The sequence below is a fragment of the Miscanthus floridulus genome, chromosome 18, assembly GCF_019320115.1.
Source record: "Miscanthus floridulus cultivar M001 chromosome 18, ASM1932011v1, whole genome shotgun sequence".
Lineage (NCBI taxonomy): Eukaryota > Viridiplantae > Streptophyta > Magnoliopsida > Poales > Poaceae > Miscanthus > Miscanthus floridulus.
The window spans coordinates 109,203,480-109,275,568 of NC_089597.1; the positions used below are offsets into that span (position 1 = coordinate 109,203,480).

Genomic DNA, 72,089 nt, shown 5'->3' on the forward strand with positions numbered 1-72,089 from the left:
CCACGATTAATCACGCTGCGACGCGCGGGCCAGAGCCAGCCATGGCCGCTTGCGCTCATCGCTTGCGCCTAGCATGTGTACCCTGGTTCCAATGCCCGTGTCCCGCCAAAGAGCGTCAGCCACGTTATTGCTTGTCACTGCGCCCTCCCCTGCTTCCCATCATGGTCACGTTGTGACCCCGGTGAGCCAGAGCACGGGAGCTTGCCTTAAATCTCGCGTGCTCATATCTCCACCTTGGCGTCCGTGTGCCAACTGTCCCCACCTCGCCTTGAATTGCGCCATGACATGCTCCAATTTGGAGTTCTCCCTCTGCCGTGCCATTAAGGTTGGGTTTGGCCATGGCCGAGGGCAACCACTCACCGCACCGTCGCACGCCCAGCCAACTGTGCCACAAGCTTCACCTCTACCTCCATTGCACCCTGCACGCCTCACTTGCACCTCTACTGCCTTGCCGGTGCTGCTGACGTGTCCACGTCATCGTGGAGCGTCGCCGCCTCCTGTCGGCTGCACGTGGATAGCCCTACTCGGGGTATCTCCGACCGAACCATCACCGTAGCCATGACTGGGGTAAGCTAGTGACGCTCTCATGATAGCCCGTAGTTGCGAGGTGGTCTAGGCTGGCCGGTACGATTGCACCACCATCGCATGCAGCTGCTCACCATGGCCATCACTCCCGCAAGTGTCGCTGCTATCGTAGCTTCGGTAAGTGCAGGCACTAGGGCTGTAGGTGTAGAGCGGCCCGCTATCTGGGCCGAGGCGGGTCCCGGTTGGCCGGCGTGGCCATCTAGTGCCATGTTCGTTGTGCCGGCGTGCGCAGGGGTGGCTAGGGACCTAGCCGTGGTAAAGGCAATAGATTGCAGGGTCCTATCCGCATAGTCTCTCTCACGGGAAATAGTGTTGTGGACTGCGGGTTGATTCGGTCTTAGCGTCGGGGCGTTTTTGCGAAGTTAGCAGCGCGAGCATGGGTCGCTCGGTCGTGGGCCACCTCATGGTGGGCCGCATCCGCGGGGGCCACACGGTGGTGGGCCACGGAGTGGAATTTGTTTTTCCTTTTCTTAAGGAATTAGAAATAGCTTTATATTTTAATTTCTGAGCTGAACTATAAAAATTAATATCAATTCGCATAGATGTCCAAAAATTGTGAAATAAATTTTGTTTAGTTCCTAAAAATGTTGATTATCTGATGGCATAGTTAGTTTATCCATGTTTGAGTTGATACTGAGGCCTATTAAATCAATTGTGAGTGTTTAGTATTATTTAGGTTAATATTTGTAGGAATTTTTGTGGCAAATGGGTAATAGTTTTGTCCATGAAATTTTTACAATAGGTTCATTGTATTATTATGTGGTCACTATAATTTTTGTAGCCTTAGAATATGTTGATAAATTGGGTAGCTAAGTACCCCTTGTTTTAGTATATATGAAGTCGTAAATAAAGTAAGAAATGCATTTTTGGTTGCTAAGATAATACTTGAATGTTTCATACCTGTTTAGTGGAAAGGATGGGTAGCTTAGCATCTTAGTCATTAGAGTTAGCTTAGTAGCTTGGTAGATGTATTGTTATTTTAAGAGTTACTGTTGCTAAAATGCTAAGTGTTGCATCATTATTGCATGCATGTAGAGAACGCGTTGGTGGAGTTCGTGACCGCTGGAGAGCAGGAATACAAGGAGGTGATTGAGGAGTACGAGGAGGAGGTCTTCATACAGGAGGAAGCCTCGGAGCCACCGACGACTGACATAGCTGACCACCTGCCTGCCCAAGGCAAGCCCCGGTGCATAACCCTTATTTTGAATAATCACTAGATATATATATATATATATATATATATATATGTGTGTGTGTGTGTGTGTGTGTGTGTGTGTGTGTGTGTGTGTGTGTGTGTGTGTGTGTGTGTGTGTGTGTGTGTGATGTGCATTTATGTTACAATCATTTCAAGGAAACTACATGCATAGATAACCTACCTATGAGTCCTACTAGCATAGGTCGAGTAGCTGTTATGCTTAGGCTATCAGTAGCGTGAGAAACATGTCGTTACTCACAATAGGTGGTTATTATTATCACTCTCATGATAAAATGATGAAAGAAAATAGAGATCGGGTAGGGATATGGTATGGGTATTGGTGGGTGTAAGAGGTTATGTCCCGTGGCCAATGAGGCATAGCTTGGTTACACTATTTTCCCTGTCCGTGTCAGTTAAGGATCGACCGTTGCATTGGGTTCTAGTCAAGTCATAGACTTATTATCCTGACCACATACTTGTTTATGGGAGCAGGAGAGGCTCGTTGCTCTCTTATCATGGGTTCCGGCTCTTTTTGGACCAACTGATTGGAGGCGGAGATGGTGGAGGTCTAAGCACCACACTGAGTTCGGGACTCCATTGTGGGGGCTTGGAGTCCAAGTTTGGACGGGGACCTAGACACCTCGACAGGAGAGTGGTGGGTTGGTCCTGCTTATGCCTAGGGTACAAGCAGGGCGTGTGTTTCAGGGTACCTAGTTGGGCACATTGATTCGTGAATCGCCGGGTAATCCGGTACGACTTGTCTACGATCTAGCACCGTAGTAAGAACTAGAAGATGAAAGATGGTGAAATGAATCTGTTTGCTCAACTCTTGCTTGAAAGTAGAATAGGTGCTTACCTAGAATGGTTAGATAATTAACTAATCATGACTGCTAATAAGAAACATACATAAGGATTCACTACTAGTATTGCTATCCGTAAAAAGGAAACACAGCAACCCATAAAGCCTATCATATCCTTTGGAGTCGGGAAATTATTCACACTAGTCGGGTATGTCTTGCGAGTACATTATGTACTCAGGGTTTATTTACCCCAGTTGCAGGTGCATCTTGAAGAGTAACTGTTGTGTCGAGGATTCTTCTGGTGGGCATAGACGGATCCTTGTATTCTACCGTTAGATGTTTATTGTAATTCAGTTGTTTAAATTCCACACTCTGAACTTGGTACTGTAATAATATATTTCTAAAAACTCTTGTTATATGAAATGGACTAAGTATTGTAAACTCGTTCTCATTATTGGATCCTAGAGAAAAAAACATGGATTATTCGAGTTCTCCCTTAGGGTGTGCTCGACGTAATCCGTCCGGTGTAGCTTGCTTTCGGGGTGTTTAGTGTCTGGTGGAAGACGAGCACCTCTAAAGGTGTGTTATTTCAGGCGGTTCTGCCACAGGTGGTATGAGAGTCAATAATGAGTCTACGAGTTTCATAACTCTTTTCAAAACCTAAAATTTGACCAACAAAAGTTTTGCGAAAAGTAGGATGCGATGAAATTATGTAAATAAGTACAAGCCCTAGTAATATGGTCTATCTAGGATAGCGGCATTGGTTTTATCTAATCAAATCTCTGCAGGTACACTAACTTATGCTACGTAAGAATCGTTTAGCGTACGGAAAGTGAGTGTGCGATGTGCCAAATTTTTTTACGAATGCCGCTATATTCCGGCTTGAGTGAACGGGTAGGCCGATGCATGCATCATGAAAAGATAATCTCGCTTAAACTAAACTCTCCCTCACACGTATAATTTGGATTAGTGAATTGATAGGATAACCTAAAAGAATGCTTTAATAAAAGTCTTATCATTTCTCTAAGTCTTTTGTTCCTAATATGAAGGGTTGCCCCTAATGGTTGGTTCTTATCTGTTTATAGATGAACCTAAGGTCTGGTCAGGGGAGTACCAGTGCTGGGACGAGCCGTGGACTTGGCAAAGGCCAAGGTGAAAGTGGTCACGAGGCAATGAGAACGACAACGGGGAGAGCCATGAGGCCCCACTTCTGGCTCCTCCACCTCTGCCACCACCACCTCCGATGACCCATGCGGAGATGATGGCGGAGATGCTGGCTGCTCGGCGCGAGTCAGCCCGTGCCTTGGAGATGCTAGCTCAGGCGATTGGTGGCTTCGCCCGTGGGGGTCACGGAGGCAATGGCGGGAACGGGGGTGGTGCCCGCGGTCCCAAGGGACCCTGTTCTCATAATAGGGACAACGATGGATCGTGGAGATGACCGAAGTAGAGGAAAAGATGGTGCCTTGATGATCATGTCACCATGATGGAATGGTAACTTTTAGTTATATCTTATCCAGGCAAGCCCCGGTGTATAATCCCTATTATTCTGTACTTTATTTTATGCTTGTGCATTAAGTTTAAGGAGTTGAATGAAACCCACTCGCATATATATATCCTTATCCTATGAGTCTTACTAGTATGACAGGATCTTGTAGATTGCTATGCTACAGAACTCCGGTAGAAGTCGAGTGATTGCCTGTCACTCGCGAGAGATAGGAAATATATTATTATTGTTATTATATTACTATCACCTGGAATATATATGAATGATAATTGGAGACTGGACGGAATGATACTTTGGATCTGGACTTGGTTTGGCATTCGAGCGAGGCTCGGATTACACTTCTTCCGTCTGTGTCGATTAAGGGCCGGCCGTTGCATTGGGTTCTAGTCAGGTCACAGACTTATTATCCTGAACATATATTTGTTTATGGGAGCAGGGAAGGTTCGTTGCTCTCTTGTCGTGGATTTCGGCTCTTTCCGGACCGACTGATTGGAGACGGGGATGATGGAGGTCTAAGCACCACACTAAGTCCGAGACTCAGGTGTGGAGGCTTAGAGTCTAAGTTTGGACGGGGATCTGGACCCCTCGACAGGAGAGTGGTGGGTTGTTCAGCTAATGAATCAAGATCACTTTGTAAAATGGTTAGCTGGTAGGCTGAATCCTGATAAAAAAAAACACGAAAATCATATATAAATAAAAAAAATCTTCAACAAAATTTAGAACCTTTTGTGGGTGAACAACTTAAATACAACTCATTTAAACTTGTCTCACTTAACAAAAATAACTTGGGGTTGGGGTGGGGGCAAGAATCAAAATCACGTGAAACCTTGCAAAACATAAAAACTAGAAACCATTCTGGTGATTATTGAGTGAAACATTTCTCGCATGACTCGTTTGATATTGATTCGATTGATTCTCGAAAGAAACAAAAACGTTTCTGGTTGCCAAATTGTTTTTTATGTTCTTGTCATTGTGGACTTCGATTCGCCAAACTTTGTTGAAGTGAATTAAAACCTGTGTGAAGACGACAATTCATATACTTCACATGAACATGCCTTCAATCCATAGTACAAACTGCCAAAACCAGTTTGTAAATGTCAACTGGACTTCGCAGTTTCACTCTCAATCTCTCCTTAGAACAAGTTTTACCCGGACACCCCAGTTCTGAACTTTGCTGCCAATTTGTCGAGGCCATACTATTGGTGCCCCCTCCACCCCCACCCCCCACCCAAAAAAAAAAAAAAAAAAAAAAAAAAAAAAAAAAAAAAAAAAAAAACTCTAAATCAACAATAGCTTCAGATTAGTTTGTTTAACAGATGTAAGCGCTGGCTCTGTAAATCAGGTGGCCACCCGTGGAAGACAACCATAACACAATTTCTTGCCCAGGTTAACCAACATGACTCAAAGGGATATAACAGCAATATCCCTTATCAACCAACATGACTCAAAGGGATATAACACAAGTTCTTGCCCAGGTTAACCAACATCCCTTTTCAACCAACATGCCAAGGGATATATGACAGCAAAAGGCAACATCCCATTTCAACAAACATCATTCAAATCAAAGGGACATGCATGGCAAAAATATGAGCACAATCTTACTCTACAAGTGATGGGGATTCAAGAAAAACCAAAACTTAGATGACAACACGATTGATTTAGCCAACAATCTTACTCTGCAAGTGATGAGGATTCAAGGAAAACCGGAAAATAGACAACAACACGATTGATATATAGCCATTTAGGTGAAAGGACAGATCAGATGGCAATTGAATGAACTCAGGGCAATAAGAATGAGATGGCAACTGAATGAACTTAGTTCAAGCATTTCTCAAACAGTACAGATGACACCTGACTCTAGTAGTCTGCTAATTGCATGGCACAATCAACCACCCAATACAAGGCTTCAATTCTGAAACAACCGTATGTAACGGATAGCATAAGCAGAAACTATAACTTTTTAATCTATTGGCCACCCCTCAGAGCAAGCACAAGATGGAGCACTGAACCACCTTCAATGTTGTAATCCTTGGCAGTTTTGTCATCAGCAAGTTGCTTCCCAGCATAAATGAGCCTGTGCATGCAACAGTTTTTATTAGGACCACACAATGCTAAAAGAAGATTAAAAGAATTTGGAGATTATAGAAAGGTTTCAGATTCATATAGATTATTGTGGGGGGCAAGTAGAGTACCTCTGCTGAACAGGTGGAATGCCTTCTTTCTCCTCAACACGCTCCTTGATCCTATCGATCGTGTCAGTGGGCTCGATGTCAATCTCGATTTCCTTACCAGTCAGTGTCTTCACCTTGATCATAGTTCCACCCCTGAGCCTCAGGACCAAATGGAGTGTCGACTCCTTCTGAATGTTGTAATCAGCTAATGTTCTCCCATCCTCCAATTGCTTACCAGCAAAAATCAGCCTCTGCTGGTCAGGTGGAATGCCCTCCTTGTCCTGAAATATATAAGGCAGTATGTCAGAGAACCTGCGAGTTAGAATGGTATTCCTTAACCCATCTTTCAATCATTGTTGCTTAGAATTTATGATCACAAGTTTTGGAATGTGAGTCAGATTTAAGTGCACTTGGACCAAAAAAAAAAGGTAGAGGAAAAATGGTCAAACATGGACAAAGTCATGGAATACAAATATTGAACATGGACAGGTATTAGAAAACAAGTATTACTTGAACATGGGCAATGTTGTTCAAAGCTAACTCAGATAGAGGTGTTTGAATATGAAATTCTTTTGTGCACCGAAAATGACTCAAGAGTAAGCTTTTATTTCCTAAAATGTGACTGAGAATCTGAGTAACACTGCACTAAGCAGCATCAAGGAAACCTTTTCAACTTAAAATCTAATCATGCAAAGCCTAGCATGGGAAAATAAACCTGCCATTCAGCACTGGGGTTACAGGTAAGATCATAAAGTCATGTTTGACATTGTCATTGCCAGCAAAAAAAAACATATATCAAATGAAGTATTTATTACGATAATAGATGGTTTCCAATCATGATGCAATTATTTGGCATGATAACTATAGAGGCTGAGGCCATTGCCAACATGTCAAAGCCATATACTGATAATCTGTATTAGTAATGATGTCAACTCTTTACATCCCTTGTTATGAAAAGAAATTCCTATGCCAGGTGCTTGCGGAAAATTTGCATCTTGCCTAACCACATAACAGAGGGGCTGTCACAGTTGATAGGCAATAAATTTCCTAGATTTACTTGTTCATTCATCACAACAAACAAGACTTAGAGGCGACAGGCGAAGATATGAAGACACGACACCAAAACCACAGTACTTAGTAGCGGAAACCATCATATGCGCCCAGGAGAATCTCCATACTGCAGCCAGCAGTCACTACCCCAGATGTTTTGTTTTATAAGAAAATCCCAAGATCCTTTCCCCCCAGTGGGCAAGAACCGCACTAAAAACCCTACCATATCGGCACACGGCAACCAACAAGGCTACTCCGGTGTTATTATCAATCACGAAGGACACAATTCCGCTACGAATCGGGAGTCGTGGGGGTGGAGGGAGGGGGACGAGAAGGTGGACCTGGATCTTGGCCTTGACATTGTCGATGGTGTCGCTGCTCTCGACCTCGAGCGTGATGGTCTTCCCCGTCAGCGTCTTGACGAAGATCTGCATCTCGCCGGCTATACAACCCGCGATCTGGAGCTAGGGTTTTACGGCGGCTTCCCTCGCGACGAAGTCGCCGCAGCAAAGCCCGAACCGAACGAGGCTCTTACGGAATCAACAAGAGGATGATGATGATTGAGGCGGCCGGGAGGCGTGGCTGTTTTGCATATATGCACCCGGGGGTGCTCGTATTCGCGTTGAGGTCCGCCGCGTGGGGTGCCGGCCCAGTAGCATGTCCGATTCAGTGGAGGGCCCTTTCAGCTGTAGTGGGCGCGTGGATGCGGGACGTAGTGGACCATGAAATAAGGCTCTTTTGGGCCTTATATGGCCTGGACTGTCTGGGAAATGCTTCGACGGCCCACGGGATCTAAAAATTGTTTAGAATACTTTTAAAAAAAAAAATAGAACAGAATTACTAGCACTCGGGATAGATAGACGGACAAAATTGAATTCAATGCACCGACAGTCCTACTCCTCATATCCGGTCCATACGAGGATGAGATGAACTGATGAAGTGGTAGTCGAGATGCTCAAGGGATCAAGAATATGCTTGGCCTTGGCATGTTTAATACTTTAATGCAGCAGTCAGGCAGCCAGCAGGCCAGCACCGCACAGCAGGCCAGCAGCGCCGCACAGCCCATCAGCGGCCGCTGGTGTTTCTTTTCAGAGCCCGTGGCCTTTTGTCTTCCTTTTCAGCAATCAAGAGTTCAGGACTCTAGAGCCGAGCCGCTGCCAACGCCGCGCCCGCACAGCGTGACAGCGATTCAGCGAATCAGCCATCGGTCGATCGCTACTTCGTACAGACTTCCGCTAACGGCGAGACGCAGCGCCGATCGAGCGATCACCACGCAACAAGGGCACAAGGCAGCCGAGGGCACGAGGCAGGGCTCGACGAGGACGACGAGTCGACGACATCTGAAGATTTATCTTGGTTATTGCCTTATGCTATTTTTGTGATTTGTGAATCTTGGTTCTGAATCAGTTCATATCTAAATTAACTGGCCCTAGGTTTTTTTTTCTTGTTCAAATTTTGTCTAGTACTTTGTACTCATATAGTCATGTTTTTCTTATAATTTAGGTCAGGTGTACGAATTTTAGAATGTTAACTAAGAAACATTTGTCAGGGGCTGCGAAAAGAAAACGGAAAAGACAAGAAGAACAGTTTGTTCAGTCACAACAAGGTGCTTTAGATAAGTTTTTTTCAGCTTCAAGTAGTGCTGTGCGTGATGACAACCCTATAGATGCACCTGATAATCAAGAAGAAGAGCAACAACAAGTTAATGATAATTTAAGTGAACAAGTTGATGCTATAGAGAATGAAAATCTACAGCCTTCCTCTCAACCTGAAAATTCAATTGATGATGTGCAACCTTCTATTCATGATGTCTTTGATCCCAGAACTTGGGAGAATCTTGATAATAAAGGTAGAGATATTTTAATTAAAAAAGAACCAGTCAGAGAATTGAATCTTGAGTTCCCTGTAGATGCTCATAATAGACATTTTTCATATGCTTACTACTCCAGAAAGTTAAGCAATGGTGAGGTTGTTGATAGAAAATGGTTGGTTTACTCTAAACATGTGGACAAAGTTTTTTGTTTTTGCTGCAAATTGTTCAAATCAGATCAGAACAAAAGTTTGGTAGCACACGATAGATTGAGGGACTGAAAACATCTTAGTTTAAGACTCAAGGAACATGAGAATAGTGTCGAGCATATAAGAAACATGAATACCTGGAATGAACTTAGGCTGAGGTTGAGCAAAAATAAAACAATTGATGATGATTTGCAACGAGAAATTGCAAAGGAGAGAGAGCGTTGGAGACAAGTTTTAGTAAGAATCGTTTCTGCTGTCAAGTTTCTTGCTAAACATAATTTGGCTTCCCGAGGGCAAAATGAGAAACTATATCAAGCTAACAATGGTAACTTTCTGGGCACAGTTGAAATGATGGGTGAATTTGATCCTGTAATGCAAGACCATATTAGGCAGATTCAAAATAGTGAGATTCATCATCATTACCTTGGGCATAAAATTCAGAATGAAATGATTTCTCTTCTTGCAGATTGTGTAAAACAAACTATATTAAAGATCATTAAGGATGCCAAGTATTTTTCTATGATTTTAGATTATACTCCAGATGTGAGCCATGAAGAACAAATGACTCTAATTATTAGGTGTGTGAATATATCGAGGAATGTTTCAAGGGTAGAGGAGTTCTTCCTAGAGTTTTTGAATGTTGATGACACATCAGGATTTGATCTTTTTAATGAATTAAAGAGTGCATTGGACACTCTTGATTTGAATATTGATGATGTGAGGGGTCAAGGGTATGATAATGGTTCAAATATGAAGGGGAAACACCAAGGTGTTCAGACGCGCTTGCTTGAAATTAATCCAAGAGCACTATATATGCCGTGTGCATGTCATAGTCTGAATCTTACTCTTTGTGATATGGGAAAATCTTGCAGGTAAACTATTATTTTTTTATATGTTATACATTATTTTCATATAATATGCCATTATTTGGGATCTTACTATTTGTGATATTTGAAATTTTGCAGGCAAGCTATTTCTTTTTTTTGGCATTATCCAATGTATATACACTATGTTTGCAAAATCTACCAAAAGGTGGAAGATTTTGGTTGACAATGTCCCTGAATTGACAGTTAAATCATGGTCTAATACTCGTTGGGAAAGCCGAATAAAAAGTGTTCAAGCTATTAGATTCCAAACTCTTCAAATAAGATTAGCTTTAATAGCGCTAGAGAAGGCTTCAACTGATGACCCAATGGTAGTTAGTGAATGTCAATCTTTGGTGAGTGCACTTGAGAATTTTGAATTTATAGTTGGTTTGGTTATCTGGCACGATATTTTATTCTCTATAAATAAGGTTAGCAAAAAGTTGCAATCTAAAATTATGAGTATAGATGCTACTATCAAACACATTGAAAGTGTCATATCATATTTTAAGAAGTATAGAGATAAATGTTTCACTTCTAGTATGGATACAGCAAAAAACATTGCATCTGAATTGGATATAGAGCCAATATTTCCTACAAAACGTCAACGAAAGAGAAAGAAATATTTTGATGAACAAGATGACCAAGACGAGGAAATACAACAGTCTGCTGTGGACTCCTTTAGAAGAGAGTACTTCCTAGTTATGATTGATTCTGCAATTGCTTCATTGACTAGTAGATTTGAGCAGATGACAGCATTTGATAATGTTTTTGGGTTCTTGTTCAACTCAGAAAATTTGAAATCCTTGGATGAAGCTGATCTTTGGTTGCACTGCAAGATTTTTGTGGAAATATTTTCTCATGATAACTCATCCGATGTTGAGATTAATGATTTTTTTTTCAGAATTAAAGGTGTTGCAAGTGACTTTGTCAGATTCTTTGATGTCGGCGCTAGAGATTCTGAAGTTTGTTATGGATGCAGATTGCTATCCAAATATTTCAATTGCCTATCGAATTCTTTTAACTGTACCTGTGACTGTAGCTTCGGTCGAAAGAAGTTTCTCAAAATTGAAGTTGTTGAAGAACTATTTGAGATCAACTATGTCACAAGAAAGGTTAAATGGCTTGGCTATGTGCACCATCGAGAAGGATATCTTAGACACTATTGATCTCGATACCATTCTTGATGATTTTGTATCAAGAAATGTCCGAAGAAGTATCTTTTGATAAGAAGCAGTGGATATGATGGAGTTCTATTTTTCTTTAAGGTAATCATATTAGTTTTAGAAGTACAAATATATTGCTCTTTTAGTCTACGTTGTTTCTCGCTGTCGATAATTATCAGACATATTAAATTAAAAATATATTATTGGATTTGCTTTCCCTATACAAGTAAAATTAGCCTATATATTCTAAAATTTTATGGTCTAGAGAGGCCGTCGCGAGACTCGCGACGAGTTCGCTAGAGGGCCCTTAAAATCATAGGACCGGCATTGACGAGGTGGCATCTTCGGTCACGGATCCACCCATGGGCCATGTCCAATTAAAAGTCAACCAATGCAGCCGCCGCCCTGCGCGTTGACCCGTGCCCACCTGCTGGATCTTTCCCTCCATCTCATCTGACGATGTGAATGCGAGGCATGCCTCCTGTCCTTCTTAGGTTGGCATTTGGCAGTTGGCAGGTGCAATTCTCATCCCATTTTATAATATGCTCATGCTAAAATAGCCGTTTTAGTCCTTGAACTATTGTTCGAGGCTCCATTTTATTTTTGAATTTTCAAAACGATCGTTTTAGTCCTTGAATTTTACTTTTATAGCATGTTCGCTTGTTGGTTTCAGCTAGGGTTTATCAGCCAGCCAACAGTGTTTTCCTCTCACAACAAACCAGCACCAGCCGGACTTATCAGTCCAGAAACCGACCAGCGAACAGGCTCTTAGGCTTTTTAGGTTCACTTTTATCAGTTGTCGCTTTAGGTTCACTTTTATCAGCCGGGCAAATTCATCTATAACTACGAAAGTGATCGTTTCAATCCTCAATTTTTGCATTTTAGGTTCACTTTTATCCATAGACTATCAAAAGTGCATTTCAGTCTTTAAACTTTTATTTTTAACTCAACTTTGTCTATTAAACAGAAAACTTTTAGATTTTAGACACAATTTCGTCAATAAATTATCAAAATACATTTTGGCTAACTTCGTCCATTGTGCACCACCACCTGCGATTTGAGATCGATGGACATTCATCGTTAGGTGCTACTATTGTCCCTAGCGCTGTCCCAACTACTGAATATAGCACATTTTTAGCATTTATATTCATAATATTCTAATATGAATATAAATATTGATCTAAATCATCTTAAATGTAAATTATTTTTAGCCTATGGATAATATTTTATACCCAAATGGTTATTAGTTGAGCTTAGCTATAGAATTAGCTAAGGAAAAAAAATTATAGATCTTCTATTATTTTAATTTATCCATGTTTCTCAAGAAATAAATAGCGTCCAAAGCAACGGTAACTCCCACAAAAATCGTTTAGTCGGTAAACAGTACCATTATAAGGTAACATTGAAAATAACAGTTTGAAATTATTAATGGCCGTCGAAGAGTTTTTAATGAATATTGTTTTTTATATCCCCAATAGTTGGTGGTGTTGGAGCAGACCGGACGCAACAGTACAGTGTTCCATGTAGGACGGTAGACAAAGTTGAATTGAAAATAAAAGTTTAAAGACCGAAATACACTTTGATAGTTTAAGGATGGATTCATGCACAAAATGCAAAGTTTGAGAACTGAAACGATCATCTTTACAGTTTTGGGTCGAAACTGGGCCTAAAAGTAGAGTTTGAGGACTAAAACGACCATTTTAAAAGTTCAGGGATGAAACTGAGCCTTGAGCAATACTTCAGGACTAAAACGACTATTCTGCGTATGCTCATCCACAGGGATTTGGCGGATGACAGTAACAAAGGGCAAGGCAGCGTCCTGTTTATTTGGCTTATAAGTCTACTTTTTAGTTAACAAATAGTATTTTTTTTACAACAAATCAGTCTATAGTATTTTCGGCCATTACTTATCGGCCAAGCTAACGTAGCGATGATTATCGATCACTTTAACACCTGACCCTCCAATTCGAGTTCAGTTCCACAGTTAACGGTTTCACGCTACACACTTCAGAGTTGAGAGAGACTTACACGAGCCATGCCTTCCTCCCCCCACCACCGCCGGCGGCTCCTCCTCCTCCCCCTACTCGTCGCTGCCGCCGCGCTGTGGGGGGCGCCAGCGGCGGTCGCCGGCGCGGACACCTGCAAGGCGTGGTTGGTGCAGTCCATCCCCACCGACATGCCGCACCTGCGCCGCGTCCCCGGGGTCTTCTCCACCGGTTCGTATATCCCACACCCACTCTCTCTGCCTCACCTCACTTGAGCGTCTTCGTGGTGAGGAGCCGTGCATATACACGGTGGATGGTGCGTCTATGGGGGGTATTGCCAGTTTGGGGATTAGGTGTAGGCGCCGCATATGCTGAATGTGTCGAGAATGCCGCCGCGCCTTTGAGGCTTTCGTTTTGGTTAGCTCCATTTCTGGCTATGTGAGGTAACCCATTTCAGTTGGCTAGGTGATGTGGACTGCTTAAGAATCTATGGATGGAAGATTTGCATTCTTACTATTGCTCTGTATCAGCCTCGCTGTGAGCAATTCGGATATTGCTCTGCTGACAGAGTAATTGGGGGTACATATGGCGTGTCCGGGTTATTAGTTAGAAAATATGTACATTCTTGGAAAGATGACAACTCCTTTTGATTTTATATGAAGGTTTTTGTTGTGCATTCTGTAGTTCGGCTGAAGAGCAGTGCATTGAACTATTGATCCCCCTTCAGTTTAGGTTTTTTTTTTTTTCTCGAAACTGCAGTTAGGTTTCAGTAAAGCTGTAACTAGATTTGGAATACAAACACGATTAGGAACTTTTATTGGTGATAAGTGATATAGCTGGTGATGCTGATAGGGGGTTTGTGAAATTACTAATGCTTCTTTCAGTCACTACATATTCACAGTGCTGTTTATTTCTGTTCTTTCTGTGGGTTATCAGGAGATGTACTTCAGTGGCTCTCGGGGAATGCAACGAAGAGTCTGGACATCCTTGCACAGTACTGGCAGTTCTTGTCTCAGCCAAACAATTCGAAATCGGGGGATTATGGATTCTCTGAGAATGACATGAAGAGATTTGGGGCTGATGAGGGCCGCCTGGTTTACAAGGCATTGGAAAATGCTGCAGACCGGAAGATCAAAATCAGGCAAGTATGAGTATGATACTTGAATTATCAGTTTGTATAATGTCGGTGATTACTTAGTCATAGGATGATTGAAGGAGTAGTAGAGTATGTCGCCCTAAAAATATGGAATATTGACATAGCTACCTGCCAAGAGCAAAACTGGTGTCACAATTGAATCTCGAAGAAGTGATAAAGCAAATGAACAAAACATTTATAATAATTAAACAGTGTGTGTTAAGCTCTGCAGAGATGGTGAGCGTGAAGAAAGGAATAGAGAGATTTAATTTCTCTATTAACAATTGTAGTATCATTACAGGATTGTCCAACACTCTGGAGTTGCTCCTGATTTTGATCAAGAGAGCGCCGATCTGGCCGCAGGAAGACCAAATGTTGAGAATGTAACCATTCTTTTTGAGGATTGGTGGGGATCTGGTGTTGTGCATGCAAAGGTCTGGATATCAGATGAAAAGGATGTGTATATAGGGTCAGCAAACAATGATTGGAAATCCCTTACTCAGGTATATCTGACAAAAAACGAGTTCTGTTACATTTGCAATATAGTGCTGAGAAAGCAAATTGGTTAACCTGTGTGGCACTACTTTTACGTGCATTGCAGGTCAAGGAGCTTGGGATTTATTTTGCTAATTGTCCACAAATAGCAAAAACTGTGGAAGTCTATTTTCAAAATCTTTGGACGCTTTCAACCCTCAACTCAACTTCTTACACCAAACAAGCCTGGGATAAGCAGTGGCAAGTTTCTAGAAAGGTTCCATGTTGGTCTCATTTCCTACAGCCAAAAGAAAGATGCAGGTTTGCATCTCCCTCTGTAGTTTGCACCTTTACTACTTAGCACACAAATTTGAAGGAAAAAAATGGCTCTTACATAAATGGGAATAGATTATGTACAGTCTATCTGTTAGGCTATCTTGTCTGCATTTGTCTTAATTTTGATCCAGCTTCGATTCTGAAAATGTTCGGTACATACTATCCTTTATACCTTTGTCATTCTTCTTTATAATGATTCAATAGCTGCTAATTACTTATTAAATCCTGTCTTGTGGTTTTGTTAAGTGCTCTAAAAGTATTAGGCAAAGTATTTTTCTTTTAGACTTTTTCGTTAGATCAAATACTAGAGATTTATTCTTAATCTGCGAACAGGTCACCCATACCACTTTCAGTTGACATCCCATATGTAGATGGATATCCAGCTCTTGCAAATCCTGACATGATTGATGTTTCATTTGAAACCCCTGGGTACAAGAAATCTACTCAGGAGCACTACTTGAGCTACCTTTCCTTTGCGCCACCTGAGGTAACTTTGTAGCACATTATAGACATCTAGGTATTGCTAGGTCGTAGTCTTCAGTGAATGGATGCTTTTGTAAACTAACTTTTAGTATAAACTTATAATTGATATTCATGGTGATATGAAGTGTACATTCAATGAAATTTTTCAGTGCATAAGGATGCTAAGTTTTTTTTGGGGGGTTTGTCTACATAATCTGGTTGACCTAAGAAAAAGTCATCTTACTGACCTTGTACTTGCACCCATCTATCAGGTTTTTATTTTAATTTGTTTGGTTCATGCTATGTCATGATAAACCTTCTCTTGAAGGACATATTTCATACATACATAAATTATCCATGTTTCACTACCTTAACCTATCTGTCGTAATTTATTCCATAAACATAGAATTAAGACATGCAATTAAATAAAACATAACTGGTCCGAGGACTAATCTAGTAAGTAGTAAATTTCAGGATTGGTTTCGTCTTTTCTTGTTTCACAGATGACATTTGGCAAGTTCCAAGCAGACGAGCAGGGTTGGGTTGACACTATTAAGTCTGTTAAGTTTGGGGGAATTGTACGAATGAATACCATGGATTGGCTTGGGCAGTCACAGTATTCTACTCCAACAGTCTACTGGTCATCTTTATCGTCAACAATCTCAGAGGTATTTACAATTGGATTGGATCCAACATGTTGATTCTGGCAAAAATCCAGACTCACTCTCTTTTCTTAAGGTTTTTCTTCAATTGACCTCTAATTAGCAACAAGGCAGTGATCTGACCAAGGGTAAATTGATTCTTGGCAGGTAGTATTCTCAAAGAATGCGACCGTGAGGCTACTTGTTGCCTACTGGGCACATTTCATCCCAAACACCGAAAAGTACCTGAAGAGCCTTCTATACTCCAACATTCTCTGTGCATCTTCGACATACAACCATTGCGGTGGCAAGGTTGAGATCAAATACTACGTGGTTCCTGGGTACAACGAGACCGGACCTGCATTGTCCCAAGGTGGCACCGCGACGGGGAACCGTTACCCTGGCTTCACCAGGGTGAACCATGGTAAGTACGCTGTCAGCGACCTGAGGGCGAACATCGGCACCAGCAACCTCGTCTGGGGTTACTTCTACACCACGGCTGGAGTCAGCTTCGGAACGTACAACCCCAACATTGTCACGCAGCTACAGGATATCTTTGATGCAGATTGGTATTCTCCGTATACCGTGCCCGTTGAACCGCTGGAAGAGTTTGTGTAGGATCAGCTGAGGGCTTGTTTAGTTGCTAAAAAGTTTCCCAAAAAGTGCTATAGTAGCTATCACATCGAATCTTGCGATACGTGCATGGAGCATTAAATGTAGGACGAAAAAAAAACTAATTGCACAGTTTGGTTGAAATTGCGAGACGAACAGTTTTGAGCCTAATTAGTCCATGATTGAACACTAATTGCTAACGAAAGTGCTACAGTAGTCAAATTCCCTAAATTTCGTGAACTAAACACAGCCTGAGTCCTAATCCTTTTTCGCCCCCTACCACACACACAACACACACAGCCGAGCATCATTGTGTTGCGAAATTGTTTTCTTCTGAGAATAAGCCATCCCACTGGCAATTGATTCCCAAATGTATAACTGTAAATACTTTTCCACTGAAATTAAAAACTATACAGTCACTTTTGAGGATTACTTGTTGATCAGGTGAAGCCGCATTCAAGAATCTGGAAACAAAATTGTGAACAAGTATATATATAGAAAAGGTTTTTACAACAGTTTACATATTACAAAGAGAGCTTAGGGTGCTCAAGGCACAGAGAAAGAGATGAAAAAATTAAAGTAGAAACAAGAGCTACGAGAGGGTTTGTATCCATGATTGAAGAGCTGGTAAGAACTTTCTTTTGGCTCTGAGTGACAACAAGTTTCGCTGATGAATGAAGACTCTTCTGCAATTGCTTAATACTTGTTTTCCTCTGAAAATTACGTCGTTTCTCACTGCCTAGATACTCCAACACAATTAAGATGAAGATCTCGAGGAAGAAGGGGGCAAAGAAGTGCTGTTTGAAGCCTTCAATTAGCAGGGGTAGGGGTTGATTTGTCAGGAAAGTAAAGTTCAGAATACCCCCAACAGGTTTTGTTTTTGCAAATGTGCAGTCTTGGAAAAGATGTTGAGCTGTTTCTTCTGCATTGTCTGGGCAGAGGACACGATTAAGATTCTCCAATTTCAAGTTCTTGCTTCTCAACATGCTCCTGGTGCTTAATCTATCCTTCAATAGCAGCCAAAAGAACACTCTGTGCTTGCACTGGCAAGAGGTTTTCCAGAGCCATTTGAAGGCAGGGTGGATAGTACCATGTCCAATGAAAACTTTGGATGTCTTTGAGGAAGAAAACGTGTTGGATCCCCAGATGAATGTCATTAAAGAGTTTCTGCGTCCGGAGAAAAGCAACTTTTGAAACTGGAATGTTGAAGAATTCAGAAAAAGAGGCTGAATTCTTAGCCCTTGCAACTGACAAATCCTGTACGTTTTGCAAATGAATGGAGTCCTGGGTATTGTAACCAATGGCCACGCTCCCCAAAGGTGGTTAGTTCGTCGCATGCTATCGCGCCGCCCCTGTTCAATGCTTTCCCCTGTCCGTTGGCAGCTCGGCGTCGATTCGCCGTGACGAACCGACGACGATGAAGAGCCATGAGGCAGGCCTCTTCATTCATGTCCATGGAGGAAAAACAGGAAACATACAGTTTTCCTGGAGGCGCCGCGAAGATGTCAGTCTGGCTGGCCCAGGGCTGCCCAGAGCAGTCGCGATCTCAGGTGACGTGATACTGACAGCTGAAGCAGCCAACGCGGGCCTGCTCGTCCCCGGCCTGATTAATGCCGAGCAGCTCCAGTGTTCCTCCGAACCGAGAACTCGTTTAAATTGTAATTTTTTTTTTTAATCTGGACACTGTAGCACGTTTCGTTTATATTTGACAAATTTTATCCGATTATGGACTAACTAGGCTCAAAAGATTCGTCTCGTAATTTACAACCAAACTGTGCAATTAGTTATTTTTTTTACCTACATTTAATGCTCCATGCATATGTCCAAAATTTAATGTAATAGAGAGAGTGAAAAAAACTTGGAATTTGGAGATGATGCTGGCGTTCAGCCTATTAAAATATCGTAATCAATCGGTGTTAGACAGTGCACAGATCTCTATGAGCTGCCAATTCTAATTTTTTTATTGTTTTTTTAAAAGCAACAACCGAATGTGTGCGTTAAAAAAGATCGTAATATCCAGTGTGTGCCCTGAAAAAATTCAACAGTCTTCAGCGCCACTGCTCAAGTTTTTTATGCCCTTTATGCTACTGTCGTCAGTTTGGGCTCTAACGTCATCAAACTGCATGTGTGAAAAGTCGAAAATACCCTTAAGTCTAAATATGTCATTAATTTTTTTTGAGCATCTTCACAACTTCAAATGAAAAAAACTCAAAATTAGAAAGTTTTTGATCTCGTCGAGATCTATAATTTTCATATAAAAATTATTTTCATTTAATTTCGCAAAAAATATGATTTGATATGATTAATATATCTTAGAAAAATCATATCTTTTTTTACGAAATTAAATAAAAATAATTTTTATATAAAAATTATAGATCTCGACGAGATCTACAACTTTCTAGTTTTGAGTTTTTTCATTTGAAGTCGTTAAGATACTAAAAAAATTAATAACATATTTAGACTTAAGGTATTTTTGACTTTTCACACATACAGTTTGATGGCGTTATAGCCCAAACTGACAGCAGTGGCATGGAGGACACAAAAATTTGAGCAGTGACGCTAAAGACCACTGAACTTTTTCAGGGACACACAAAACATTACGATCTTTTTTAATAGCACACAAGAAATTTCCCCACAGCCTATAATGTGTCAGAACATGTATGTTTGGTTCGAACGCCACACTGCAGATGCCCTAAGGCTCTAACCACATCCAAGTCTCCGACCACCTGACGGCCTTTATAATCCGTATTTTTTAACTTATTTTTTAGTTGAAATAGTATTTTTCTCTTTCAACAAATTAGTCGGAACAATATTTTAACTTGTTTTGTCAGCAAAGAACAGGATAGGCTATAGTTTATGGGTCGCAACTCGCAAGGAGGATCGTGAAGCTACTTGTACAGTACATTAGCTGCACAGGCAGCCGCTTTATTATTATACATACATACGGAGTACATACACTGACCGTGCTCGCCGGCACTGCTGCTGTAAATTGCAATGGCTGTGACTGTGAGCTGCAAGCTGCAACCTGCTCACATGATCTGATGATGACCAGGGCCATGTTTAGTTCCCCCAATTTTCTGAATTTGACACTATACAAAAAGAAGATTCCCCATCACATCAAATTTGCGGTATATGCATGAAGTACTAAATATAGACGAAATCAAAAACTAATTGCACAGTTTGATTGTACTTTGCGAGACGAACGTTTTGAGCCTAATTAATCAATGTTTAGACAATTATTACTAAATGCAAACGGAATGCTACAGTGCGCTACAGTGTAGCTGGAAATCCAGCGGCGCCAACTTTAGCCGGAACTAAACGCGGCGCAGAGAGAACCGAGAATCCTCTGCTCCAGTCCTAGCCTAGTTCTAGACTCCTAGGCTCCTAGCAGAGGTACAATAATCTATCGCCATTGAAGTCGAAGAGGCGGTGTTGTTTAGTTTCTCCCCGAGGGTTGAGTTCCTGTCGTATCGTATGTTGCACACATACATGAAGTATTAAATATAGATTAAAAAATAACTAATTGTACAGATTGCGACTACTTTATGAGACGATTTTTAAGCCTAATTAGTCTATGATTTGACAATGTGATGTTACAGTAAATATGTTATCGGTGCAGAAAGTGACCAACAAGTAAATATTTATAATTTTGCCGTATGTTGTGATCGGAGGTGGCCTAACACTCAATGACACATGGTTTATACTGATTCAGGCAATATGTCCTACGTCCAGTTTGAGTCGGTCGGTGACTTTATTTCTGAGCCCAGATGCTCGAAGTTTGCAGTGGGGTTACAAATGAGAAGAAGAAAGATGAGGGTACAAGAGGTCCGGTCGGACCCCGGTCAGAAGGACCGAGTGACGGGAGCCCCGCTATGAGCTAAGTGTTCAAGCGTATGCTAGTGGTCGAACCTGACGGTTCTGTGGTTGTGGACTGTGAACTCAGTCGATCTGATGAATATGAATGAACTTAATCAACCTAATCAACCAATCTATTGAAAGAGAGCGTATCCCCTTTTATAGATGAAGGGGATAACCTTACAAATAAGAGGGAAGGAGTACGCATGCTACTGAGCCTTGTTGCCCACGCCGGTGGGTACAGGATGATGGTAGACGCCCACACCATTGTTGGATGTTAGATGCATGTGGGAGGTTGTGTTGTCTTCTTCGGGTATGACAGACATCGGCGCCTGCCACACTGTTGAGACCTGGAGGCATGCAAGGGGTTTTACCATGTTTGCCTGGTACAGTAAATGCCGGCGCCCACAACACTGTCGATGCCTAGAGGTATATGGGGGAGCCTTACCATAAGGGAGTTAATGGCGCCCACAATACTGTAGGGGAAAATATCGGCGCCTACAACACTGTTTGGGCTATGTTGTGCTAGAGAGGTTGCAGAGTACTATTTCCGCAGATGTACAGGGTATGAACCCTGGTATTGCGGTTTGACTTGTGCGCTCTGCCTTACTTTCTCCGTCCGTTTCCTGGTCCTTACTGAGCGGGCGTCCCTGGTCGGTTGGTTCCAGTCGGCTCTGATCGTGCCAGTCAGAGAAGAGCACTGAGCAGGGGTTTGCCGCTTCCCTGGTCGGAGACGCGGGTCGGGGTCAGAAGTAGTGCTTTGGTCAGGCCTTTCGGTCGGAGAGGCTGTCTGGAGGCGGGTTGAAGACCGAAGCGAGCGCTCTGGTCGGAGAGGTGGGCCAAAGTCAGAAATGGGCGCCGTTCCTCCTCGGACAGGCCTTTCGGTCGGTGATCAGATCGCCCTTCTGGCCTATTGTTTAGGTAATTGGGCTGGCCCATGAGTGGCGCGTTGTTTGCAGCGTTCCTCTACTGGGCCGAGCCTTTGTTGGGAAGCCGGTTCGTGAGGGACCCTGGGTTTATGAACTCGACAGGAGCCCCCGAGCCCCTAGGCGATTCAGATAGAATCGTCTGGGGAATTTTTGTATTGACAGCGGGTGCGCGCGAGCGCACCCCATGGGTGTAGCCCCCCGAGTCCTTGGGCGATTCGAGCAGAACCGTCTAGGGGGTTTTTCGTGTTGCCAGTGAGGGAGATTTTTGTTTCATTAGCGGGTGCGCGAGTGCACCCGCGGGTGTAGCCCCCGAGCCCCGGGTGATTCGGGCAAAATCGTCTATGGGGTGTTTGTTAGCGGGCGCGTGTGTGTGTTTTTTAGACAAGACGGAATCATCAATCAAGGCGTCGTTGCGCGGCCAAGGCGTTTTAGTTTTTGGGATCAGGCGAGGCAGTTAGTTTAGGGATCGGACGAGATAGAGCTCGTGGGTCCTGGCGTCGGTGCATGCCGTGGGATCAGGCGAGTCAGAGTCGTGGATCCTGGCCTCGGTGCAGCCCGCGCAGTCGAGGCAGTTAGTTAGTTAGTTTAGGGATCGGGCGAGCCAGAGCTCGTGGATCCTAATGGGGTGAGTTCAGGGTCATAGACCCTGGCCTCGGTGCAGCCCATGCTGCCGAGGTAGTTAGTTTAGTTAGTTTAGGGATCAGGCGAGCCGGAGCTCACGGATCCTGATAGGGCGAGTTTAGGGTCGTAGACCCAGGCGTTTGGTGTGCAGTCAAAGCGTAGCTAAGGCTAGGGTGAGTTTGGGGTAGCAGACCTAGGTGTTTGGTGTGCCTTGAGCCCCCGAGCCCCATAGGGCCTTGGTAGGGGGGTCAGTTTGAGTTGTGTGCGTTACCCCGTCCTCGGTTTCTAACAACCAAAGGGGCTGAGCTCTGTCACTTGCCTCGATCCCTCGGGCTCGAGTGATGCACTCGGTGAGTTCGCTAACGGGTATGATCGAGTGGAATCTGGGTCCGTCGTTCATGATGGGGTTGGCATAGCCCTCTTATGACATTCCACTGTTCTTTTACCTGTAACCCGATAGATGCCTGGATCGTTCTGAAGACCGACCCGGGTGGCCTACTTGCCTCCCCTTGATGGAGATTCTATGGGCTTGGCAAGAGGTTTAGGATCGAACGAGAAGGTTGAGATGACCCTATCTGCTTTGGGGCAGACCGGGCGAGGGCCGCACAGGGCTCATCTACATTTTTCTCCCCTGGCTCTATTTGATGCGGGGCGGCCTCGAGCCCTTCGTGGGCCAACCTTTGAACCCCGATCGGTCGTTGCTCATGTTTGAATGAGGCAACTACCGCTTCGTGACGCAACACGGAGCGTTGTGATGCATTTTGCTGCATGTGCGATGCTTTAGTTCCCGAGCCCTCGGGTGGTTCAGGGCCCGAATCATCCAGGGGGCATGGGCATATGGAATGAATGCGTGTATGGATGTATGAAATGATTATAAAAAAATAGCGGGGGTCGGTAGTGTTACCTTGATGACTAGAGTGATGGGGTTTGAAGAGCTCCAGTCGAAAATGTCCGACCGAGACCCATGCTCGTCGTTCGTGATGGAGTCGACATGGCCTACATGGGGCGTCCCTTTGCTCCTTACCTATCTCCTGGTGTTATCCTGAGCCGTTCGATCGACTCAGGAAGCCCGATGGTCTCTCCTAGCAAAGATCCTGTTTTGGATTTTTCCAAGTCCCGCTTGGGGATGCGGGGAGTTGCCTGTGTGAGGTGGTGCTTTGGTTCTAGCACCCGACGTGCGGTAGTGGTGGGCCATACCCAGGCCATGTCCCATCTGATGAGGTGTCGTTCCATTGAGCAGGCCGTGTCTCATCGGTCAAGGCACGTTCCATCATGTCCCATCTGCATTAAATGGGAAATAGAGGGTTTTTCGCCCGTTGTTTCGCCTCTTCCCGATCGGCGTGCCTTCCCCAACTGCTGCACCCTTTCCTTAAATAGGATAAGGGAGAAGGCTTTTCACCCTGTTCTTTTGCCTATTCCTCATCTGCCGCCTCTTCTCATCTTCCTTCTTGCTGAGAGCGTCTTTGAGAGCCGTGGTGGTTCATAGGAAAGAGAAGGGGGAGAGCGAGGGAGAGGAAAAACTCACAAATCCTTTCATGAACCCGGAGCAAGATGTCAGACTGGAGGTCATCCACTGTGAGGGAGTCGGTGCTGAAGGCCTTCGCCATGAAGGGGTTTCTGCCGCCGAAGGAGGTGGCGCACTGGAGAGCTCCTGGGAGGGAGGAGTTCCCTCAACCTCGGCCCAACGAGGTGGTTTCTTTTCTTGCTTTCCATGAGCGCGTGTTAGGATACCCCGCACACTAGTTCCTACATGGGCTCCTCAACGAGTGGGGTCTAGAGATGCAGCACCTCAATCCAACGGGGGTGCTGCATATCACCGGCTTCGTCACTGTCTGCAAAGCCTTTCTCAGGATGGAGCCACACGTGGACTTCTTCCGACGGCAGTTCTTTGGGCGAGCTTTGTCGGTGGGGAATTCGCCCGAGGTCATGCCGGTGGGGGGCTTCGCCCTATAGAGAAAACTGAGCTCAGGAGGCTCGTATCCCATGTACATCCCCTACGACTCCAACCATGGGTGACATAGGGAGTGGTTTTATATTAGGAACCTGGTGGAGGCACCGTTCCCGGCGTTCACCGGCGGGAGGCCGAAGAAGCGGGATAGTTAGTCATGGGACCCTTCCTGTCAGGAGAAGAATAAGGTGGAGATTATCGAGGAGGAGCTCTAGAAGCTCATGCAGCGTGGCCTTGATGGGGCGTGGGTGTTCCACACCCTCTATCACCACTGGGTCACTCCGTTGGTGGAGAGGACGCGGCCGATGTGGAGATACGGCGGCCAATCGGACCCTAATCGTGTGTCGCCGGAGGAGCTACTGAATGACGAGGTCTGGAGTCACCTCGACCAGGTGCTGTAGCTAAAGCCCAAAGAGAGGGTCAATGGAAAGCCTGGACCCCTCAACACCTTGATGGTGTCCAAACTGGTACGCTCCTCTCTCTTTACTTCATGTTCTTTTCCCCTTTGCTTTCCTGCCTTTTTTGATTTTGGATGGCCTGTTTCATAGGGACTTGACGCTTATAAGTCTCGGCCACACCTTTTGAAGGGGCCAGAGGGCGCAGCCCGATAGGCTTCCTAGAAGGAGGCGGCAGATGCTAGGAAGAAGAAGAAAGCCGAGGTGGCTCAGCGGAAGTATAAGAGGGAGGAGATCGCCCGGCGCATGAAGGCTGGCAAAAATAAGAGCAACATCAAGTCAGAGCTCGAGTCAGAGGATCCCACAGAGGTGGATGACATGATTTTCTTCGAGGAGGAGGAAGGCCAGGAGGTCGTTGTGACCTCGGCAGAGCATCGCAACCCTACGGCAATGTCTGCTGGTGATGAGCAGGAGGCGGAGAGGCACGCCAAGGTTCCTATGCTGAGGAAGCGTGCCACGGGCGCGGACACCGTCGGTGAACGGGAGACGAAGTGGACACAGTCACCATGCCCCTCGGTGGCATCACCGGTCTCGTCCCCGCCTGCTGTGGGCACAACAGAGCAGACCATGCTGTTAGAGGAGCGGGCTTGCACCCACGTGTCGTCGGGACCGATGCCAGTGCGTGACTTGTAGCAGGAGGATCCCTCGCCTTCTGCTCTGGTCGGTGAGTCCTGAGCCAAAGGTCAGGGTGACCCACTGGCCAGGTAGGAGCCAATTGGGATGACTCCACCCCTGGCTGAAGTGAGGGGGTGCGGGTTGTAGCCCAGGAGCGGTCTTCGCCCTACGGGCCCATCGACACTGGATCTTGGTTTCAGAGTTGTGTCGCTTATCTTTCAGTGTGTTTTTCTTTGTTTTCTTTTCGATCTTTTGCTGTTGAGTCTTTTTGGGGTATGACCGACCTATACTTTTTGTCAGCGGTCAGACAATGACGGGGTTGAGCATCGCACCAACTCCCATGCAGGAGGTTTGGAGGCCCACCCTACAACGCGTCGTGGTGAGCAGCGGGGGGAATAGGGTGGTGGCAGCGAACCCTTCCCTTCTAGGGGTGGTGCTCCCTAGGTCAGTTGCTAGTGTGGTGGTAGTGGCGGCGGCGGCGATCCCAGTGGTGATGATGGAGGCTTTGCCAGTGGTGTCCCTCACCGCACCTCCTCCACCAGCTATGGTGGAAGAGGAGAAGGAGACTGAGACCCCTGCCTCATCGGGTGGAGGGCTACACGGCTCACCCTCATGGTCAAAGCTGAAGGCGCTGGGGGGAGACACGACCGGGACAGAGTTGGAACACCCGTCGGTGGCCTACGCAATTGAGGTGGTGTAGATCCCATCCAACGATGAAGCAGATGACATGGTGGAGCCGTTGGTGCCATCATGGGAGCTGGCAGTGGTTTGGTCGGAGGCTGGGCCCTTCGATAGTCTATCAGAGGGTGACCTAGAGTGGCCCTGCCCTGAGGACCCATCAAAGGTGCGGTTCATCCTTTGGGATTCCTAGGAGTGTCAGCTCTGGGACATCCTTGGGGGGAAAGGACTCGCTATGGAGTCCAATCTCGCCAAGCTATGGGTGAAGCTCGAGGACGCCCATGAGCAGGTTAAGTCTGCCTAGCAGTTGGTCAAGGTTGACCTATAGCTCACCGTGGAGGTGAGTTTCTCATGTTTGTCTTTGATCTCTTAGTCTCTTGTTGGTTGCCTCAACATGCTTGTTTTTTGTTTTTGTAGGGTCTGAAGGAGATGTCATCCTGCAAGTCCTGTTTCCTCTGGATTTAGCATGCTTGGATGGCTGAGCTTGAGCATCAGCTGGAGTTCGCCCACCACGAGTCCCAGGACCAGGCGGCCGAGATGACCGTGGTGCGGGCGGAGGAGCAGCGTGCAGCGGAGCGGGCAACCACCACCGAGTGGGGGCTTGAGGCGATGAAGGCCCGCCAAGCGGAGACCGAGGCGGGGCTACGAAAATCCCTGGCAGACACTGAGGTGGCGCTCCAAAAATCCTTGGAGACCCTTGAGTTGGAGCAAAATGCCCTAGAGTCAGCGCGAAAGGCCCTAGAGTCAGAGCGAAAGGCTCGGTTGGATGTAGACCAGGAAGTGCTCGCGCTTCAGGGCCGGTTGATGGGGATGGAAGAGGCGAGCACCCGACTACGTGAGCAGGTGGCCCGACAGGCAGAGGAATTCTCTACCCTTGAGAACTTCTGCCTCGGTACGTACCTTTTCTATTTTTTGTCGTGTTTGTTCCATCCTTCAGCTTGTTTCTGAGCTTGTCGCCCTTCTTCTAGAGCTGGGCAGAATGGTGAAGTCATTGGAGTGGGACCTAGAGACGGTCAAGGCGACTTTTGGCCGGAATGCAGAGGTGCTGGCCAAGTCCCTTGAAGAGTGACGTGCTCTCGAGGGGGAACATGACTAGATCTGTAATGTTGCCTAGCTCGTCATCTCAGAAGTCTTCGGGTCGGCGCCAAGTACTAGTGCACCCGCCATACAGCTGGCGGAGGCCCCGGATGAGGTTTGGGCCCTCATCACACACGGGCTATTCTACAGAGCATTAGGGATATTGACTTTGGTGGCGACGTACCACCCGAACCTAGACTTCTCCACTATCTGCAGCGGGTATGCCGACGGCTTGAGCATGGAGTACATCCAATCGCTCGGGGAGAGCTTACAGCCTCACGCAAGGATGGTGGCAGAGCAAGTCTCTGTGCAGTGGGTGATGGATGCCCATCGTGAGGACATGGCCTGAAGCATGCGTCGGGGAGACGTCGCCTAGCCTGCGGATGGCACAGAGCCTGGGTTAGAAGTGGACATCGTCCTGGCTTCAACCAAGCCAAATGTCATCCTGCTGGGGAGTGAGTAGCCCGTGCCTTCGCCGGTCATACCGACAGTAGATGCCGTCGAGCCACCCCAATAGCTTGTAAAGTATAAGTAGTTTAGTAGATGCTAAAAGGTTAAGTTCATGGGGGAGCCCCCGTGTAAACGTTCTTGTATACTCAATGACTACAATCAGTTTCATTTTTTGTGATGGAGTCACTCTGTTCGGGGAAGCTTGTCCCTTTCGTTCCATAGTTTTGCCTTAGCATAATTTTGTTTTTTATTCTTTCTTTTTTATACTTGCCCGTTCGTTCTGTAGGCTGCAATTTTAGGAGCCCAGGGTGTGGCCCGCGAGGCTCAGCTGCTTGTAACCATAGGTAGAGGCAGGGTGCGATCGGTCGGAATACTTTTAAGCAAAGCTACATAAGGCATGGTTGGAGCATGGGCTCTCCATGAGCTCGTTGAAGTGACCCGGAAGGTCCTGCTAGGGCTGCTTGCCCGTGTGATCGGCCGTGGCGACCAACGCGGAGTTGGCTGGTCGACGGCGATCTTTTCTATTCTTTTCCCCCTCTGCATGGAGGGACCCTCGTCCTGATCCTAGCGCTTGGCCTTGCCTTTGCCTCGGCCTCCGTCGGAGCGCTGTGGGGGTGGCGCTCGCTGGATGTGTTGGACAAAGGCCCATGGTCCTAGGCCATCTAGGCTAGGACTCCAGTCATTGCTGTGAGCATCTTGGTTAGGCCCAAGCCACTCATGTACAGGCGGTCGGTGTAGAGCGGTGGCCAAGTCAAGTTGAGGCACAGATGCGGCCTCTTGTGCCACGCTCGGTGACTGTAGTGGTGAGTGGGTGGAGCGATTCGTCTGGTGCGTCCCCACTCCCCTGGTGGGGAGAGAGGCCATGAGTCGGTGTCGCGATGCGGAGCTCTCTGCCTATTGAATGGTGGTGGTCTCCACTAGTGTCCGGAGGTTCCGGTGGATTGCCTGTTCCTAGGGGTCGTTCGGCTTGGGAAGGCCACACAGAAGTATTGCCGCCGCGGTGATGTTCTGATTGGCCCAAGCAAACTATGGGGGATCGTTCCCCCTGTCCATGGTGTTGCACTAGACTTGATGAGCGTGACCCCAGGCGCCGCTCGCTGGTCTATGCACACAGGGCATAGTGCAGTCCACCGAGCACGCTGGAGCAGTCGGCAGCTGGTTTAGCCGCTGTTGTTGTAGCTCCTTGCTGTGCTCCCATGAGATCACGGGGGTCTCCACACATGGGTCTAGAGGGGCATGAGTCTGCAAGGACTCCGTTACCATCGGTGGCTATCCTCGAGCATCCACCATAGCGCACTCCTAGGATGGATGGTGGCTAGGTGCCATGTCGTCGATGCTAGAGCCGTCACTCTCAACATCATCATCCATGAGGTCGAGGAAATAGCTGAGAGCATAGCTAGCCATCCCCATGAATTCAGACATGAGAGGGGGCGGCGCCAGTATCCTTCAGAGCCCCCGGGCATACGTGTCCATGGGAGACGCGAGGCCATAGGGGAACCGGTCGTATGGCAGTCGTGGCGGGGACAACGAGGTCCCTCTAGGTAATCGGTGAAAGATAGAGAATAGCAAGTAAATAACAGCATGTACATTACTTACATTAGGGTTTGAGCAGAGAGTTTTCTTGGAATGAAGCACAGATGCCTCGTCGTTGATGTCGTCGTGCGTCCCAGAGCCGATGGAGGGTGCCCCTCGGACGGGCATCGGAATGAGTGCCTCCTTGCAAAGGTGTAGTATGTCGAGCCGGTTGGCGATGAAGTCCAAACTTCCAAAGAGGAAGACCTAGGGTGGCTCGGAGATGGGTGGAACCCACATCCCAATAGGTGGGAGGGTGGGAAACTCGAGTGAGCTGAAGCAAGTCGTATCGCCTGAGCCCGCCATGGTGAAGGTGGTGGAAAAGTGGGCCATCCGATGACCAAAAAGTGTTGAATGTACAACGTCTTCCCCATGGACGACGCCAACTATCGGTGCAGAAAGTGACCAACAAGTAAATATTTGTAGTTTTGCCATACGTTGTGATCGGAGGTGGCCTAGCACTCAATGACACATGGTTTATACTGATTCAGGCAATATGTCCTACGTCCAGTTTGAGTCGGTCGGTGACTTTATTTCTGAGCCCAGATGCTCGAAGTTTGCAGTGGGGTTACAAATGAGAAGAAGATAGATGAGGGTACAAGAGGTCCGGTCGGAAGGACCGAGAGTGATGAGAGCCCTACTATGAGCTAAGTGTTCAAGCATATGCTACTGGTTCAAACCTGGCAGTTCTGTGGTTGTGGACTAGTGAACTCGGTCGATCTGATGAATCCAAATGAACTTAATCAAGCTAATCAACCCATCTATTGGAAGAGAGCGTATCCCCTTTTATAGATGAAGGGGATAGCCTTACAAATGAGAGGGAAGGAGTACGTATGCTACTGAGCCTTGTTGCCCACGCCGGTGGGTACATGATGATGGTAGGCGCCCACAACACTGTTGGATATCAGATGCATGTGGGAGGTTGTGTTGTCTTCTTTAGGTATGGCAGACGTCGGCTCCTGCCACACTATTGTGACCTAGAGGCATGCAAGGGGTTGTATCATGTTTGCCTGGTATGGTAAATGCCGGCGCCCACAACACTGTCGATGCTCAGAGGCATGTGGGGGGAGCCTTACCATAAGGGAGTTAATGGCACCCACAATACTGTAGGGGAAAATGTCGGCGCCTACAACACTATTTGGGCTCTATTGTGCCAGGAAGGTTGCAGAGTACAGTTTCCATAGGTATATTGGGTATTGACCCTGGTATTGCGGTTTGACTTGTGCGCCCTGCCTTACTTTCTCTATCTGTTTCCTAGTCCTTATCGAGCGGGTGTCCCCGGTCGGTGGGTCCCAGTCGGCTCTGATCGTGCCAGTCAGAGAAGAGCAGTGAGCAGGGGTTTGTCGTATCTCCAGTCGGAGATGCGGGTCGGAGTCGAAAGTAGTGCTTTGGCTAGGCCTTTCGGTCAAAGAGGCCATCCGGAGATGGGTTGAAGACCGAAGCGAGCGCTCTGGTCAGAGAGGTGGGCTAGAGTCGGAAATGGGCGCCATTCCTCCTCGGCTAGGCCTTCCGGTCGGTGACCGGATCGCCCTTCTAGCCTGTTGTTTAGGTAACTGGGCCAGCCCATGAGTGGTGCGATGTTTGCAATGTTCCCCTGCTGGGTTGAGCCTTTGTTGGGAAGCCGGTCCGTAAGGGACCCTAGGTTTATGAACCCAACATATGTGTTAATGATAGATTAATTAGGCTTAATAAATTTGTCAAGTAGATTTCTGTGGACTTTTGTAATTTGTTTTATTATTACTATCGAACACTCCCATGTGACACCTTATATGACACATGATATGACACCCCTAAACTTTATGTGCTGGGGGCTTATGTATGTGGGCCTATTGTTATGCTTTTACATTGTGACTCTATGAGCTCCCGCAGTCACGTTAGCTGCTCTAGGTTCGGTGATGATGTGGAAGACGGGCGGGGTGTGGAACGCTCGCTTGTTGTCCCTGCCATCCATGCTTGCATTGCGTTCATGTGCTTGGGCAGTTGGGGCATGATGGTCGTACATAGCGTAGTATGATGGATTAGTGTCGTGAATCATGAGTCATGAATCGCTTCAAGCTTAATGAACAAGCGCATTATCAATAAATCAATTTCTGGGAAGGCGGCATCTCCATGGCATAGCGAAGTCTCTCACCCTGTTCGTTTGTGCTGGTTTGGCTTATAAGCCATGACTGAAAGTACTATTGGCTGGTTTGGTGTGAGAGAAAAATATTGTTCGTTGGCTGATAAGCCATGGCTTATAAGTCAGATACGAGCAAGCGAAAAGACTGTTTGTTGGTGGCGATCAGTCATTAGTGGTCTATGTTTCCATAATTCCTTGCATATGTGGAGGATTAGGGACGAGAATACTGGCTTAGGCATGTCCACTTGGGCAGCGGTCCCCCAAAGGTTCTGAACTGTGTATGTGGAGGATCAGGGTTGAGAATACCGGCTTAGGCATGTCTATTGGGGCAACGGTCTCCCAAATGTTCTGAACTGTAGCTATGCTCTCTAGTTGCCAACCAATTCTTCACCAAAATTCTTTTGCAAATGGACATTCTAGAGATATGATAATGTGGTCTGCTGTCTCGGAGTCCAGGTTACAAATGGCACAGAGATCCTGCCAGAGGATCCTTTTCTACATCAGGTTACTCTAGCAGTTGATCATGTTCTTTGTGATTAACCACCCAAAGAATTTGACATGGGGGAGAGCAAAGTTTTTCCATACAAACTGATAGGCAGGACAAGTTTTGTCGCCCTTCATTGAAGCTATGTAGATCATCCTGACAGAAGGCGTTGGTTGTTGTCGATGAAGAAGCATGATCTATCATCAAAATATTAGTATTTTATTTTAAATATGTACATATGGTTAGATTTGAGATTGTTTGATGACTATTCAAAAATATGAGATTGAGATGTGTATTTATTTTTAGGATTTTGAATTGAAAATCAATAGGAGGTGTCGGTGCATGCTGAATACTCCTAGTCCTTATCTTGGAATTATCGTACAATCCAGTCCGGACGCGTGGTCCACGGCACAGAAAAGAAGAGGCAAACACCGTGCAGCAGAGTGCCGAATGGAACCGGTGGAAGGCTCGAGAAACGGGGTTCCGTTCTGGCCCCATCCATAGGTCACTAGAAATGGGAGCGGGCGCTAGCGCTAGCTTTCCCCACGTCCTGAATTTTTAGCTCTTTTTTTGAATTTTTTTCACAAATATATCCTTGGAGGTATAATTTTAAAATCTAGACCCTTAGCTCGACGCCATCGTTGGTGGCACCGAGCTTACATGTCTCAGCGCCATAGATTTTGCCACCTACATTGGAGCCACATTGGCGGCGTGGATGCTGACATGGCAGCCAACTCAGCGCTGTGGATCTTGGCACCAAGCTCGCTGCCATGGATCTTGGCGTCAAGCTTGGCTCCATGATTATTGGCACCGAGCTTGGCACCGAGATCCATGGCGCCAAGCTTGTGTTTTAACCTGGCACCCAACCTTCCTGCCTGAGCCTTCTTCCTCTTCTTTCTTCTTCCTCTTCTTTCTTCTCCCTCTCGGGGTTTTTCTCTCCCCGCTTTGTCCTACCTCACGAATCGGCATAATGGACCTTGAAAACTTTGATTTGATCCATAGATATTAGAGAGCAAGGTATCCTTGCTCCCTCCTAGTTTTTTTTCAAATCAATTCGGTATATATTAGTCAGATTTTTTAACCTAAGAATCATCATTACTTAGGGTTTCATGCAATTTTAATATTTATATTATACAACTGTAGGATGCCAAGGCATGGAAAAGCTACCAAACCAAGGTAACCTCAGCGCACATTGTTATGTTATGGGTTCATTGTTGTGGATCAAATGGAAAACCCTAGGTGTAGGGTTTAATGTTATTTGCTTTTGGTTCTTAGAACAAAAATGGCTAAATTATAGTTATGGTCGGATGACCAGAAATGCCTTCGACCCATTGCCTCTGCCTAGTGGTGTTCCAGTGCCCATGTGCTTTTGTGGTGATCCTCGTTGTGGCAATTCAATCACAATAATGAATACCAATGAAGACCAATCACGTCGGAATCAAATAATGACAAAATGTTTTTTTTACCGAGGTTCACTTGCTTGCCGACAAGCTAGTCCTCATTGCGGTGATTCACTCACTTAGAGGTTCACGTGCTAATTGGCATCACATGCCAAACCCTCAATAGGGTGCCGCACAACCAACACAAGATGAGGATCACACAAGCCACGAGTAATTTACTAGAGTACCTTTTGGTACTCCGCCGGGGGAAAGGTCAAGAACCCCTCACAATCACCACGATCGGAGCCGGAGACAATCACCAACCTCCGCTCGATGATTCTCGCTACTCCAAGCCATCTAGGTGGCGGCAACCACCAAGAGTAACAAGAGAATCCCACAGCGAAACACGAACACCAAGTGCCTCTAGATGCAAACACTCAAGCGATGCACTTGGATTCACTCCCAATCTCATAAGGATGATGAATCAATGATGAAGATGAGTGGGAGGGCTTTGGCTATGCTCACAACATTGCTATGTCAATGCAAATGGCCAAGAGAGTGAGCTAGAGCCGATAATGGAGCTTAAATATAGAGCCCCCACGAATAGAGCCGTTGGCTCTCTGTTCATTGAGAAATCGGGGCAACCAGACGCACTGGTCGAATTGACCGGACGTAGGACCCCCAGCGTCCGGTTGCGTGATGCACGCCATGTGGCCCCTGCTTTAAGTGCTAATCGCTCGATCTCAATGGTCATCAGTGCACTTAAGTTGTGACCGGACACTCTATAGTGTAGGACCGGACATAGGACCCCAGCGTTCGGTCACTTAGAGTAAGGTTCTAGTCACGACCGAACGCGTCCAATTATAAGCGACCGGATGAAGACTAGCCAGAGTCCAGTCATTTCTAGAGAGCTCCCCGAACCTCTGTTTTGTGGTCGGACACGTCTGTTCCTGTATGACCGGACGTAGCACCTGAGTCTGGTTATTCTCCAACTGCCACGCATCATTGTTGTTCCACATGCTACCACGTCAGCATACGTCAGTACTAACCGGACGTAGGCCCTGAGAGTCCAGTCACTCTTCATGCCAACGTCTGGTCATGAGACCGAGACCGCGCGCTCACAGCTGCTACTGACCGGACATAGGGTCAGAGTTTGATCACTGTGTGACCAGCGTCCGGTGCACTCTCTGAAACCCTGTCATTTCTATACAGGGCGCTGGTGGCACCATCGGACTGTCCGCACTCTATGAGCGTACACTCCACTGGTGAAGTTTCGAAGCCTTGCTCCCAAGTGCTAAACACAATGTGTATCGCCTTTGTGCTTGTGTGTTTGCATATTTTCACAAATATTTTTCAAGGGTGTTAGCACTCCACTAGATCCTAAATGCATATGCAATGAGTTAGAGCATCTAGTGGAACTTTGATAACCATATTTCGATACGAGTTTCACCCCTCTTAATAGTACGACTATCAATCCTAAATGTGATCACACTACCTAAGTTTCTTGATCACTAAACCAAAAAGCTTCTAACAATTTCACCTTTGTCTTGAGCTTTTTGTTTTTCTCTTACTTCTTTTCCAAGTCCAAGCACTTGATCATCACCATGGTATCACCATCATCAAGTCTTGATCTTCATTCGCTTCACTACTTGGAGTAGTGCTACCTATCTAATAATCACTTTGATAAACTAGGTTAGCACTTAGGGTTTCATCAATTTACCAAAACCAAACTAGAGCTTTCAGCGTGTTGCTGCGTACAAGGAGGAGAGGGAGGAAAAGCTTGAGCATGCACACCAAGCAAAAGCAGCGATGGAGGAGAATCCCGATGCCGTGAGGAAGGGAAAGTGGCCTTGTTGCACTCAGTAGTCTCCATTACTTGCTAGTTCTATGGTTTATTCATGAACAATGTTGTCTACTATTAGACTTTTCATTGTGTTGTCATGTAATGCACTTTAAGTATGGGCATATTTAGGTCATGTACTACGTTATTTAGTTTGTTGGCATGTACTTCTAGTATTATTATGTTGTTTAATGTGTCATAGTATTGGACTTTTCATTATATAGTTGTTTTCATTATTTGTGGTCATAATATTCAGTTTAATATTGCGGACGTAGTGAAATGTGATCACGTGCTGCAAACAAAACCTAATGAAGTAGGGCATTATATAATTCAACACACACAACACATGAAATGACATATGAGAAGATGTACCGAACTAGGGTACAGAGGTCATGAACTAAACCTAACATGCCTTAGGTAATTCAAGCGAACAACACGCATAAGAAACACATGGATGTGCCATGTGAATAAGATAGGGTCGTCCTAGTAGTGTGGCTACATAGCAAATTATGTTGCACCTTCTCCACGGTAGCCTCCCATTGTTGGTGGTGGCGGTGGCGGAGGCCCCTTGTTCTTGTGATTAGGGCAGGTGCAATATGGATCATTGCAGAGTGCCTCCTATGAACTTGCACCATTGTTGTTGTCGTCGTCTTTGTCTTCCTTGTACCTGCTGCTAACTTCCCTTTATAGATCGAAGATTTAGTCCTGCAGGTAGTAGATGTATAGCTGATGCGGATAAATTGGTCGAGGATCAACCCACCTAGTGAACCCATAGTTTTCTTTGGACTCAAAAGACTACAATAAGTATGTCCTATGAGTTGTAAGGGTATTCAAGAAACATATTTAAGAAACGAAATGTAATAGCAATTACCCTTGCTCGCAGGCATTTGAAGAAGCGACGACCTCCATCGATCCCCTCAATGAACATCTACACTAAGCAGTCCTCACCATGCATGCATTTTGGTCAATCTTCCTTCCTGTTATCGTGTCCTCTGAGAGGGCACTCTTTAGTGAAATCACTCTTGCTCTCGGGGGGGGGGGGGGGGGGGAACTGATACACTGATTCCTCAGAGAAATCAGGCCCAATAGACCCCTCCCACACAATGGGAGTTCTCTTTGCCCCCCTTTCCTCTCCCACTCCCAAAACCCTTTCCTCTAGATGACCCTCTAGACATTCCTACTCCAATGAAACCGAATACTAGTTTTGGTTTTCCTTTTGGTTAGCAATGCAACCTAGAGCATTTAAACGAAGGCTGTGTAGGTTGAGTCGAGGGAGCATCCTAGAGCTGAGATGGGCCAAGCTCCTCGTGCCTCAGGTCCACCTCGTCATCGCCCTCATCCTCATCCTCGTACGCAATGCCTATGAACCCTATAGGTACTTGGCTAGATGAACCTAAGCCTATGGAAGGAACGTGCACGCCTTGCGTCGTGGCTGTCCTGCAACCACAACGAGCAGCCACATGGCGTAGCCTGTGTGACAGTCTCTATTGTACAATATTATATTAACTGAAAGAATTTAACATATTAATAATATATTTGAAATAATATTTTGAATCTTACGTCTAGGAAGCTACGCGTGTCTTTGTCCCTGACTCTCGGACGAAAGTGCTCAATGTCTTCAACCGAGCATTTGAGGGTATTCCCCTGCAACAAAGTTCTTAGTAAGATTGTGGTGGACATTGAAAAATAAGGACATTACTAATCTAGTACGGAGTACTAGTTAATTCCTGACCAATTCCTCAACTCCATCTATTGTACTGAATTATCTTCTAAACACCTAGCTGATTGACACCTACTGCTAGTAGTAGGTCTGTTCAATTTTTTTTGCATCCAGACCAATGATAAGGAAACCTAGCTAAATGATTGGTTTATGAATAGAATGGATTCTCTAAAGAATGGAAGAAATCAAACTCCATCTAGTCCTCTTCCGAAGGCATGATTATGTTGCATGATTAAATTAATTATAAGGATGCTACGACTCGAAGGTGCACCAATGATAAGGAAACCTAGCTAAATGATTGGTATGCAACTTAACATAGAAAAATAAGGTAATTGACTTACCACTCTATCCAAGATTGGTCCTGCCTCCACCTGCCTTCCTACACGAGTAGTTTGGTCGTACGCTGTGTCTTCATTGTCGGAGGACTTGATGTTGGTGTAGTCATCTTCTGTCCATTGTAGCGTCAGCCTGCAATGTGTCACATGTTGGTACCAAGCTTGGTAGCGCCTATACTCACGGTTCATATGCGGCTCGTTGTTCTCGTCCACATTATCGTGCAACAACTCCCATTATTCAATGTAGTACTTGTTTACACCGAAATTTGGAAGGAAGGTCGCGGTGATTCAAGTTCCCAAGATCATGTCCTCAAGAAATCAATTGTAACACCCTCTGTGTTACATGGTGTTATTCCTGCTAAACATTTCATAAGCATCTGATTTATGTGCATATGTGTATGACATGAATTATAATTCGATGTTCGGCACTTGAAACATTCATACGAAACATGAGTCCGTGGTTACGTTCATATAATACCATTCTAATCGAATGGTTCTAGAAACAAAAAGGCTAAAGAACATTTTTTTGAACGGCGATAGTTAGCTAGTCGAGGGCAATGATAGTTAGATAGTGTGTTCATAGGTCAAAATGGGGATTCGACGTGAAATCGTTCGGGAGCGACGTCGTTTCGTGTAGGTTTATAAATGGGTCGACAAAGCTGCCTTTGGTGATGGTTGTAGAGCGATCGGCTTAGGGTGTGGTGCGATATCTTGGCTCCGTCAGATAGTCCAATGTACCCTCTTGTGCATCGAATAGTTAGTTCAGCTTTTGGAGCATCATGTACGAGTTTTCTGCCTGCTTTAAGAAGCGTGCACAACACTTGAGTCGGCGCCGGGCGCGGTCACCACGTGCTTAGCTCGCTGCTGGCTTGCCAGCGCACTGCCGCACCGGCCGTGTTCACTGCCGCGCTGGTCGTGTCCCTGCGATGCGCCTAGGCGTGGGCGCGCACGCACGACACTTGTGCTGTGAATCTTGGCCGCCTGCCACCGCGCTGTCCGCGACCATCGCCACTGCTGGCCTACCGTCACTGCTGACCCGCCCTACGCGTCGAGGCACAGTCCTCATCCTCATGCTGCCGTGATGCTGACGTGTGCTGACCCTACGTCTTTGGCCTTGGCCGTCTGCTGCCCCGTTGGCGTGCGGGTCATCTCGCCCGCTGTTGTGCTGTGGCTAGGCCGCCGACCAACTCTACCGTGCCATGCCCTGCTCTACGCTGCATTGGCCGAGAGCGTGTCGGGCCCATGCTACACGCCGCCCGTCACCACGCCGGTTCTACGTGCATTGACATCGCTTTGGCTGCTCATGTGCTGGACGACAACCTGCCCCGCTGTCACCTCAGCGTCACATTCGCGCTGTGTCCCTTGTCGGATGTTGCCCGCTGTGTCGCCGTGCTGCTGCCCCGTCAGCTTGCTGCCGTGCCATGCTAACTGGCGCCTGGAGCCACTTCCTGCTGCTCCCCCATGGTTGTGCACGCTAGTAATTGCAATGACATCCACCGCAGGTCTGAGCCAAGCCACGCCAGAGCCCCGGTCCTCGCTGTAGCCATGACCGGCGGGACCTCTTTCCCCTAATTCACCGCAACCGCAGTACCATAATCAAATTAACCACATGTTCGACTCCGCTAAATAGCCTACAACCCTGTCGACCCCACCTCACCGTCTGCAGTTTGGTCCTATGCTCCAATTTCGAATCGCCGCTCACCGTGTCCATAAGACCATGGGGACCTGCGCCGTCGGCTAACCAAGTAACCAAGGCAGCTCGGTCAAATTCCTCACACCACTAGCCTCCCTTTCAGTCGGTTGTCACCGTGCTCACCACAGCCTAGGCCCTACCGCCGTAGGGCAGCCCCTGGCATAGCCATGCCATTGCCGTGCTCCGCCGCACCGCATCGCGCGCACGTGGCCGACTCGGCCTAAGCCATCTCCGGTCGATTCATCGTGCCTTTCGGTCCCGTTGTGAGTCACTGGTGCTCGTCTGCTACTTTCTTTGCCCTAGCCATGCTGATGTTCACCGAAACGACGTCGCTGTACTTGCAGGGTACCCGCCGTCGTGGTCCGAGCCCACTGCGACGTCTCAGTGCGTGTGTCCCCGCACTGCACTTCGTGTTCACGCATAGGTGAGTGTCGGCTCGTTATTTTGGGATGGGGAGGCCTGGGGTGGCCGGCGTGGGTCGCCGGTGCTAGCCCCGTTGCACCAGTGTGTGTGGGTGGCCGCGGGGGTGTCGACAGTGAGAGGACAAGTAGTTCAGAGGGCGTATATGTAAAGCTATAGACTAGCGAAATAGTACCATAGAGCTTGTAGCAAATACCGAATCATTTGGGGGTGCCTGTGCATAATTGCCTTCGCGCGTAGGCTTTCCCCCGTCATGGGCCGCTGGCCGGCTGGGCCGCGCCTCCGCGCGGGCCGCGCGGTGGTCCGCTGACGCATGTGGGCGAGAAAGCGGGATGGGCCAAACCAGCGCGTATTGGGCTGCGGGGCTAGGATTCGTTTTCTTCATTTTCAGTAAATTTGAATTGTTTATTCATTTTGGTTATGAACTAAACTTTGATAATTCATAGTAAATTACATAGTTGTCCAAAGATAGTGAGACTAATTTTGTTGGGTTCGCAAAAAATCTCATCTACTTGTTAGTACAGTTAGAATGCAATTAACTATGGCGGGTATTGGCTCATAAATTCTAATTAGAAGGCTTAGTATTAGGTAGATTAATAATTGTAGGAATTCTTGTGGCAAATCAGTAATAGTTTTAGCTTTGAAAATTTTACAGTAGGTTCCCTAGGCCATTATGTACTTGCTGTAAAAATTGGTAGCCTTTGAACGAGTTGCTTAGTAACGTAGTTATTATCCTTGCTTTATTGTATATATCATAAATCGGCATTAGGAGTAGAAATATCTGTAGTTGCTATAAGGATGTACATCACATTCATACTTGTTAGTGGGGTGGTACGTAGCTTAGCCTTAGTGGGTAGACCTCACTTAATAGTTTAATAGTTGTACTTTTAGGTTAAGAGTTGCTATTGTCATCTTATTAAACGTTGCATCATCATTTCATGTAGATCACGAACATAGATTTCGTACCCATCGATGAGTCGGAGTACAACAAGGTGATGGAGGAGTACGAGGAGGAGCTCTTCGCATAGGAGGAAGCCCAGGAACCTGTTGGTACTGACCTTGCTGACCCGGCACCTGCCCAAGGCAAGCCCCGGTGCATAACCCCTATTTTTAAATGATCACTGAATATATATATGGTATGCATTTATGTTACAGGCATTTTATGGAAACTACATGCATAAATATATCTACCATGAGTCCTACTAGTACAGGTCGAGTAGCTGCTATGCTCAGGATATCAGTAGCGTGAGTAACCTGCCGTTACTCACAAATAGGTGATTAAACTATGATATCATGGTGAAATAATGGAAAGGAAAATGGTGACCGGGCAGGGATATGGATTTGGTACTGGTGGGTGTGAGGGGTTGTGTCCTGCGGCCAACAAGGCATAGCCTGGTTACACTTTTTCCCTGTCTATGTCGATTAAGGACCGGTCATTGCATATGACTCTAGGCAAGTCATAGATTATTGCCCCGAGCACATACTTGGGTATGGGCGTAGGGGCTTGCTGCTCTCTTGTCATGGATCCAGCTCTTTTTGGACCGACTGATGGGAAGAGGAGGTGGTGGAGGTCCTTGCACCGCACTGAGTCTGGGACTCAGGAGTGGAGGCTTGGAGTCTAAGTTTGGATGGGGACCTGGACACCTGGGACAAGAGAGTGGTGGGTTAGTCCTGCTTGTGCCTAGGGTACAAGCGGGGCGTGTGTCTTCAGGGCACCCAGCTGGGCACATTGATTCGCGAATCACCGGGCTATTCGGTACGGCTTGTCTGCGGTTTAGCACCATAGTAAGAACTGGAAGTGGAAAATGAGAAGAAACAACATCGATTGTTCAACCCTTGCTTGAGAGTAGAACGGGTGCTTATATAGACTGACTAGATGAAAACTTAATATGGCTGATAATAATAATGCATCAATAAGGACTCACTATTAGTATTGCTTTCTGCTAAAGAAAACCAGCAACCACAAAGCCTAGCATATCCCTTGTAGTCGGGAAAGTATTCCCACTAGTAGGATAAGTCTTGCGAGTATATTGTGTACTCAGGGTTTATTTACCCCTATTGCAGGTGATGCTTGAAGTGTACCTTGTGTGGAGGATCCTTCTGGTGGGCTCAGACGGAATCCTTGTCCCTACTACTAGATGTTATTTTTAAATTCTGCTGTTTATCATTCCGAACTCTGGTATTTGGTATTGTAATAATGTACTTTCTAAGAAACTCCAATGTATGAAATGTACTTGTGTTGTAACTCGTTCTCATTATTGGATCCTTGGGAAAATGTGGATCTTTCGGGTTCTCCCTCGTGGTGTGCCCAACGGACACCACTCGAAGTAGCTTGCTTTCGGGGTGCTTAGTGTCTGGTGGAAGATGAGCGCCTCCGTAAGTACGCTATTTTAGGCGGTTCTGCCATAGTTGGTATCAGAGCCAATAATGGTCACGAGTTTGCCCACTCTTTTCAAAAACTAAAAATTTGACCAACAAAAGTTTTGCGAAAAGTAGGATGCAGTTAAGTTAAGTTACATAAGTATAAGCCCTAGCTATATGGTCTATCTAGGATAGCAGCACTGATTTTATCTAATCAGTTTCTACAGGTACACTGACTTATGTTGAGTAAGAAATCGCTTAGTATACAGAAAGTGAGTGTGCGATGTGCCAAAAATTTTACGAATGTCATTGTATTCTGGCTTGAGTGAACGTATAGGTCGAAGCATGCATCATGATAATAGCATCTTACTTGAACTAAAATTCCCCTTCCTGTATAAGTGAGTAGTAAATTGGTAGGACTAACTAAATGAATGCTTTAATAAATGTGCTATCATCTCTTTAATCCCTGGATTCTGATCGGGAAGGTGTTCTAATGGATGGTTCGTATCTCTTACAGATGAATCTGAGGTCTGGATGCAGGAGCACCAGTTTGGGGGCAGCCAACGAGGGCCAAGGTGATAGTGCTCAGGCCTTTGAGCGTGGCAACGGGGGAGCTCAGGAGGTTCCACCTCTAGTTCCTCATCCTTTCCCGCCACCACCACCGCCTCCACCGATGTCCCCCATGGAGATCATGGTGGAGCTGTTGACTGCTCATCGAGAGTTAGCTGCTGCTCGCTAGGAGACAGCTCGTGCCATGGAGATTATGGCACAGGCCATCATGGGCCTTGCCCACGGAGGCCCCGAGGGCAATGGTGGGAATGGGGGTGGTGCTCACCGTCCTGAGGGATAGTCCTCTTACCAGGACTTCCTCAAGACTCAACCGCCCACATTCACGCCGTCGGACGAGCCTTTGGAGGCGGAGCACTGGCTTCGCAAGCTGGAGTAGAAGTTTCGGCTGCTCGAAGTGACCAACGAGCAGAAGGTGCACTTTGCGTCTCAGCAACTTTTGGGGTCCGCAGGTTCTTGGTGGGAAAGTTTCTAGGCTATGGAGCTGCCGGATCATCCGGCAACATGGCATGAGTTCTCCACCGCCTTCTGAGAGTTCTTCATCCCTGCTGGTGTTATCAACCAGAAGGTGATTGAGTTCCTAGAGCTACGCTAGGGGAGCAGGACGGTAATGGAGTATGTGACCTAGTTTAACCACTTGGTTCAGTATGCTAGTAGTTAGGTGGATACGGATGAGAAGAAGAGGGACTGTCTCTTCCGAGGTATCACTCCTCCCCTTCAGGAGAAACTGTATCTGGGGAACTATCAGACCTTTGGGGCTCTGATGAACGCCGCCATTGCTCTTGAGGGTTTTCAGGGGGCATCTCAGGTGGATTGGAAGAGGAAGCGGGTGGCAGCTGGATCCTCCAGCCACCCTCATACACAGAAGGTACAAGTTGTTAGGCGGGGGCCCTATCAACCATCCGACGGGCCTCCGTTCCGGTCACCCCAGCAGACGTCACATACTTCCTCTACCCAGTACAAGGCACCTCCGCAGCAGGTGCAGCCCCAACAGACTCAGGGACAATAGGTCCCACCTCGTCAGGGGTTCGAGAACAAGCCTGGTGCTTGTTTCAAGTGTGGCAAGGATGGCCACTATGCCAGGGAGTGTCCTCAACATCAGTCAGCTCAGTCGTCTTAGCCGTCTACAAATTCTAGGCTTATTAAGAGGACTATCATCAAGAGGAAGGTGCCCAGCAGATCCAATCAAGTGCACTTCATGGATGCTCAGCAGGTTGTGCAGCAGGAGACAGTTATGGCTGGTATGTTTACCATCGACTCCCATCTAGCTTTGGTGTTGTTTGATTCTGGTGCATCGCATTCCTTTATGAGCATGGGGTTTGTAGAGCGGCACAACTTATCACAATTGGCTATACCGTATGCCTATAAGATCCGTACTACGGGTTCGTAGATGTTCATCAATACCCACACGGATACAGTAAGTTTGGTATTAGCCACCCACACTTACCGCCTATAGTTCATGATAATGCCTGGGCAAGGCATTGATGCTATCCTTAGAATGAACTGGTTGTGGGTGTATGGGGTAGTATTGGATATGAAGAGAAGAAGTGTGGAGTTATGACTTCCTTCTTCAGAGGATAGGATGTCTCTTATTATACCCTCTGAGCCAGTCTTACCTGTTGCTTCCCATGTTGAGGCCATTCCTGATCTTACCTCTATTCCGGTAGTATGTGAGTTCCTAGATATTTTCCCTAAAGATCTTCCTAGATTGCCACTAGACAGAGAGGTAGAATTCTCCATTGAGCTAGAACCTAGTACTACTTCCATCTCCAGACGCCCATACCGCATGGCTCCGAGAGAACTAGCAGAAATGAAGAAGCAACTGGAAGAGTTGATGGACAAAGGTTTCATCTGCCCGAGTTCTTCACCATGGGGTTGGCCGGCTATTTTCGTGAAGAAGAAGGATGGTACTCTGCGGATGTGTGTGGATTACCGCCCCCTCAATGCGGTAATAGTTAAGAACAAGTATCCTTTGCCCCACATAGATACTTTGTTCAACCAGTTAGCTGGCGCTAAGGTGTTCTCGAAGATTGATCTCAGATCAGGCTATCATCAGATCAAGATCAGGCCACAGGATATACCAAAGACAGCTTTCTCTACTAGGTATGGGTTGTATGAGTACCTAGTGATGTCTTTCGGTCTCACCAACGCTCCTGGCTTCTTCATGTACCTGATGAATTCAATTTTCATGCCGGAGCTAGATAAGTTTGTGTTGATGCAAAAGTGGATCTGCAAACACAAAGGGCTAATACCCGAATCAATATCCAAGGCGTGCCAGTCGATTTGACCTGTTAATCGACAAGGATGAAGATACGAGCACTTTGGTCCTGACAACAGCGATACGCCTGGAAGTCACGGCCAAGAGGTACTCACGCGGAACTCGAGGATCACCGAAGGTCGCACTGAAGTGATGCAGCTCGTCGAATCAATGAGAACTCGTAAAAAGAAAATAATGCAAATTGACGAAGTCGCCAAAAAGTAAGTAGATGCAAATAGGAGTAAAAATTGGTTTTGATATTGATTGATATCTTTATTACAGTGCCCTTCACTCCATATTTATACCCTGATCTAAAGAGACAACCAAACACAACTAGGACACCAGGCCCATATCTAAGGAAACACGTGACTCTTACATGAATCATACTCTAACAAATATAGAAAAGGAAATCAACTCCTATCTATTTCCTTATCCGCCTCAATTACGATGGAAATCTCACCGTCCTCCTTCCCATCGGCATACTCCTTATTTCATTGGCAGTAGTCCTTAAGTCTTCCTTCATCGGCATACTCCCTGTTTCATCGGTAGTAGTCTTCAAGCCTCCCTTCATCGGCATCGACAATGACACCTTCAACCTCATTGGCAACGCCCGAGTCTAAATCAACCTCTCCATCGACCATCACCAGCTATCGGCAACCATCTTTACAAGCTGGCTTTCATCGGCCATCAAAGTATACAGTAACTTTCCTCTTGCCGATTAGTCCACTCCGATCATTTTGACACGTGCAAAAAACGGTGTCAACACATGCCCCCCAATTTCGGAGTATAAAACCATTAATGCTCCGAAATTTACTCCAGATTACCGTAACTCAATCTCCAAGCCAAAACCTGATCTGTTATCAAATCCAATCAAATCTAATCCTGATTTATGCACTTCAGTAAATATCGCACAATCGCCAACCACTCTTGCCTTGATTATGGTTAAGATACCGAAACAATAACCCATCGGCAAGATCTTAACATGATAATGCTGTCATTTTTAGAATTAAAATATCTTGTACTGATATCTCTTCCAAGTCATGATTACTTGCCATCAACCCATCTGTACAATCCCCTGATTATCGTGCGAACAGTTACCATATCCATCTAAACCACTTCGACCTACATGCGCGCGGCATAGAGATAAGTCCAAAATACCCCTACTCCAAGCGGCTTATAAATAAATTCCTCTGGAACACTCGCCTTCTACCCTCAGACTCCAATCTTTGATATTTTCTCTTTCTGGCGGCGACTCCGATGAACAACTGCGCGACCTCAACCAACAAGGACTCTTCTCCATCGTTAACCTCAAGTCTCCGGCTCGTGCCCCCTTCTTCCTCAAGATAATGGCAATCAACTTCGACGTCCCCGCGGTTTGCTTCACCTCCATTACCTTTTACTTTGATTCCCCTAGTTTTTGCAAATCTATACAGTTGGTGATTTTTTTTCCTTTCTTTTGTTCTCCGGATCCTTTAAACTTAGGAACTGCGCAACAAATTAGTTATTCCAACCGATCAGCCGCATGTCCAATGCCTAGGACCAATGGGCAACCCAGATCCAACCGATCTGATCAATGCAAAGGTTAACAGAATCCCCTTTAGAGCCCAACATTTCTCTCTGAATCTGTGGAAAGATACATTCCGATCTTGGCCCAAAACCACCAAAGGGTGGAAAGATTGGTACTTGAGGGTTAATAGATCGATGCAAGTATACTGGGCAGAACGGAAGTTGGACCAATGCATTAGGCTATCTATTGCCGATATGCAGAAGAATGAATCAATGATGATTGTAGCTGCTTACTTCTGGTCAGACACGACAAACACTTTTATGTTTGGACATGGCCCAGCTACTCCCACACTTGCCGATGTCCACATGCTCACTGGCTTGGATATTTCAACTGCCGATGAAGGCTCCATTTATGGTAGAAAATCTGAATATAGGGTGAATACCCGCAACATCGGCGGTTGGACAGGATACATTCAAGAATACCAGAAGACTGGGACACCTAACCAGAGGGAACATGCCACATTCTTGAATATGTGGTTAGAAAAATTTATCTTCTATGGTCGATCAGTAGGACCAACCAACGCCTTCCTCCCCGCAGCTGAACTTTTGGCTAATGGTGTAAGGTTTCCTCTTGGCCGATACCTTCTGAGCTCCACTTATCATCTTCTTCATCAAGTGTCTCAGAAACTTCTGTTTGGTGAACCCATCGGCAACCTTGGAGGCCCGTGGTGGTTTATCAACATGTGGCTGAATGCCCATATGCACAAACGTCTGCAATGGGACTTTTTTGCCCAACAATTCCCACGAGAAATAGCTGAAGACCATGTGCTTGGGGATGATGAATCGGCAACACGCTCACCCCTCAATTTTGGTGAAGCCATAATTGTCCTTCCTGGAACAGAGGCCAATGAAGACCAGATCGGCAGATTCTTCCAAAACTTCTACAATGGCCTTTCTCGTGATCATAGAGCCTGGGTACCTTATATTGACGAGGAAAACAGATTTCCCCTTCTTTTCAACTTTACCGATGACACCCTGAATCAGGATAAGGAACTCATGATGGCCATCATTACTCCCAGGGCAATTCCAGTAAATACATTTGGTAGCGGGAAAAACACCAACATTTCGTATGAATTTTACAACCCATCGGCAGTATCCCGTCAATTGGCTTTTGGGCAACTGCCAATCAAACTTTGCTTTGCCGATGTGATCAAACCCAGGGAAACAATCACCTGTGGAACAGATTGGAACAAGGTAGTACAACTCTCCCCCGATGCCGATACCACAGATGTTGATATATCCACCTGGACGCCAGTATCCTTCATCACCGAGTCATACAAGCAATGGTGGCGAGAGTGGAAGGAACAACTGTTTGCAACATCTGTTCACACATATCGGCACATGATCGACCCTGAATACACCATTCCCGATGACGCAGTAAGTTCCTTTTAGCTCCCTTCTGCTTTTTCCTTTCATATATCGGTAACTAACTCTCTCGTGACAGGTTAACAACCCAGCACCAACTATGAGCAAAAGTGGGAAACCCTTCGATCTTCGGCCTGTTTCCCCGATATCACCGATCGGCTACAACGCTCCCACCTTAGCCGCTTTGACTCACCAGAAGATCCGTACCAAGACCATCACTTCCAAGTCCAAATTGACTACAGCCAGGGCCACTCCATCAGCTGCTGCTACAACCTTGGTCAAGGCATTCAAGGTAACAACCTTGTTTATTTCTACTCATGCCGATCACAAACTATATTAACATTAATCACCAGGGGGTAAAAGCTGCTGCTGGATCGTCATCGACAATTCCTCCGATATCAAGCACCATTTATTTTGATGAACCTTCAGAGGTATCTTCTTAACTTTATATTTTATCTGTTAAATATCATACCTTACACTTGTTTTGCAGCAACAATTGGGTACATCAGCAAGCGTACCAGATGTCCAAGCTTCACAATCAACAAGTGCCGATGCCCTCCAGCCAATCGTTGCCGATGCCCAAGCAAAGCGTAAAGCTTTAACAGATGCTGAAGCACAGCCAAAACGACAAAGGTCCATGCTGATCCCTACATCTGCCCCAATGTCATCGGTCATCATACCTCAAGAGCCAACCATCGATGAAGTCACAGAGGATATCCCATCGGCAAGCTCAACCGATCCCCCACACGACATACTCCAGGTTGCTTCCTCTAGTCAAGCATAGGAAATTGCCTTGAAATAGGTAAACCAATTAACCTAGCTGATTCACAATACTCATACTTATCCTTAACTGACCTCCTTTCCTTTCCCTCAGGAACAAGACTCCCCAAACAGCCTATTCTCCTTCGCTATTGATGTCTCTGACGATGATGGAGAGGAAACAAGTTCTTCCCTTGCACTGGGAACAATATCGGCAGAAACTAAGTCCAGGTTGGAAGCTCTCCTGAACTTGCTATAGCAGGATACCGCCCAACTGGTAGATGACTCGGACCCCACAAAGGCAATTTTCAAAACAATCCGTGGCCAAGTCCCTGCCGATGTTGAAGAAGTACTCTTCCCAGCAGCCCATTTAGAAAGTCGCCAACTACAATATCAATGGGCTGCTCAACGTATTGCCAATAGAGCAGCTCAGGCTCAACTCAAAGAAGAGATGCTACAACTGAAACAAATTGCCGATGAGAAGCACAAGGGCATCGGCAACCTGCAGACTTCGGGTGCTGAACTTAAGCAGAAAATCTTGGATTTATCAGCAAGGAAGATGGCTCTATTGGCTGAATTGAAGGAAGTCGATGCAGCCTTAACTCATGCTCAACAAGAAGAAAGCCATCTACCCAATGCCATCAAAGCCCTTCAGCAAGAAAGAGATATCCAGGCTCGCAAAGCTTTGGCCATGAAGAAAAAACTCAAGCCTGTGGAGGGTACTGCCGATGACGATATCAAAGAAATGGAGGAAGCCGAGCAGATTCGCCTGCGTGCGATATTAGCTATCCAATCCTTGTTGAACTTGTAATCTTGTTTATCGTATCGGCACTTTATGAGACATCGACATCCTTGCATAATTCTAGCTGATAGGACTGTTATCGGCACTTATACTTTCATGCATCCATCCAGATACTAGGGTAATATCTCTTTAAATATTTTCCATTTAATGCTCTAGGAAACACAACCCCTTCGAGGGTTTCTAGAATATATGCGTTACCAGGAACAGACGGATTTATCCGATATGGACCTTCCCAATTAGGAGACCACTTTCCAAACTTTGAACTTTTAGTCCCAATCGGTAAAATCAATTTCCAGACCAGATCTCCATCGGCAAATTCCTTTACCTTCACCTTCTTGTCATACCATCTGGCTACTCTTTTCTTATTTTCTTCGATGCTAACTAAAGCCCTTAACCGATGACTCGCCACATCTTCCAACTCATCCTTCATAAGAGTATTATAATCATCGGCTGTCAGCTGATCTTGAGAACGTATTCGCCTAGAGCCAACTTTAATTTCCCAAGGCAATACTGCATCGTGTCCATATACTAACTGATGAGGCGTTACTTTGGTTGCACCATGACATGACATCCGATATGACCACAAGGCTTCATTTAATACTGTATGCCACCTCCTAGGATTTTCTTCAATTTTGCACTTAATGAGTTTGATGATCCCTTTGTTAGAAGCCTCAGCTTGACCATTAGCTTGAGCATAATATGGAGAAGAATTTAATATTTTAATTCCCATACCTACAGCAAACTCATCAAATTCTCCTGATGTAAACATAGTGCCCTAATCGGTAGTGATAGTCTGAGGAATACCAAATCGGTAAACAATATGTTCTTTCACAAAATCAATCATATTAACCGATGTCACCTTTTTCAAAGGAATTGCCTCAACCTATTTTGTGAAATAATCGGTAGCAACCAGAATAAATTTATGTCCCTTACTCGATGGCGGATAAATCTGACCAATGAGATCAATAGCCCATCCCCGGAACGGCCACGGTTTGATTATAGGGTTCATAGCCGATGCAGGCGCTCTTTGAATATTACCAAACTTTTGACATCCCTGACATCCTTTAAAATATTTAAAACAATCTTCAAGAATAGTCGGCCAATAGTATCAATTCCTTCTGATCATCCACTTCATCTTGAAAGCCGATTGATGCGCACCACACACTCCTTCATGAATTTCACCCATCAAAGTTTTCGATTCATCACTGCCAACACATCTGAGTAAAATTCCATCTATAGTTCGATAATATAATTCATCATCGAGGAGCACATACTTGGTAGCTTGGAACCTTATACGTCTTTCAACCTTTTTATATGGATCCTTTAAATAATCGACAATCTCTTTTCTCCAGTCATCGGTATTAACTACCGATGTTAGCACTTCCTGAATAAATTGATACCCTGAAGCATGCTGAGCTAGTCGATTAGCTTCCTCATTATGCAATTGAGAGATATGTTCAAGACGAAAATCTCTAAATCCTTTCAACAATTGCAAACATTTTTCATAATACGAAATCAAAGCTTCACTTCGGCATTCATAAAGTCTAGCCAATTGATTTATAACTAGCATAGAATCACCAAAGATTTCAACAGCATCGGCACGTATCTCCTTCAGTAATTCTAACCCTTTTACCAAGGCTTGGTATTCAGCCTGATTGTTCGTCGACGTAGCAACAATCGGCAATGAAAACTCATACTTCCTTCCTTGAGGTGAAATTAACACAATGCCGATACCTGCTCCTTCACCACATGTGGACCCATCGAAGAAAAGTGTCCAGGGAGCAACCTCCAGAGAGTCCACTGTATCACAATGCTAAGTGACAAAATCAGCCATCACTTGCCCTTTAACTGCCTTAGTTGATTCGTAACGTAGTTCAAATTCTGATAATGCTAAAATCCACTTGCCGATTCTACCACTTAATATCGGCATCGACAGCATATACTTGACTACATCGTCTCTCATCTCAGCATCCACTAGTCTTCTGCTCAAATAATAAATAACACGTTCTTTCCCTTCAAATTCTTGAATAAGAGCTGAACCGATAACTGTATCATCAGTTGATAAATATAACCTGAAAGGCTTCCCGTGTTGAGGTGGAACTAGCACTGGAGGATTTGTTAAATATTTCTTAATTTCATCGAGGGCTAACTGCTGCTCAGCTCCCCATACAAATTCCTGATCGGCTTTCAATTTAAGTAATGGACTGAAAGCCTTGATCTTACCCGACAGATTAGATATGAATCTTCTAATAAAATTAATCTTACCGATCAACGATTGCAATTCAGTCTTATTGGCAGAAGCAACCACCTTGCTAATTGCATCAATAGACTTCCTACTGATTTCGATGCCCCGTTGATGCACCATAAAACCCAAGAATTGACCTGCCGATATACCAAATGCACATTTATTAGGATTCATCTTCAATCCATGCTTCCTTGTGCACTCCAATATCTTTCGTAGATCGGCTAGATGTTTTGTTATATCTTCAGACTTAATCACCACATCATCAATGTAGATCTCCACCAATGTGCCAATGTATTCATGAAAAATAAAGTTCATAGCTCTTTGATAAGTAGCACCGGCATTTTTCAAGCCAAACGTCATGACTACCCACTCAAACAACCCTACATGACCTAGACATCTGAAAGCAGTCTTGGGAATATCTTCTTCAGCCATGAATATTTGATTGTAGCCTGCATTACCATCCATAAAGCTGATAATTTGATGCTCGGCTGCAGCATCAATCAATAAATCAGCAATCGGCATTGGATAGCCATCCATCGGTGTGGCTTTGTTGAGATTCCTGAAATCAATACAAACACGAAGTTTTCCATTTTTCTTATAAACAGGAACCACATTAGAGATCCACTCTGCATATCGACACTGCCGAATAAACTTCGCTTCAATTAATTTAGTTATTTCGGCCTTAATATCAGGAAGTATATTAGGGTTGCATCGGCGCGCTGGCTGCTGATGTGGCCGAAATCCAGATTTGATAGGTAACCGATGTTCCACTACCGATCGGTCTAATCCAGGCATCTCAGTATAATCCCAAGCAAAACAATCTTTATACTCTCTTAACACATCGATTATTTGCTGCTTACACTTGGAATCTAACTTAGCACTAATAAAAGTAGGTCTTGGCCTATTGCCATCACCGATATCTACTTCTACTAAATCATCTGCTGATGTGAACCCTTGACCTAATTTTCCATCATCGACAAACCTATCCATTAAAACTCTTCTTCAGAACCGACTGCTTGGATCGGTGGAATTTCATAATCAGCAACTCTAAGGAACTCTTTTTCCCAAGCTTCTCCTGATATGCATTTAGTTCGCTCATAAGTATCTGACTCTACCGATGCGATGATATAAGAAGAATCACCAGGGACAACCTCAATCTTATCCCCAATCCACTGTACGAGGCATTGATGCATTGTAGAAGGAACACAACAATTAGCATGAATCCAATCCCTCCCTAGAAGCAGATTATATGCACCCTTGCCGTTAATAACAAAGAACGTCGTCGGCAAGGTTTTGCTGCCGATGGTCAATTCAACGCATACTGCCCCTTTAGCCGGTGACACATTACCTTCAAAATCTTTCAGCATCATATCGGTTTTGGTCAAGTCTTGATCTCCCTTACCAAGTTTCCGATACATCACATAAGGCATAATATTAATCGCAGCCCCTCCATCAATAAGTACCTTAGAAAGGCTGCCCATCAACTCTGCCCTTCACAAACAAAGCCTTAAGATGCTGTCTCTCGTCATCAGTAGGTTTCTCAAAAACAGCCATCACTGGATCTAGTGTCAACTGAGCTACTTGATCAGAGAGAACAACTTCTTCCTCATTATCAGATATTGCCAAAAATTCCATTGGCAACATGAATACCATATTAACATCTGCCGATGGACCTTTATTTTTGTGTTTTACCTGCCACTGCTGATGACCGGACCTCTCATTGGAGGAATTTTCCTCTTGGTATAAATCCTCCTGACGCTCACGTTGCATCCTCCTTCTCTGTGTCTTTGTTAGACCCTCCGGGCACCATCGACGAAACTTGGTTTTCCAAACCGGCTGATAACAGGTCCTAGTCGATTCTACACGGCGTATATTGGGGTCCCTGTAGAATATTTCCTCATCGGGAACTCTTGCATTTGCCATTTCCTCAAGCTCCTCTTGATTCCTTGGAAAATATCCAGCGCGTTTACCAAGCCTTTCACATACACTAAGTCTGCCCCCCAGCCGATCATGCACTGATGTTCTGCTTCTGATCGGCTCATTGATAAACAAACCCTAATTGCCAGATTGAAACCTCCTTTCTTATCGATTGACCCCATAATAACCATTGCACTCAGGGCAATTTTCAACAGTTGGCAATTTAATACCTTCTTCCTAGCAATGGATAAAAAACGGGCACCTCCAATAATCTTTATGCCGATGCCATTCTTCCCGACGTCTTTCTTCTTGCTGTTGTCGATATCGATCATTACGCTGACACCAACCCTCCTGCTGCCTTCGATGAGTAATCACAATGCCAGGTCGAGGAGGTTTTTTGGAACTACTGCTTTCTCCTAGCAAACCCTTACTTTTTGCATCATCGGTAGTTATCCGATGTTGGGGATCCACTGATGTGTTTTTCTCAGCAGCCTCTGACGTCAATACCTTGGTCTTCCCTTTGGCCTCCAACGTATTTGCTGGAAAAGGGTGTTGATCAATTTTCATCGGCCTTTGGGTATTGGAAGTACCAAACTTAATTCTCCCAGATTCAATAGCCGATTGTAACTATTGCCTGAACACCTTGCACTCATTTGTACTGTGTGAAGTTACATTGTGCCATTTGCAATACAAGATCTTCTTCAATTCTTCTGCCGATGGGATCACATGATTAGGTGACAGCTTAATTTGGCCCTCTTGAAGCAGAAGATCAAATATCTTGTCGGCCTTGGTGATATCAAAGGTAAACTTTTCTGGCTCTTTTTGACCAAAGGGACAAGATATCGGCTTTTTATTCTTAACCCACTCAGCTAAGCCGATAACTAGTTCTTCATCAGAATCAGAATCTCCTACTTCTTCAACAAATGATACCTTTTTACTCCAATTCTTTTTAGGTTCAAAAACCCTAGTGTCTTGATCAGAAATCCTTTGCACAAGATGACTGAGACTTTCAAACTCCTGAGAAGCATATCTATCTTTAAGATGTGGCAATAACCCTTGGAAAGCCAGATCGGCAAGCTGCCGATCATCCAGCACCAGACTGTAGCACTTATTTTTCACATCTCGTAGCCTTTGCACAAAGCTCTCTACCGATTCATCATTGCGCTGTCTCAATTTTACTAAATCGGTAAGCTTCTTTTCATGGATTCCAGCAAAGAAATACTTATGAAATTGTTTTTCTAGATCAGCCCAGGTAATAATAGAATTTGGTGGTAATGAAATGAACCACGTAAATGCCAATCTAGACAAAGATGATGAAAATAATCAAACTCTTAATTCATCTCTGCTAGCTGCCTCTCCACATTGAATAATAAAGCGATTGACGTGCTCCATTGTTGATGTATCATCTTGCCCGGAGAATTTAGTGAAATCTGGTACCTTGTACCGATTTGGGAGAGGAATTAAATCATATGCAGGAGGATATGGAGTCCGATAAGAATAAGTATTGACCTTGGGTTTTATCCCAAACTGATCCTTCATAATTTCTGCTATCCTATCGGCCCAAAAAACATCAGCTTCCTGCTGACGAACTGGCTGAATTTCTACAGGAGGTACCTGCTGATATCCTTCCACATATCTTTGTGGCCCACGATCTCCAGCAATCGGCATATTTGCCATTACTTGTGGCCCATTAACCTATTGGAAAGGATTCATCGGCTGAGCTGCCGATGCTTGATTCTGGACGCCAGCTTGCATATAACCTTGTTGAATCCCTGCAATCTGTTGATTTTGCTGAACTGTATGTTGAACAGGTAACTGTCCTGACCAACCATTATTAGAACCCATCGGTACAAAACTTACCGATGGCTGGTAATTTGCTGACATTGTTGGATAATTATAACCAGCTTGAGGCATAAACTGAACCCCAGTTTGACTCATAATAGGGGCTTTCTGCTGCATCGACAGTAGGCTTGCCGATGGATTTGAACTGGGCGTTTGAACCAAAGGCATCTGGAAACCCCCTGGAGTTGGTTGCACAGTAGTTGCTGTGGCATATTGAGGCACTTGGGCCATCGGCGAAACAACCGATGGTATAGGAGCTTTTCCTACTGCGTCAAACACTTGAGGTAATCCAGGATTGAAAGCAGATGACTCCGGAGGCATACCATATCCCCACCAATTAGTAGGAATCTGGCTATTCTGAGACACAGGGCCTGACATAGCTGATGCCGATAGATCTGTACTAAGCTGAATTCGTCCTCCTGGTAGTACCGGATCTGATCGTATCGGTGTAGATTGAATATTAGGTAAGCCTGCCAATACTGGAGAAGAAGTAACTTCTGTACCCACAAAGGCCGAGGGAGCCGATGGAGTATTGACAGATGCCGGCTCTGGTTGGTGATAGGCAGGCCCAACATAATGCGGTGACGCTTGTCCTTCTTTGAGAGTTCGAACCACAGCATTATGAACAGTATTGGACAACACATTGGAATGATTAATCAAAGCATGATTTACTGCAGAATTAACCATCTCTTGAAGTTTACCAGGATTAGAGTCAAAGGTAACTTGCCGAGGCAACGGCAAATCTTGCTTCTGGATGACTTGTCCACTCTTGTTCAGGCTAAACGATTTCAGACAAAGCTACCTGTATTCTTCTATGGCCTTTTCCATAGCCTGCCTCTGCTCTTCCTTAAGATCTTCTTCTGATACCGCAATAATGTTCCCCGCATCGATCTCGGAATTGAACATATTGATCGGATTGATTGGTCCCACCGGGCGTGCCAAAAGATGTGTTGATGCAAAAGTGGATCTGCAAACACAAAGGGCTAATACCCGAATCGATATCCAAGGCGTGCCAGTCGATTTGACCTGTTAATCGACAAGGATGAAGATACGAGCACTTTGGTCCTGACAACAGCGATACGCCCGGAAGTCACGGCCAAGAGGTACTCACGTGGAACTCGAGGATCGCTGAAGGTCGCACTGAAGCGATGCAGCTCGTCGAATCAATGAGAACTCGTAAAAAGAAAATAATGCAAATTGACGAAGTCGCCGAAAAGTAAGTAGATGCAAATAGGAGTAAAAATTGGTTTTGATATTGATTGATATCTTTATTACAGTGCCCTTCACTCCATATTTATACCCTGATCTAAAGAGACAACCAAACACAACTAGGACACTAGGTCCATATCTAAGGAAACACGTGACTCTTACATGAATCATACTCTAACAAATATAGAAAAGGAAATCAACTCCTATCTATTTCCTTGTCCGCCTCAATTATGATGGAAATCTCACCGTCCTCCTTCCCATCGGCATACTCCTTATTTCATCGGTAGTAGTCCTTAAGTCTTCCTTCATCGGCATACTCCCTGTTTCATCGGCAGTAGTCTTTAAGCCTCCCTTCATCGGCATCGACAATGACACCTTCAACCTCATTGGCAACGCCCGAGTCTAAATCAACCTCTCCATCGACCATCACCAGCTATCGGCAACCATCTTTACAAGCTGGCTTTCATCGGCTATCAAAGTATACAGTAACTTTCCTCTTGCTGATTAGTCCACTCCGATCATTTTGACACGTGCAAAAAACGGTGTCAATAGTTTGTGGTGGTTTTCATTGATGACATCTTGATCTATTCCAAGAATGATGAAGAGCATGCCTATCACCTCTGGATAGTACTGACTTGACTAGGGGAGCACCAGTTGTATGCTAAATTTACCAAGTGCGAGTTTTGGTTAGATCGAGTGTAGTTTTTGGGGCATGTGTTGACACCTGAAGGCATTTCTGTAGATCCCAGCAAGGTGCAAGATGTATTAGATTAGAAGTCTCCTAGGTCTGTGCACCAGATCTATCAGTTCCTTGGTCTAGCTAGATACTATCAGCGTTTCATCCTTGATTTCTCCAAGATAGCCCAGCCCATGACCAAGCTACTCTAGAAAGAAGCTAAGTTTGATTGGAGTCTAGCTTGTGAAGAAGCTTTTTAGTCTTTGAAGACTTTTCTGACCACTGCTCCTGTGTTGGCCCAACCTAATATTGATAGACCCTTTGATGTTTACTATGATGCTTTGAAGACGGGGTTGGGGTGTGTGCTTATGCAGGATGGGCGTGTGATAGCTTATGCTTCGTGCCAACTGAAGAAGCACGAGGTGAACTACCCCACCCATGATTTAGAGCTAGCTGCTGTAGTCCACTCTCTGAAGATTTGGAGGCATTACCTGTTGGGCAACAAAGTGCATATCTTTACTGACCACAAGAGCCTTAAGTATATTTTCACTTAGTCTGAGTTGAACATGAGGCAAAGGAGATGGTTAGAATTGATAAAGGATTATAATTTGGAAGTCCATTATTATCTAGGAAAAGCCAATATGGTAGCTGATGCTTTGAGTCATAAGTCGCATCAGGTTAAGGAAATACCCTTGTCACTCCACCACATAGAGGTGCTAGCTCAGATTGCATTGACCTCAGAATTGCTGGAGCAAATTATTCAGGAGCAGAAGGAAGACCCCGAAGAGATTCCTCACATCAGGAAGTTGCTAGCTGAAGGGCGTGGACCTCATTTTAGCATTGATGAGCAGGGGGTCATGAGATACAAGGATAGACTGGTGGTTCCATCCAATGAAGAGCTGAAAAGAAAGATTTTAAATGAAGCCCATCATTCAAAGCTATCTATCCACCCTGGTAGCAGCAAGATGTACCATGATCTACGCCAACTATACTGGTGGTCCTACATGAAGCAAGATATCACCCAGTTTGTTGCGGAGTGTGACACTTGCGATAGAGTCAAGGCAGATCATATGCATGCTCCTAGATATCTGCAGCCTTTGCCCATTCCTGTTTGGAAATGGGAGGATATTTCCCTGGATTTCATTGTGGGTTTACCCCGCATCTCCACGGTTCTATTTGGGTCATTGTGGGCCGTCTCACCAAGTCTGCCCACTTCCTTTCGGTGGATACTAGATACACTACCAAGAAGTATGCGGAGATATACTTTGATCAAATTATGACCCTACATGGAGTTCCTCTCACTATCATCTCTGATAGAGGGTCAGTTTTTGTCTCTTGTTTTTGGGAGAAACTCTAGGAATGTCTAGGTACTCATCTTCTCAGAAGCTCAGCATACAACCCATAAACTGATGGTCAAACTGAAAGGGTGAATCAGGTGCTCGAGGATATGTTGAGGGCTTGCACCATCTCTTTTCCTAAGAAGTGGGATAAGTGTTTGAAGCTAGCTGAATTTTCATATAATAACAGCTACCAAGAGAGTATCCGCATGGCACCATTTGAAGCTTTATATGGGCAGAAGTGTAGGACGCCACTGAACTAGGTTGAAGTAGGAGACCGTGGGGTACTTCAGGCCTGATTTCATAAAGGAGGCTCGAGAGAAAGTAAGTATTATTCACAGCCACTTGAAGGCAGCTCAAAGCTGACAAAAAGCTTACGTAGACAAGCAAAGAAGGCCTTTGGAGTTTGCAGTTGGGGATTATGTGTATCTCAAACTATCTCCTATGAGAGGGGTTCATCGGTTTGGTGTCCATGGTAAGTTAGCCCCCCAGTATGTGGGTCCATACAAGGTGTTGCAGCAGTGTGGCCCCATTGCTTATCGTCTTTAGCTTCCTAAAATTCTCTCCGTAGTTCATAATGTGTTTCACATCTCGCAATTGAAGAAATGCCTACGAGTTCCTGAAGAATATGTGGAAATAGAAGGACTTCCGCTCCAACCTGATCTGTCTTATGTGGAGCATCCCATCAAAATCTTGGATAAGAAGGAGAGAGTGACCAAGAATAGTGTGATAAAATTCTACAAGGTGCAATGGCAAAACCATTCTAAGGCTAAAGCTACTTGGGAACAGGAGAGCTATATATTAAAGCATTACCCCACCTTCTCTTTGGTTCGGATAGTTAGTGCTGCATCAAAAATGTATTCCCCTGTCTTTTTCTCACACTAGGCACATGAAATCTCGGGTTGAGATTTTGTTTTAGGGGGGTAGATTTATAACACCCTCTGTGTTACATGGTGTTATTCCTGCTAAACATTTCATAAGCATCTGAATTTTGTGCATATGTGTATGACATGAATTATAATTCGATGTTCGGCACTTGAAACATTCATACGAAACATGAGTCCGTGGTTACATTCATATAATACCGTTCTAATCGAATTGTTCTAGAAATAAAAGGCTAAAGAACATTTTTTCGAATGGCGATAGTTAGCTAGTCGAGGGCAAGGATAGTTAGATAGTGTGTTCATAGGTTGAAATGGGGATTCGACGTGAAATCATTCGAGTGCGACGTCATTTCGCGTAGGTTTACAAATGGGTCGATGAAGCTGCCTTTGGTGATGGTTGTAGAGCGATCGGCTTAGGGTGTGGTGCGATATCTTGGCTCCGTCAGATAGTCCAATGTACCCTCTTGTGCATCGAACAGTTAGTTCGGCTTTTGGAGCATCATGTATGAGTTTTCTGCCTGCTTTAAGAAGCGTGCACGACACTTGAGTCAGCGCCGGGCGTGGTCACCACGTGCTTAGCTCGCTGCTAGCTTGCCAGCGCACTGCCGCACCGGCCACGTTTGCTGTCGCGCTGGTCGCATCCCTGCGACGCACCTGGGCATGGGCGCATGCGCACGGCACTTGTGCTGCGAGTCTTGGCCGCCTACCACCGCGCTGTCCACGACCACCGCCATTGCTGACCCGCCCTATGCGCCAAGGCGTAGTCCTCGTCCTCATGCCGCCGTGACGCTGACGCACGCTGACCCTGCGTCTTTGGCCTTGGCCGTTTGCTGCCTCGCTGGCGCATGGGTCATCTCGCTGGCTGTTGCGCTGCGGCCAGGCCACCGACCAACTCTGCCGTGCCATGCCCTGCTCTGCGCTGCCTTGGCCGGGAGCGCGTTGGGCCCATGCTACACGCCACCTGTCGCCACACCAGTTCTGCGCCCATTGACATCTCTTTGGCTGCTTGTGTGCTGGATGACAGCCTGCCCCGCCGTCACCTTGGCGTCACATTCACGCTGTGTCCCTTGTCGGATGCTGCCCTCTGCGTCGCCGTGCCGTTGCCCCATTGGCTTGCTGCCACGCTGTGCTGACTGGCGCCTGGAGCCACGTCCTGCTGCTCCCCCTTGGTTGTGCATGCTAGTAATTGCATTGACATCCACTGCAGGTTCGAGCCAAGCCACGCCAAAGCCCCGGTCCTCGCTGTAGCCATGACCGGTGGGACCTCTTTCCCCCAATTCGTCGCAACCATAGTACCATAATAAAATTGACCACGTGTTCGACTTTGCCAGATAGCCTATAGCCCTGCCGACCCTACCTCGCCGTCTACAGTTCGGTCCTGTGCTCCAATTTCGAATCGCCGCTCACCGGATCCATAAGACCATGGGGTCCTACGCCATTGGCTAACCAAGCAACCAAGGCAGCTCGGTCAAATTCCTCACGCCACTAGCCTCCCTTTCAGTCGATTGTCACCGTGCTTGCCATAGCCTAGGCCCTACCACCGTAGAGCAGCCCCTGGCATAGTCGTGCCATTGCCGTGCTTCGCCTCACCGCATCGCACGCACGTGGCCGGCTTGGCCTGAGCCAACTCCGATCGATTCATCGCACCTTTCGGTCTCGTGGTGAGTCGCTGGTGCTCGTCTGCTACTTGCTTTGCCCCGGTCGTGCTGATGTTCACCGAAATGGCGTCGTCGTACTTGCAGGGTGCCCGCCGTCGTGGTCCGAGCCTGCTGTGACGTCCCGATGCGTGTGTCTCCGCTCTGCACTTTGCGTTTGCGCATAGGTGAGTGTTGGCTCATTATTTTGGCATGGGGAGGCCTGGGGTAGCTAGCGTGGGTCACCGGTGCCAGCCCTGTCGTGCCGGTGTGCGCAGGTGATCGTGGGGGTGTCGCCAGTGAGAGGACAAGTAGTTTGGAGGGCGTATCTGTAAAGCTATAGACTAGCGAAATAGTACCGTAGAGCTTGTAGCAAATACCGAATTGTTCGGGCGTGCCCATGCATAATTGCCTTCGTGCGTAGGCTTCCCCCATCATGGGCCATTGGTCGGCTGGGCCGCGCCTCCACACGGGCCGCGCGGTGGTCCACTGACGCGCGCGGGCGAGAAAGCGGGATGGGCCGAACCAGCGCATGTTGGGCCAAGGGGCCAGGATTCATTTTCTTGTTTTTCAGTAAATTTGAATTGTTTATTCATGTTGGTTATGAACTGAACTTCGATAATTCGTAGTAAATTGCGTAGTTGTCCAAAAATAGTGAGACTAATTTTGTTGGGTTAGCAAAAATCTCATCTACTTGTTAGTATAGTTAGAATGCAATTAACTATGGCGGGTATTGGCTCATAAATTCTAATTAGAAGGCTTAGTATTAGGTAGATTAATAATTGTAGGAATTCTTGTGGCAAATCGGTAATAGTTTTAGCTTTGAAAATTTTACAGTAGGTTCCCTAGGCCATTATGTACTTGCTATAAAAATTGGTAGCCTTAGAACGAGTTGCTTAGTGACGTAGTTATTATCCTTGCTTTATTGTATATATCGTAAATTGGCATTAGGAGTAGAAATATCTATAGTTGCTATAAGGATGTACGTCATGTTCATACTTGTTAGTGGGGTGGTACGTAGCTTAGCTTTAGTGGGTAGACCTCACTTAATAGTTTAATAGATGTACTTTTAGGTTAAGAGTTGCTGTTGTCATCTTATTAAACATTGCATCATCATTTCATGTAGATCACGAACAGATAGATTCCGTACCCATCGGCGAGCTGGAGTACGACGAGGTGATCGAGGAGTATGAGGAGGAGCTCTTCGCACAGGAGGAAGCCTAGGAGCCTGTTGGTACTGACCTTGCTGACCCGGCACCTATCTAAGGCAAGCCCCAGTGCATAACCCCTATTTTTAAATAATCACTGAATATATATATGGTATGCATTTATGTTATAGGCATTTTATGGAAACTACATTCATAAATATATCTACCATGAGTCCTACTAGTATAGGTCGAGTAGCTGCTATGCTCAGGATATCGATAGCATGAGTAACCTGCCGTTACTCGCAAATAGGTGATTAAACTATGATATCATGATGAAATAATGGAAAGGAAAATGGTGACCGGGCAGGGATATGGATTTGGTACTGGTGGGTGTGAGGGGATGTGTCCTATGGCCAATAGGGCATATCCCGGTTACACTTTTTCCTGTCTGTGTCAATTAAGGATCGGTCGTTGCATATGACTCTAGGCAAGTCACAGATTATTGTCCCAAGCACATACTTGGGTAGGGGCGTAGGGAAGGCTTGCTGCTCTCTTGTCGCGGATCCGGCTCTTTCTAGACCGACTGATGGGAAGAGGAGGTGGTGGAGGTCCTTGCACCGCACTGAGTCCAGGACTCAGGAGTGGGGGCTTGGAGTCCAAGTTTGCACGGGGACCTGGACACCCGGGACAGGAGAGTGGTGGGTTAGTCCTGCTTGTGCCTGGGGTACAAGCGGGGCGTGTGTCTTCGGGGCACCCAGCTAGGCACATTGATTCATGAATCATCGAGCTATCCGGTATGACTTGTCCGCGGTTTAGCACCATAGTAAGAACTAGAAGTGGAAAAGGAGAAGAAACAACATCGATTGTTCAACCCTTGCTTGAAAGTAGAATGGGTGCTTATATAGACTGACTAGATGAAAACTTAATACGGCTGATAATAATAATGCATCAATAAGGACTCACTATTAGTATTGCTTTCTGCTAAAGAAAACCAGCAACCACAAAGCCTAGCATATCCCACTAGTCGGATAAGTCTCGCGAGTACATTGTGGACTCAGGGTTTATTTACCCCTGTTGCAGGTGATGCTTGAAGTGTACCTTGTGTGGAGGATCCTTCTGGTGGGCTCAGACAGAACCCTCGTCCCTACCGCTAGATGTTATTTTTAAATTCCACTATTTATCATTCCGAACTCTGGTATTTGGTATTGTAATAATGTACTTTCTAAGAAACTCCAATGTATGAAATGTACTTGTGTTGTAACTCGTTCTCATTATTGGATCCTTGGGAAAAATGTGGATCTTTCAGGTTCTCCCTCGGGGTGTGCCCGACCGACACCACTCGAAGTAGCTTGCTTTTGGGGTGCTTAGTGTCTGGTGGAAGACGAGCGCCTCCATAAGTATGCTATTTTGGGCGGTTCTACCACATCAATTACATGTAGATCAGAACTAGCCGATTTGGATGCAAGAATTATAATAAGCTTTCTTCAGATAGCGCCAGCAGATAAGGACAAAGGCTACAATCAGCGCCAGGATAGAATGTGATGGACTCTCAAAAAGGGAAAGATTAGAGTCCAAGTTATCTTAAATTAGGAATGTCATTATACCAAAGATTGTATTGAGTCGTACTCGAGTAAGGTTCGTTTTAGGCTCCGGGTATAAATACCAAACCCCGACTATTGTAAAGAAGAACCAATCAATCAAATACAAGTCAATTACTTTTTTTGGCTCCGGCCACCCCTTAGGAGTAGGAGTAGAGTAGATCTCGGCAAGTTCTTCGGCAAGTACGGCTGCATCAATTCGGTCAACCTCCACTGCTTGTTGTAAGTACCGTCATGGTTTATACCTCTGTTCATATGGCTACATCGATCCGGTCGACCCCCACTACGGCTCTGGTATAAGCTAGTTATCGACTCTTGCCTAATTCAAGTATGGCCTGTGGGATTCTGCCTCACACCCCACTGTTTGAATTAGATCAAGGTCAAGTTATCGGCTCTACCTTAGTATGGCAGTCTTTGGTAGATTCATTAAGTTACCGATATTGCTTATTGCTTTTGTTGTTTATCTAATTACAACAATATCACTCTGCCTAATTGAGATTGATCTAGATCGGCCTTATATCTTGTTTAACTCATCATTTGCAAATCTAGAACTGATCTAATCTACATCTTAAGTGATGAGTTATGTTTTTATCAGCTATTTTGCATCAATCTTAATCGTGCATAGCATGCGGTTAAGGCATATTTGATCTTGAGTAGATCTATTGGTTAGCGAGAACCGTTTCATGGCCTGTCATCACGGCCTGTGGGATTCTACCTCTCACCCCACTATTGGCATCGTGGAGTGGGGATCATTGGTTGATAGACCTATTCTTGAGAAGACACAACCTTAACTGTGCACTATGCCTGAATCAGCTATTTAGCCGATATTGAATGCTTTCATAAATAGTTCACATCACGAGATCGTTGAAGTAGGGATAAGTTGAAAGATGTGTTAGCCCCATGATCTTATTATTGTATTACGGCCTGCATGATTCTGCCTCATGCCCCACTGGTCATGGTGATAGATGAGATCTAACATGTTCATTAGATTTATCTTTATTAAACGATTAAGTGATGTTGAATTGTTTCTTTATATAAGAAAGAGTTCGGTTACTCGTAATCATTGGCTCAGTATGGACCGATCATCGTTGATATCTTATTACCATTGATTAATATTCATTTAAATGATGTTTATCCTAAATGATAACCGATTCTCTTCACACAACCCCATGAGCTCTAACTGACTTATTCTCATGAATATACTGGAATCGGCTATTTAGCCAATTTCTTCTTATATCGGCTCTCATAGCCGTACATTCAGAACTATCTGGCAATATTGGCAAGTTCCACCCTTAATTACTGATGAACTTTCTCTCCTTGTCAATTGCAGGGTCAAATTGACTGGCACGCCTTAGGAGGATTGCGTAGGATCAACCACCCCTGCACTGAAGCTTGGCGGATCTGCTCCATCAAGCGGACCCTTCCGGCTTGCTGCGTGTGTCCTCGGCACAGGATGAAATTCTGGGTCGACACACGTTTCTAGCACGCCTAGTGGGACACCACAATCGTCATGGCGATTCATAACAATGACAACATCCTTATGGTACATTATGAAGACCTACCTGACGAAGATAAGGATACCATCAACAAAGCTATAGAAGAATTTTAGAAGAAGTGTTTGTTATCCTACACCAAAACACGTGACAACACAATTATTCAGAAATTTCCACTACCAAGAGTTCTACTACACAAACAAACAGATATGGTCGAAGCTGAAGACAGACGTTTCTTTACAGAAGCCATAAACAAGTCTGTTCGTGATGCCATATCAAGCCGCAATGAAGCTTTTGTTGACGCATTTCACAACGCCATGAAAGAGGCGATTCATGGAATTCCAGTTGGTCAGGTTGGATCGACTTGTTATAATATTCTAGATCCATTGACCCAAGGGACTAATCAAGTCAGTACTAGTCATCAAGAAGCAACACCAACTGGTAATGGTGGCGTCTAGACACTTCAAGGTTCATCTGAATAAACTCCAAGTACTGCTACAAATTAGATACAGTACAATCTTGGACCATCAGTACAGCATGTGTAGCAGCTGGCCAGGGAAAGCCAAAACCAGATAATCAATTTTGGCACATCAGGCCACATACAGTCATCGGCTCAGAAGATAGCACCATTTGTTCAGAGGATCCATAGAGATATAGATCCTTATATCTATAATCAGAGACTTCAAGTAGCAAGCCAGCAAAGGACCCAACGGATTGAGATTCCACAAGGCTATCACTATGGTCCAGATTATAACACCCTCCACATGATACCAAATCTAGGATATCAAGGCACGTGGGATTTCAATCCATAGATGGGTCAGCAAGTACCGAGAAATCCAAATTAGTAAGCTGACGAGTTGCTACTCAAGGTGACCGAGATGATAAAGAATCAGTTTGGTCTGAAGCCAAAAGGAATGATTTTTTCATACAAACGCCCATATCCAGAATGGTATGATTTGGTCACTCTTCCTACAAATTATAGGCTCCCAGAGTTCGCCAAGTTCACTAGTCAAGACGGTACAAGCATAATAGAACATGTCAGTCGGTATCTTACACAATTGGGCGAAGCGTCAGTTGAGGATGCCCATCAAGTTTGTTTCTTCTCCTTGTCCCTATCAGGTCCGGCCTTCACTTGGTTCTCATCATTACCAGTCAACTCCATTGCCAATTGGGCCGACCTGGAGAAGAAGTTTCATACATATTTTTACACTGGGACTGGAGAGAAGAAAGTAACCGATTTAACAACCATGAGACAGAGGACTACTAAATCAGGCACTAAATTTCTTTAGAGATTCCGAGAGACCAAGAATCTATGTTTCTCGTTGAGCTTGGCCGATGACCAACTAGCTGCTTTAGCCGTCCAAGGAATGTTGCTGATGTGGAAAGAGAAACTATTGGGATAGGAATTGGACAACTTGGGTCAATTGGCTCAACGAGTGGCAGCACTTAATAGCTAATTCCGGAGCATACGCAGAGATACCCAATTCTAGAAGAGTACCTCAGTGGCCGAAGCTTACGATCCATATTCAGTCGATGACGGCTATGAAGATGAAGAAAAAGAGGTTGCTGCAGCTGAATGGAATTAGGGCAAGAAGACTATGATGGTGCCAAATCCTTGGGGAAGAGGAGTTGAGGAGAGTTATGACTTTGATGTTACCAAATTGGACAAGCTCTTTGATTTCTTGCTTGAGAAGGGGCAGATCAAGTTGCCCGATGGTCATATCATGTTGCCCCCTGATCAGTTAAAGAACAAGAAGTTCCGCAAATTCCATAACGCTACTTCTCATTCCACTAATGAATGTAGAATCTTCAGGCAGCATATATAGAGAGCTATTCAGCAAGGGAGGCTCAAATTCGATGCCCCTCGGAAGATGAAAATCGATGATAATCCTTTCCTAGGAGATTAGAACATGGTTGATGCTAGGCTGTTCAAAGGAAAAACCAAGGTCCTAACATCGACCAAATCGAGAGAAGCTAGGACAGTCAATCCCAAAATATGAATGTTGGCTGATGAGTATAGAGAGATTAGGAGATGTTGTGCGGAACAAAAGAGCCGATACGAGCAGAGGAAGACGTCAAAAGCAGAGATGTCAAAGCCGCGGGTCACATCTTAGATTCTGTTGAATAAATGGCAGCGGTAAAAGGAGAAGGATTATCAACGTTGGTTAAAAGATCAAGCATACCAGCATCAATTAGAAGAAGAGAGGTATGAAAGGGAACAAGCTGAATTACATTGGAATTATCCCTTCTTTAGGCATTGCTAGAAGAAAGGTTTGAAGTTGCCTACCAGACATGACTGTCCAGAATGTAGTAATCAATATCGAGAGTATAGGCAATGTCGAACCAACCACTAGTCTATCCATGCTCAAGATGCATATCATCATAACAACATGGATCAGCGCTTAAAAACGAAAGTGTTCATGATCGGTTGGGAAAAGAGTCATTGGACAGGACCGGGCTAATCATGAAGAGGAAGGCACTAAAAGAAGACACACATGGTAGGAAGGCCAGTGGTGCCCAGGAGATTTGATGAGAAGCCAAAAGAGGAGGGTGCAGTGCCTAAGGAACAGAGAGATGGAACAGGCTCAGGCACCCAGTAAAACTCAAGTGTGGCGCACCAAGCAAATAGCCGATAGAAAGCAACCATCGGCTAATATCCAAATGGCTTTTCTATTACCATCGGAATTCAGAGCTCCGGCAAATCAGGAAGTTTATTCAGACTACGATGAGTTAGAGTATGAAGAGATGGTTGCCAAGTTAATAGTTGTGCAGCAAGCAATATTTGATAAGCCAGTCAAGCATCGGCACTTAAAGGCTTTATATATGAAATGTTTTGTTGATGGGAAGCCGATGAACAAGATGTTGGTGGATGTAGGTGCTTCTATCAATCTTATGTCATGCACCACTTTCTGTGAGCTTGGCAAGGGACCGGGAGATTTGCTCGAGACCGACATGATGCTTAGAGACTTCGGAGGAAATACATCCAAGACCCGGGGGGGGGCAATAATCGTCAAACTAATAATCAGGAGTAAAACTCTGCTCACCACGTTCTTTGTCATTGATGGGAAAGGATCATACAGTTTACTCCTCGGTCATGATTGGATTCATGTGAATTTCTGCATACCATCGACCATGCATCAGTGTTTGATTCAATGGCATGGAGATGATGTCGAACTGGTTCGTGTTGATGAGTTCATAAGCATCGCAACAGCTGATCCAGTCTTTTGGGAACTAGGAGATTTTGAGTGTTTCTCTAGCAAGACATGGGAAGGAGGCTTTATTAAAATCAACAATAAAAGCCAACAGCCGATGCAAGCGATCGGCTCTGAGAGTTTATTTTAGTAAAAAAGGTTACGGCTTCATATCGGCCATTGGAATAAAGGAAAACAAGTTTTAGTTATGAGGTTTAGGCCGATGTATGAATGCTAGATAAGGTTGCGAATTCAGGGGTTAATGGATTTGAAGAAGTCATGTTTCACTTAACAGGATGTTCGACCTAAGTTGATTGCTCGTTCAACTTTTGATGTGAAAGTTTCTATAGTATGTTGTCCTAACACCCGGGCAACATTCGATAGCCGATTCATTCTCGGCTCTAATAGCCGGTACCAGAAGGGTATCGCATCTAGTTCAAAAAATAAACATCTTCAAAGACAGTAATAGCCGATACGATATGTATTGCCTATAGAGCAAAAAACAAAAAGAGCGAGAAACTTCACGGTCGTACATGAAGGCATTGCATTGAAACACAGTCATAAAAGAACATGAGTCTTCATTCATTGATTTATCTTAAATACAAACTAATCGAAGACCTTGTTCACCACATCCTGAGCGGATGTGATATCTACTATGGCCTCCGCTGCCACGATGAATTCTTCAAGCAGGTCCTCATGCTCCTTAGGGCCATCGCCCATTGGGAAACCTGTTTCCATGGCATGAAGCTCGTCCTAGTTCGGACTTGTGCTGTGGTCAGCGCCACCGCTGCACCATGACGAACGCCATGGAGGGCGATCTCCCAAATGTGGACCGGGATGTCTTGGAGACGAGCGTCGATGGAGGAACCCTAGGCATTGACAGTGTTTATGGCCACGTTCGTCGCCAGTTGGAGAGATTCTAACTATGTTGTCAGGGCTGACAATCACGAGAACAAGAAGATGGTCAAGATGAAGATAATGGAAGTCAGAGTAAGAAGCCTTCATGGGATTCATCTTACCCACCACCATGGCATCAGATTTGGCTAGCTGTGCTTGAATGGCGCTGGCCTCCTCCTCAGCTACATGAAGGGCGGCCTGGGAAACCCTAAGGCGAATCTCTAGTTGGCCGTTCTCCCAAGTCACCTCAGAGTAATGGTTTTGAGACATCCTCCACTCATGAAGATAGCGTCAGGCATCGTCACCGTTGTAGGAATCAGAAGAATCCGACGATGAGGCCAGTGTAGAAGATGTGGCATCAGAGGGCCCATCAGCCCTGGGAAGAGGACAGAGATTGTCATTCACAACAAACCTGTAGGCAGATCAGAACTGTTCATCATCATGAACAAGGAATGTCAATCTCACCTCAAGCGCCGGAGACGCTGATTCATCGACATATTCTCTTCTGGGATTTCCTCCACCGTGCACTTGCCTCGGTTATCTTCGCTGGCCATGAAGAATGATTGGATCTAACCGCTACAGGGTTTTGGCAGGCGGAGAAGAGCAAAGGAACAATTGTGGATGGAGATGTGTTCGAGGCGAAAGACATCGGCTGGTATTTGAAGACATGGAGCGAAGGGACGGATGCCTCAAGGACGCGCAAAAGGCAACCGCAATTAATAGGAGGCGAAGCGCCACTTCACTAATGCCAATGGAAATACAGCACTGAGCAACTGAAATTTAGGAAATCGAAAGGTTCTCTTAATAAAGCCATGTTGTCAGACTTGGTTAAACCAAGGGCCTAGATCAAGCTATATCAAATTGGCTCTTTAGCCAAAGAGGGAAGCATGAGTAAACAACAGAGAATATGATCGGTTCTACACAAGATCTGCGATGACATGCAGATCTCGAGTCTAGGGCACCATGGGTCGCTCTTAGTATTTCTAGTCAAATGACATCAGCTCCCGTAGGCTATTGACTTCTCTAGTTGATCTAGAAATGCTCTCAAAGACACACTTATGACGACCAAAAAGCACGATAGCCGGTATGGTCACCTAATCAGGGGAAACCTTATCGGCTCAGGCATTGCGCGCCTGGTACATTTTGGAGACACTAGGAGGAGGAAAAGGATTCAGCAGATCAATAGGGAAATATTTGAAGGAATATTACCCTAACATTTGGATTAATACTAAATAGCCAATTCGCTCGACTGACAGCTCTAATGGCCGATTCCAGAAAGGTATCACTGCTGGTGCGAAAATAGATTCAGAAGAGCAAAAGCCGATACAATGCATATCATCCATGGGGGAAAAGTAAGCATAAACCAAAGTAATGCGCATGGTGCCAAGACAGGAAAATTATCTGCTAAATATCGCCTATTACAAACTACGAGCCAAGGAAAACCTTGCCTACTATGTCATCGGCCAAGGTATTAAAAGCAATAGAATTGGGGGCACTTACGAAATCCTCAACCAAGCGCTCCTGCTCCCCAGGGTATGCTGCGTCTAGAAAACCATGGGGAAGAAGCTGAAGATTTTGGCCCAAACGGGCTTGGGTGGCAGCCAACGCTGTGGCAGTGCCATGATGAACACCATGGTGAGCAACCTCCCTGACACGATTCGGGATGTCATGCAAACGAACCACCGGAACGGTGCCCCTAGCATTGACAAATCCCGCCGCATGATCCGTAGCTGATCGAAGACTCTCCAGTTGGGAGGATAGATCTAAAAGATTCAAAGGGGAGATGATCAGAGCCTTGGAGACAAAATTGAAAAGAAAGCAGAGGTTATGACAAGTATCTCACCCGTAATTCTAGCCTCAGCCTTGGCCAACCTATCCTCCACCGAATCGCCGTAGGAGGTGATCGGCATCAAACCATGGCCAGGGCCGATTCTACAAGGGAGAGGCATTCAGCGAGGCTCTAGCCATGCCGATCAATGGAGGCAAGCAGATCGTTGTCGTCAAACTAGCTCCTCTGATGACAAAGGAACTGGCGACGAGCGGTTGATGAAGAGGGCCCTAAAGGCCAAACGGAGTTGGCCCTGTTCCCTGAGGCAGTGAGGGCATCACGAGATGCACCCTCTTAACAATGGATGTGATGGTACAATGATACAGATCCATCGAGACCCTCCACAGCATGCATCTTACTGTTCTCCATAATCTCAAACCTATGAAAGAGCAGGAACTATATAAGGATGTAGAAGGTTTGAGGAAAGCGGGTTGTTGTTAGATCCACAACCATAGCCCATATATATAGCCCTAGGACGTGGAAAGATAGATTTTGCCAAAGATCTGAATTAGAAATGGAGGCGGAACGACACTCTAGGAATTCAGGGGACGAATAACAAAGAGATAACGGACTCAAATTTATTACTTCCCCAAATTACAAAATATCATGTGGTGGATACATTGACCAGGGATTAACTCACCAGAACTTCTTTGGATTGAAGGGAGTCTGAATTTCCACAAGGCCAAAATTCATTGTGAACCAAGTCACATCGGCCCATCAATAAAGTTATATCTGAGAGAAAGAAAGATCGCCCGCCTAACATATGCTCAACAGATTTCTCAATAAATTGAGGAACTATGGGAAAAAGCCTGAGGCTTTCCCAGTGGGTGTTTGGAGGAATAACAAGGGGAAGGTGATCAAACATTCTAGCCCTCGCAAACACTAGAACATCTTCATGAGCATGAAGAAAAGACTCAGGTGATATTGCAAGGATTCTTCTAAATGCAATGACTGGTCTTCTTGCTCAACGAGGCACTAGGATAAGTGATGCAATCACCCTATGCACAAGAATTCTTCTAGCCGCTCAAGATCTTCATAACAAGAGGGCAGACCATGGAGGGTCTGGCGAAACTAGAAGAACTCGAGAGAGTAGATGGAAACAGAGCATGGCTGAATTTTTGAGTTATTCTCGCCAGAGTCAGATGGACATTTTATAACCGGCCTAGGAAGGTAAATCCAAAGGCCCATGAGGCTCCGTAAAAGTTTTTGAAGCGTGGGATCATGAGCTGACATAGGCAGCGATAGATAGTAGACCCCTGATCAAAGATTCTTTACTCATGACGGTGGGCCTATTGGAAACATAGGCATGGTAATTTTGGAATAAA

The 72,089-nt window shown here is 45.5% G+C and overlaps 2 protein-coding genes across 2 annotated transcripts; one reads left to right on the plus strand and one right to left on the minus strand.

The window, feature by feature from the left end:
- Nucleotides 1-5,870: 5,870 nt before the first annotated feature.
- On the minus strand, nucleotides 5,871-7,856 carry LOC136521182 (ubiquitin-NEDD8-like protein RUB2). Its single transcript, XM_066514886.1, has 3 exons — nucleotides 7,647-7,856; nucleotides 6,277-6,536; nucleotides 5,871-6,158 (listed from the first exon to the last, which is right to left on the minus strand). The coding sequence occupies exons 1-3, from the start codon at nucleotides 7,737-7,739 to the stop codon at nucleotides 6,050-6,052; spliced, it is 462 nt and encodes a 153-aa protein (XP_066370983.1). The 5' UTR covers nucleotides 7,740-7,856; the 3' UTR covers nucleotides 5,871-6,049.
- A 5,489-nt stretch (nucleotides 7,857-13,345) lies between these two features.
- LOC136522265 (uncharacterized) lies at nucleotides 13,346-17,120 on the plus strand. The gene is made up of 7 exons (XM_066516090.1): nucleotides 13,346-13,569; nucleotides 14,275-14,479; nucleotides 14,775-14,976; nucleotides 15,075-15,268; nucleotides 15,617-15,770; nucleotides 16,249-16,413; nucleotides 16,555-17,120. Exons 1-7 carry the CDS (start codon nucleotides 13,389-13,391, stop codon nucleotides 17,002-17,004), a joined length of 1,551 nt encoding a protein of 516 aa, XP_066372187.1. The 5' UTR covers nucleotides 13,346-13,388; the 3' UTR covers nucleotides 17,005-17,120.
- The last annotated feature ends 54,969 nt before the right edge of the window (nucleotides 17,121-72,089 follow it).

Coding starts and splice junctions, on each gene's coding strand:
- LOC136521182 (XM_066514886.1), bottom strand. CDS start 7,739: ATGCAGATCTTCGTCAAGACGCTGACGGGGAAGACCATCACGCTCGAG. Junction 6,537..7,646: donor ATGTCAAGGCCAAGATCCAG/GTCCACCTTCTC, acceptor TATATATTTCAG/GACAAGGAGGGCATTCCACC. Junction 6,159..6,276: donor ATTCCACCTGTTCAGCAGAG/GTACTCTACTTG, acceptor TTGCATGCACAG/GCTCATTTATGCTGGGAAGC.
- LOC136522265 (XM_066516090.1), top strand. CDS start 13,389: ATGCCTTCCTCCCCCCACCACCGCCGGCGGCTCCTCCTCCTCCCCCTA. Junction 14,480..14,774: donor GACCGGAAGATCAAAATCAG/GCAAGTATGAGT, acceptor GTATCATTACAG/GATTGTCCAACACTCTGGAG. Junction 16,414..16,554: donor TATCGTCAACAATCTCAGAG/GTATTTACAATT, acceptor GATTCTTGGCAG/GTAGTATTCTCAAAGAATGC.